Here is a 72089-nt window from a genome sequence, read left to right as displayed (position 1 = left end):
CAATAGTTGCATCTCAGATCTACTAGATTTCTCAACCACTCTGCTTTTGTGTCTAGCATTGTAGATTGTCTTCATTGTTGTTACATTTTTGCCATCTCGTCGTTTAATGGTGTATAATATATCTTTTGGCCTCACCAAGCTTTTAGACATATCCATCAGCAAGTTGTTTTCTTCCTTGCTTAACCGTCCTGCATATGAATGCCCTTCAAGATACTTAGCAGAATGATGGTTATGAACTCCACATACAACCTCAACTTTCCATTCATCTCCAGGACCAATATTTAACCCCTTCAACTGAAATGGGCAACCACACTTCTTTGTACCAGTGCTTTTAGAGCGCTTTTTTTTTTCCGATGATCAATACTTACATCTACTTCAGAATTCATTGGTTGTTCATCATCTAAATCTACATTAGGCTTCTTAATATAATGCCCACCTCTCTCACAACCTAAAGTAACTCTAGCCCTCCTCGTTATAATTTTTCCAGCTCCATCAGACCTTTTAAAGACAACTACTATGCCACACTTTCATCCTTGCACACGACTCCAATTAAGCAATGCTTCTCGATTATTAAATATCTATATAAAAGCATATATGGCAGTTGTAAAAGATTATCAACCACTCAAGTTACAACATCATAATAATAGTTTATTTACCTCATCAGTTGTGAATTGTTTAGTTGTGTCCAAAACACTTTCTGTCCAGGTATCATGGCTTGGAGTAAAAGTAATTTGTTCTGGCTGCTAAAAAAAAAACAACTGCATCAATACCAAAAGTGAGCTCCTTTCAAACTCAGTATACTGTACCAAAAGTGTGCAGGACCTTTCAATACCAAAAGTATTTATAATTAATATTAATAATAGAAAATCTCTAAAATATATAGTGTCTAATCAGTATATTGGAACATACTGCCTTTAGAAGAACCAAGTAAAATATGAGAATGTGCTCAGGTAGGGTGCTATTCAATGAAGATCAAACAGACTTTTAAGAGAAATTGATTCAATGAGATAATGATCAGAAACAACATCAGAAAATGATTTTGCTTTACTGTACATGCTTAAATTTCACATGATTCATATGCATAATCAACAAACGAAGTCCATGAACATTATAGCCTTCGATCTGTCAGGCTAACATTTGGCATATAAATTTTAGCATCTTGGGGATATCTTGTAATGCAAGAATATGATGAAAAATCACTTGCAAAATCTGAGAATTTAAAAATATGGCCGAGTTAAACAATAAATCCGAGGATTCAGTTGCACAGAGCAAGGAATTCCACCAAGTTGCTTGGTGAATTAAAAACATAACACCAATTGCTTCATGACAGAAGAAAATCAAAGAGAGATTATAATTATAAACCAGTTGATGAACCTAAATATGTATGCATATTTGCTGAGTGAAGGGACATTACCTTTTATATCAGTTATGTGTGTAAGTATACAGATATGCAAAGATCAGACTAATATTCATAGACGTTGAAAGGTTAAGGAAACAACTTTGTATTGAATTTGCATGATGAGAAATAAGCAAAATATAAAGGTGTTGAGAACCTTTGCCCAACGTACACTATGAAGAAACTCAAATACTTTACCTTGATGGTCTCCCTGTGTTGAAGAGTGGTGGGGTGTGTGGGGTGTGTGTATAGATGTATTAGGGTTAAAGTATTAAGTTGGATGACCTTTTTTGTCTTTTTACACAATAATAAAACTTACAGCTTAATGATTTAAGTACTAGGGTGAACAAAGAGAAATTCGGGGTTTAAATAGAAAATCTCAATAAACCTGAAATTGTTTCGGACTTGCAGTTGGATTGTTGGAGGGGAGAAAGGTAAAGCAGTAAAATACTTCGGTGCAACGTGAGAAGATGTGGCATTTTGTCATGAACCGTCATCCACGTGGCAGTGTATTAATGGACCAATGGAAAAATATTTGCATCAACCAAAATAAAATATATACAAAATATGCTTTAACAAAATTCATCAACAGTTTATCAAATATATAGATCATGTGTGTTCAATTCTATCTATTCAGATTTCAAACAATGATGCTGATATACATATGTGTAAGTGTCAACTTATAAGAAAATACTAAAATTGGAGTTATCCTAAGTCAGTTAGTTACTTCTCGAACAAGAAAACTTATTGAGGGGATTGGAAAAAAAAAAAAACTTTGAGCCCATACAAAAAGGGTTGATCAAGATTCAAGATAAACTCTTGGAATGTAACAAAAGCACCATCAAAGAGATAACCTTCCAATCTATGAATAGTTTAGAATCACCTCCAAGTTGAATAATTTATACCAGGATGACGTGCACCAAAAATATGTCTCATCCCCTTCATCGACCATGTTTACAAGAACCTCCCCAAAAATATGAGTTATGGTATGTGGAACTCCCAGATGGCGTGCATCATGCCAATAACAATGGGGAGCATGGTGTTCGTATGGTTCGATGAATATTTTTTGACAAGCACACGAAATATGTTTTCGATAAGAGCTGGCTGCTCATTCTCGGGGACAAGCATATGATCGAGAGAATGTCAACCATGAGGGATGTAGTACTAGAGAATTTTAACATGGTTCGATGGACCTTTATGGTTTCTTGAGTTACAAATACGAGGTTTCTTGGTGAATATGGAACAACTATTGGAACATCATGATCTTCTTCTCGGGGGCACCAAGCTCTTATGGTTGACTTGTAGAGTTTGAATCTGATGGCAAGGAAGTCGGGTGGAAGATGGGATTGGTTGATGTAGGGTTTTGCTTTTTGCCACACATGGGTTTCAAAGTATCTATCGATGGACATGGTAACTAGCTTGAATAAGGTTGATTAATTTGGGGGATTATAAATGGGAAGAGACGAGAGAAGGAACCAAGAACGACGAAAATGGGATTTTGCAAGTGCGTAGTGTAATGAATAGCCTACGCAGTCTTAATCCCGAGTTTGTACAACGAATAGTTTTTATCCATTTATTCTATTTTAAAAAATACGAATTCGTGGTATTTTTTCAAATAACAAGAACAAGACTTGGGAAACAATGAATACCAAATATATTGTTTTTTCTTCTAGTGATGAGTTTGCCACAAATGAATACCAAATATACCATGTTTTTTCTTGGTATGGGTACCCTCTTGATATCATCGATGATGTGTTAGTTGAAGACAAAAAAAAAAAGTTAGCAAGAATTGAATATACTTGAAATTTCAGAAGCAAGTTATTATTATGAATACATATATATATCATATCGATTTTCAATATACCTTAAAATAATATAATATAAACCCCAAAATATAACAATCAATGCGAGTTCCCTTACAATTCAGATCAGCCACTTGGCTTGGCTTTGCTGGTTCCCTCGTCTCTTATGGCTCGAGCTTGGTAGCTTTGCTGCTGTGAATTTCTCTCTCTCTCTCTCTCCGACCATGGAGAATGAAGTGGAAGTTGCAGATCAGCTCACCATTCACCTTGAAAACAACCTGGACTTGGCAGAAGACAGGTGTGGCATTACTCTTGCCGGCTTCCTCATCACTGAGAAAGAACCTCAGATCGGTGGAGTGAAGAATGCCCTCCAACGTGAGTGGCGCAACATCGTACACTCGGACGATGTCAAGATTGCATGGGCTAGTCCCAATGTATATGTTATTACTGCTGCTTCTATTGTGGTGGCTAAGAAACTTATTGAGAAAGGTCCCTGGCATGTCAACGACGACGTTTTCTCCATCCAGCCATGGCCACAAAGCTTTGCACTTGCAGAAATTCATCCAAACAAAGCAACCTATTGGATACAAGCACATGGGATTCCCCTTGGTTTGATGACGGGGAGGAATGCTCGACTGATAGGAGAGAGAATTGGCTCTGTTATTGGAGTTGAGGACCCTGCCACCAATGGAACCAGGAGCTTTTTACGGATGAGAATCGAGATTGACTCGACAAAACCACTTCAGCTTGGTTTCTGGTTACCCAGAGCAAACGAAGAGCGAACTTGGATCAACCTGAAATACGAGGGACTGCGGCGTTTCTGCTTCCGCTGTGGCAGACTTGGCCATGCAAATCTCTTGGGTAAGCCATGTGTTCGTACTCTTGGCACTGTTGTTGCTCAGGAAGGGATGAAGTATGGAGCGGAGCTGGCGGTGAGAGCCACTAGGGGGCCCTCTCCACTCTTCCCTGTAAAACACTCTCGTAGCACACCATTTTCTCAGTTGGTAGAGATGGAAGTTCTGGGAAAGCGGAGGACTGTGGAAGATGCTCGTCACCGGCCGAACCCGATTCCCTGGCAGTCGGCTGTTCCTCTCCGACCCGTTGGGAGTGCACGCGCGGACAGACTCGACAATGCTGACCACTTGCATTCGGCTGGGGGACAACACGCTGATACGGTTCCCAATGGAGTGATGGGCTCACATCCTGTCGTGAAAGAATTTTTTTCAAATTCAATGGCCATTATCACGCATGCATGTTCCCCTAGTGCTTCAACTAAAGGACGAGTAGAGGAAGCTCTAGGCGTGCCAACTGAAACTAATACTGAGACCCTAAATGTTAATTTTTTATTGGGTCCTGCACTTTCCTTGGCTAGTGTCAGTAAAGACCCCACCCTTATTGGTGAGTCTGAGATTATTCATGCGGTTGTGGAAGATGTCGCACTCCACAAGACGACATCCTTGATTACTGAATCTGACCCCACAAAAGAGACGGAGCAGCCTACACAACAGAAACGTAGTAAGAAGAAATTTATCCTTGAAGGTGGCAACCCCCCGTCAAAAAGGAAAAAATTTCTTCCGTCGCTCAACCCAGGCTGCTCTCTAAAACTCACTAGAGGAACTGTGGGGGTTAGAGCTGGTGCTAAAGGGGGGCGCAAACGGGCACACGGCTCCACTGGTGTGGCTAAGTCTGCAATCAATGACTCATCGCTGTGTGAGGTAGTGGTGAGTCCATCCAAAGAGTTGGAAATCCTTGAACTGAGGGTTAAGAATGGTCTTATTGACGGCGGTGGTGGCTGGCCTTTGACAGCCACAAGAGGTCCATGAATCTACAATTTTGGAATTGTCATGGTTGGGGCATTTTCCTGACAATTCCTCACAAAAAGATGCTTTTATGCTCTATCAGCCCCTCTACTCTATGCCTCTGTCTTCTTTTTGGAGGTGTCGGCAGCTATGCTTTTGTGCGTTTGTCTTTGTTTCCTACTGTGAATGTTCTCCTCCGATCCCTTGCGGCTTTGTCTCGTTGTTGGATCTTCTCCACCGTGTTACGTTCTGGTGCGTCTCTCCTCAGTAATACTATTGCTGTTGAGGATGCTTTTAAAGTGCTTTTGACACTTACCTCTCGGATTATGGTAGCGCTCTCTGTAGCTGTGATGGCGTATCCATCACCATCTTCCTCTCGGTTCTTTGGTTTCTGTGACTTCTCTGGTGGTTTTGGTCTTGCGTTGGGTGCCTTGCCAATTGGTTATTGGGGGTGCGGCTTTTCTCAGCTTCCTGTTTTACGGCTTTTCTTTTTGTTTCTTAGCGTTTGTTGTTCGTTTTAATTTGACTGGGTAAGAAGCTTGGTTCTAGCCTTGTACTGAGGTCTAGCTGCTTCTACCTGGTTCGTGTATTTCCGGCTCAGTTTGCAATCTATCCCGTTTTGGTTTCTTTGAAACCAAACATTGACCAAAAAAAAAAAAAAAAAAAAAAAACCCCAAAATATAACAATCAATCAAAAATTTCCCATTTTCTTTTAAGTGGAAGCACTCTTTTCCTTTTTATATTATATCTTATAAATAAAAATTTAAAATATTATAAATGCGTGGCTAGGTAAGACACATTACATTACAATCAAATTAAACAAAACAAAACAAAGAATTAGTTTGTTCAATTATGTTTCATGTTCTATTTTCCTTTTTTCTTTTTATCGCAAGAGGATTGTAATGTAAGAATGTCCAAGATTGCATGAACGTTCCTTACAAAACTAGGCTAATTCCATTCTTGTTTGTTTCCTTTGGATTAGCTTCCAACAGGAGTCTCAAACAAATTATAAAGTAAAAGCAAAAACAAACAAAACCTTTAACAATCTTGACATCATAAGAATACTAATTAAAGATTCAAATCAAACAATTAATATTTCAAAAACCAATGCTCATGAGTCATGAGGCATTGCATATCGACACAAAGGGCACAAGTGACTTGTCTCCAGCCACTGAACGATGCAAAATCTCATGAAAAACGTGTGAGCAATCAAGGCTAGCGAATAACTTCACGATCGTCAAAGCCCTCCATGCAAATAACACACGACTTAGGTCTTATCTTTAGGTGCATAAATTGGAAAGAAAAAAAAACATTATACTATAAAAAGCTGCACAACAATGAAATTATCCTCCTTCTCCTACGGTGACCCGTGCCTTGGATCTCTTTTTCAACGCCCTCATACTATACGAGAGAGATCCTAACCCCTACCTTATATATCTGAAGCAAATGCTTCCCTTGGCCTGGTCCCACATTCCCCTTACCACCCTCAAGCTCATCTTCAGCGCTCAATCTATTTGTTTTTCTTAGGGCTTCTTAGATATAGATCCATTTTCATCAAGATGTAATGGATGCAGTCCATGTGCTCTCTCTTTTCAATTACAGTCCAATCTCACCAATTAAGCAATTAGTATGTCCATAATTTTTTAAAAAGTTACAGGATATGCCACTTTCATAAATGGAATTATATGAAAACACTTTCCTAAAATTCAATGTTTCCTTGTATATATATAAATGGAATTGTATGTACCTACCTTACAGGTAGGTGTTTTTTTCTTGAGTTATATATATATACATACGTACCTACCTTCCATGTAATAGTTTTTTTTTGGTTTTCCAAAGAAATTTTGTATGGATTTTTATCTTAGTTGAGTTTAAAGATCCATACCAAAATATTATATGAGTTCAATTACCTGGGATAGAGAGTATAACTACCTAGACTAGAGGTAATTTATAGATTTAATTACCTGGACCATAGGTAATTTATGGGTTTAATTACCTGCATACGAGGTGTATGCATAGTTACCTTACCTATTGTTAAGGTATGAAATTTTCATGAACTCTTATTACAAATTTTGATGTCGGTATACCTTGGGAAATTTTCAAAATTTAATAAATAGATTTGCAATTAAATTCAAATCAAATATAATAATTAATGTCCTATAAATCAATAACTTACCAGTTTTACAAATTCATAATTTACCTTATTTATGTTTTAGGTGCATAATTGGAACAAAAATTAAAAAATTAAAAAAAGTAAATATCAATAAATTAAAAAAGGCATGTAATCTTATGTGGCGCAAAAGTCAAAGGACTTGGATCAAGAACAACTTTTGCATGGATTGCACCCAATATCTCTCCTCATAATTGGACTTATGCCAAATTTTCTATTTTTCTTACCAAAAATTTGAGACCACCGTGCCTTGGCTCCTCCAAAACCACCCCAAGCCTCTGTTACACAACCTCTACTCTATTGCCGACTTGCCCGACTGTGGGAGTTTGTATGCCCTTGTCCAAATTCTGTACGTCCTTCTAGTTCAAGACGATAAAGATATCCATCTTTATCCTGAGAGGTACAACCGTGATCCGTATTATAAGTTGTTACATGACGGCATTATAGATATTCTCGTGGAGCGACTCAACTCTGATATTGACAAAATGAAGCAGAACAAGCTGGAACTGGAGCCATCTGATTATTCACCTTATTATCTTATGAGCCAAACAGATAAATACCACCGCCCCCGCAAAATCTCGGCTGCAGAGTGTTGCATTTTCAAAACATCGTGGCATGACCACCGGGCCCGCACCATTTTCCTGCGTGAAAGCATTGCGGGAGGCTTTTCCCGCCAAAATTAGATCAATTGGAAGAATGGGAACGGCTAAGGAAGGATTTTTTGATAAACTCTTTGTCCATTTTCTTCTTCTTCTTCATCACCACTACTATGTCGGTGAAAAATAATATAATTTTCACATTAGAGATGAAGGAGTTAGGCTTGTCCTCAATCACAACTTTTTGGATATTCCACAGATCTCTATCGAAAGTGATAGGAAAATCTGGATACTCTGCCATATATGTTTTCACCTTATTCAACTCATTTGCGATTGAGTCTGACGACTCGCTACTTTCGGAGCCTTTATTATTCTTTGGAGAAACTGGGGGACTCCCTCTATTCTTCTCCGAGAAGAATAGGAAGTAGAGATATCTAAGATGCCTCACATCGTTTAAGTGGAGGATAGCAATCTGACTGTGTCTTATAATTTCATGTAATACTTTGTTAAAAGCATTATATTGCCCTAGCCAAATATGAACTTCATTCTTTAGGAGTGATTTGTGTTGTGTGCTGATATGGATCAAAGGTTCGATGGTTTTTCAGAATTGAGTGGAAAGTGGGTTAGGAACACGTTGCTGGAGATAAGCCAGATCGTTTTGGAAAATGGGAACTAGCATGCGGAATTTTTTTATTTCATCGTGGCTGAATTTTTTAACCGAAAAACAAAAAACAATGACATTCGACATTGGAGATGAATTGTTTTTATGGTATTTTAATAAACAAAATAGGTCATAATTAGTTTTCCTTTTTTGTATATAGCTTAAAAAACTTGTAAAAAGAATATTTATGCATTTTCGATGAAAAATTTCACTCAAATCTTGAAATTGAATGATTTTCTCTCATTCACTCAAATCTGGAACTTGTGAAGAATAAAGAGAAAAAGTAAGATTTTCTTTCTGTTTCATCTCTTAATTGCTTTTGGGATGTAAATAGGATCTTTATTTTATCAAACCTCTGATCCATATCAGCATACAACACAATTCACTCCAAAAGAATGAAGTTCGGATTTGGCTAGGGCAATATAATGCTTTTAACAAAGCATTACATGAAATTATAAGACACAGTCAGATTCCTATCCTCCACTTGAACGATGCAAGACATCTTCGACATCTCTACTTCTTATTCTTCCCAGAGAAGAAGAGAGAGAGTCTCCCAGTTTCTCCAAAGAAGAATGAAGGCTCTGAAAACATATATGGTAGAGTATCCATATTTTCTTATCACTTTCGATATAAGATGCACGGATACGGATACGGATACGGCGATACAGTATAACACGACACAACACAAGGATACAGCAAATCTTTAAAAACTAGGATACGATACGTCATTGATAAGGAAATTAAAATATAATAATATATATATATATATTAAAATATATTTCAAATAACATAAAATTATAAATTATAAATATAGTGTATCATTCTTGGGCTTTATTTTCTGATTCGTTATATTTTTTAGGCCTTTTAGCTTGTTTCATATCTTTTTAGGCCCATTTTAATATTATTAATTAAGACCCAAAACCCATAAACAGGTCTTTAATTATTTTTTGTCAACATATCTATGTTTTTTATAGCCACGACGTCGTTCAATTGAGAATGTATATTAAAATATGAAAAATTAGGTCTTCTTCTTCCTCGAGCTAGCGCCGCTCCTTTTTCTTTTTCCACTATCTCTCTTCTCTTCTTCATTTCCCTCTTTCTCTCTCTCTTCATCCGTCCTCATATGCAGCGGCCAGCGTACGTCCCATCTTTTCTTCTTCTTCTTTGTCCTCTCCTATCTAATCCTCTCTCTCTCTCTCTCTCTCTCTCTCTCTCTCTCTCTCTCTCTCTCTCCAATCTTTCCTTCTTCCTTTCTTTGGCTTCTGGCTTCAAGATTGACCAGAAACGTATCAGAAATGTCTGATACTTGTGTCCAGAACCTAGGATACGCATATCCGTTAGTCAAAGATCGTATCTGTTGATTCCAATATGTATCCAACGCATATCGAAGAGTATTTGATGCGTATCATATCCGACTGCGTATCTGATACGGGAAACGAACCTAAGTCCGCATATCCGTGCTTCATAGCTTTTGATAGAGATTTGTGAAATATCCGAAAAGTTGTGATTGAGGACGAGACTAAGTCCTTCATCTCTAATGTGGAAACTATATTGTTTTTCCCTGACATAGTAGTGGTTAGGAAGAAGAAGAGAAAATGGACAAAGAGTTTGTGAGTCTCTATTATTATGAAAAAGTTTCTCAATTATTACAATATCAAATTTCTCTTTATCTGGGGTTTATGTATGGTCATTTCTTTTGTGTCTGTTTGTGAGTCTTTATGTGTTTCTGATGAATGCATGTGTCTGTAACTTGTGGTATTGTATTGATAAACATTATGGTCATCCATAACTTTCTCCTAACTGAGGTGAGGTCATCCATCATCCATTCCAAGCCATGAGTGAGCCTAGCTTCGTACGTTAGTAACCAACAGCCAAACAAAACAAAGAAAATAAAAGAAAGGAAGATGAGGTGATTGGTATTTACTATTTGGAGGGTTTTTTGTGTTTACATAACGAAGAAGAATAGGAAGTCGAGATATCTAAAATGCCTCGCATCGTTCAAGTGGAGGATAGCAATCTGACTGTGTCTTATAATTTCATGTAATGCTTTGTTAAAAGCATTATATTGCCATAACCAAATATGAACTTCATTCTTTTGGAGTGATTTGTGTTGTGTGTTGATATAGATCAAAGGTTCGATGGTTTTTCGAAATTGAGTGGAAAGTGGGTGAGGAACATGTTGTTGGAGATAAGCCAGATCGTTTTGGAAAATGGGAACTAGCATGAGGAATTTTTTTATTTGATCGTGGCTGAATTTTTTAACCGAAAGACAAAAAGCAATGGCATTTGACATTGGAGATGAATTGTTTTTATTGTATTTTAATGAACAATTCTTCAATTTTATAAACAAAATAAGTTATAATTAGTTTTCCTTCTTCGTATATAGTTGAAAAAACTTGTGAAAAGAATATTTATGCATTTTCGGTGAAAAATTTCACTCAAATCTTGAAATTGAATGATGAATGATTTTCTCTCTTTCACTCAAATCAGGAACTTATGAAGTATAGAGAGAAAAAGTAAGATTTTCTCTTTATTTCATCTCTTAATTGCTTTTGGGAGATAGATAGAATCTTTATTTTATCGAACTTCTGATCCATAACAGCACACAACACAAATCACTCCAAAAGAATGAATTCATATTTGTCTAGGGCAATATAATGTTTTTAACAAAGTATTACATGAAATCATAAGACATAGTTAGATTCCTATCCTCCACTCGAACGATGCGAGGCATCTTCGATATCTCTACTTCCTATTCCTCCCGAAAAAGAAGAGAGAGAGTCCCCCAATTTCTTCAACAAAGAATGAAAGCTCCGAAAGCAACGAGCCGTCTGACTCAATCGCAAATGAATTGAAGAAGGTGAAAACATATATGGCAAAGTATCCATATTTTCTTATTACTTTAGATAGAGATCTGTGGAATATCCGAAAAGATGTGATTGAGGACAAGTCTAAGTCCTTTATCTCTAATGTGAAAACTATATTGTTTTCTACCGACATAGAAGTGGTTACGAAGAAAAAGGACAAAGAGTTAAAAAAAACTGAATTAGTATTTCTTGTGTTTGTGAGTCTCTATTATTATATAAGAGTTTCTCTATTATTATAATATCAAATTTCTCTTTATCTAGGGTTTATGTATGGTCTTTTCTTTGTATCTATGTGTGTTTTTGCTGAATGCATGTGTCTGTAACTTGTGGTATTGTATTGATAAACATTATGGTCATCCATAACTTTCTCTTAACTGAGGTGAGGTCATCCATCATCTATTCCATGTCATGAGTGAGCCTAGCCTAATACATTAGTAACCAACAGCCAAACAAAACAAAGAAAAAAAAAAAAAGGAAGAGGAGGTGATTGGTATTTACTATTTGGAGGGTTTTTTGTGTTTACATAACCAAAAAGAATTGGAAGTAGAGATATCTAAAATGTCTAGCATCGTTCAAGTGGAGGATAGCAATCTGACTGTGTCTTATAATTTCATGTAATGCTTTGTTAAAAGTATTATATTGCCATAACCATATATGAACTTCATTCTTTTGAAGTGATTTGTGTTGTGTGCTAATATGGATCTAGGGTTCAATGGTTTTTCGAAATTGAGTGGAAAGTGGGTGAGGAACATGTTATTGGGGATAAGTCAGATCGTTTTGGAAAATGGGAACTAGTATGTAGAATTTTTTTATTTGATCGTGGTTGAATTTTTTAACCGAAAGACAAAAAGCAATAGCATTTGACATTGGAGATGAATTATTTTTATTGTATTTTAATGAACAATTCTTCAATTTTATAAACAAAATAGGTCATAATTAGTTTTCCTTTTTTGTATATAGCTGAAAAAACTTGTGAAAAGAATATTTATGCATTTCGGTGAAAAATTTCACTCAAATCTTGAAATTGAATGACGAATGATTTTCTCTTTCACTCAAATCTGGAACTTGTGAAGTATAGAGAGAAAAAGTAAGATTTTCTCTTTATTTCATCTCTTAATTGCATTTGGGAGGTAGATAGGATCTTTATTTTATCGAACCTCTGATCCATAATAGCACACAACACAAATCACTCCAAGAGAATGAAATTCATATTTGTCTAGGGCAATATAATGTTTTTAACAAAGTATTACATGAAATCATAAGACATAGTTAGATTACTATCCCCCACTTGAACGATGCGAGGCATCTTCGATATCTCTACTTCTTATTCCTCCCGAAAAAGAAAAGAGAGTCCCCTAATTTCTTCAACGAAGAATGAAAGCTCCGAAAGCAACAAGCCATCTGACTTAATTGCAAATGAATTGAAGAAGGTGAAAACATATATGGCAAAGTATCCATATTTTCCTATCACTTTTGATAGAGATCTGTGGAATATCCGAAAAGATGTGATTGAGGACAAGTCTAAGTCCTTCATCTCTAATGAGAAAACTATATTGTTTTCCACAGACATAGAAGTGTTTACGAAGAAAAAAAAGAAAATTGACAAAGAGTTAAAAATACTGAATTAGTATTTCTTGTGTCTGTGAGTCTCCATTATTATATAAGAGTTTCCCTATTATTATAATATCAAATTTCTCTTTATTTGGGGTTTATGTATGGTCTTTTCTTTGTGTCTGTCTTTAAGTCTCTGTGTGTTTCTGCTGCATGAATGTGTTTGTAACTTGTGGTATTGTATTGATAAACATTATGGTCATCCATAACTTTCTCTTAATTGAGGTGAGGTCATCCATCATCTATTCCATGTCATGAGTGAGCCTAGCCTAATACGTTAGTAACCAACAGTCAAAGAAAACAAAGAAAATAAAAAAAATGGAAGAGGAGGTGATTGGTATTTACTATTTGGAGGGTTTTTTGTGTTTACATAACCAAAAAAAATTGGAAGTAGAGATATCTAAAATGTCTCACATCGTTCAAGTGGAGGATAGCAATCTGACTGTGTCTTATAATTTCATGTAATGCTTTGTTGAAAGCATTATATTGCCATAACCAAATATGAACTTCATTCTTTTGAAGTGATTTGTGTTGTGTGCTAATATGGATCAAGGGTTCAATGGTTTTTCGAAATTGAGTGGAAAGTGGGTGAGGAACATGTTATTGGGGATAAGTCAGATCGTTTTGGAAAATGGGAACTAGCATGCGGAATTTTTTTATTTGATCGTGGCTGAATTTTTTAACCGAAAGACAAAAAGCAATGGCATTTGACATTGGTGATGAATTGTTTTTATTGTATTTTAATGAACAATTCTTCAATTTTATAAACAAAATAAGTCATAATTAGTTTTCCTTTTTTGTATATAGCTGAAAAAACTTGTGAAAAGAATATTTATGCATTTTCGGTGAAAAATTTCACTCAAATCTTCAAATTGAATTATGAATCATTTTCTCTCTTTCACTCAAATCTGAAACTTGTGAAGTATAGAGAGATAAAGTAAGATTTTCTCTTTATTTCATCTCTTAATTGCTTTTGGGAGGTAGATAGGATCTTTATTTTGTCGAACCTCTGATGCACACAACACAAATCACTCCAAAAGAATGAAATTCATATTTGTCTAGGGCAATATAATGTTTTTAACAAAGTATTACATGAAATCATATGACATAATTAGATTCCTATCCTCCACTCGAACGATGCGAGGCATCTTCGATATCTCTACTTCCTATTCCTCCCGAAAAAGAAGAGAGAGAGTCCCCAAATTTCTTCAACGAAGAATGAAAGCTCCGAAAGTAACGAGCCGTCTGACTCAATCATAAATGAATTGAAGAAGGTGAAAACATATATGGCAAAGTATCCATATTTTCCTATCACTTTCGATAGAGATCTGTGGAATATCCGAAAAGATGTGATTGAGGACAAGTCTAAGTCCTTCATCTCTAATGTGAAAACTATATTATTTTCCACCGACATAAAAGTGGTTATGAAGAAAAAGAAGAAAATGGACAAAGAGTTAAAAAAAACCGAATTAGTATTTCTTGTGTCTGTGAGTCTCTATTATTATGTAAAAGTTTCTCTATTATTATAATATCTAATTTCTCTTTATCTGGGGTTTATGTATGGTCTTTTCTTTTGTGTCTGTCTGTAAGTCTCTGTGTGTTTCTGCTGCATGCATGTGTCTGTAGCTTGTGGTATTGTATTGATAAATATTATGGTCATTCATAACTTTCTCCTGACTGAGATGAGGCCATCCATCATCCACTCTATGTCTTGAGTGAGCCTAACCTAGTAAGTTAGTAACGAGCAGCCAAACAAAACAAAGAAAATAAAAGAAAGGAAGAGAAGGTGATTGGTATTTACTATTTGGAGGGTTTCTTTTGTTTACATAACCAAGAAGAATAGGAAGTAGAGATATTTAAGATGTCTCGCATCGTTAAATATGGGTACCATATATGATCTCTATATACTTTACTTAAAACTACTTGGTTTTGAAAACTGAGTTAAGGAAAGTCTTTTGCAGCCATGATCACCTCATCAAGCTTTCCATTACTCTGCCTCACCATCTCTGTACTCTTTCTTCTTCCCTTGCCATCCTCCTATTCTTTGTGGATAAAATCTTTGGTTCTGTCTCTCTCATCATCTTGTCTCTATCTCTCTCATCCCCTTTGCTAGACTCTCTTGAACCCTAGCCCATCTCCCTTAGAAACATTTTTAGTGCCGCATTGGGGAGGATGCCAATGTTCCTCCTCCCATCTCCTCTCCTCCTTCCCACTTCCTCCAACTCTCTCTCTCTCTCTCTCTTCTGTGAGAGTTCATCCTCTCATTGACGATAGTTTATGTAACTTTTCTTGTTGTTTGTATTTCCTCATTGTCTCTTTGAATCTCATCTCTCACTCCTTCCTATCCCTCTGATCTCCCTCATCTCTAACTTCTTTTGTCTCCAAACGCCCCATCTGTCAATAACATCTCCCTTAAGTTCTCCTCTTCCTCTTTCCCTATGATTGACTTGTTAGTGTCTTGGCTTGTTATTACTGCTATTCTGCCCCTACAACCCATGCTCAGATCTGAGTCTCAAATTTGTATTTATGGGCTCTGCTGACCAATTTATGGATCACTTGAGTTTGATGCATATTAGTGGCTTGCTTCCCCAACTCCATTCTCTGCAGATCCCTCTTCATGGCTCCTCTGCCCTTTGGTTTCTTGATGGCGGCAGGGATAGCCGCGACAACGATAAGTTGGTCTGGTTAAAGGGTTAACGTGTCCACCCCATCATTAGTTTGGGACTAGTGAGGAATTTGACGATGCCACCAACGGTTAGTTGGGTCGCCTTCTACCCGTGTTTCCTCTAGTCTTTGTAATTGTATGCTTTGTTTTTGTAGTTGCGATTGTTCATTAGCTTTGGACTCTAGCTTTGTAACTTTGGCTTTTTGCCCTGGTATTGTTATTCAAGTTTGACAAAAAAAGAAAAGAAATCCCTCTCCTCTCACTGTTCCATGAAGAGCTGATATGTGATAAGTCAATAATACCCTTATTGATCTTTGAAATGTGGTAGGGTAGAAATGTCATTATAAAAAAAATTGTATTTTTTTGGTCAAACTAACTTTTTTATAGTTGTCATAGAAATATATCACAAAATGTATTAGCAGCTTGTAACTTTGATTTGGAATTCATGTACGTTCTTAGCAAGTGGGATGGTTCAGCTCATGATTCAAAGCTGCTAAGTGATGCCTTATCAAGGAGGAACAGACTTAAAGTTCCCCAAGGTAAGAACTTATTTTTTTTAATGATAAACTTGTATATATATATATTTACTTTTCATACTAATTTTATATGTATTGTATATATAATTAGATAAATATTTCCTAATGGATTGTGGATTTCCTAATCGATGTTAATTTTTAGCTCCATTTCGAGGTGTGCGATATCATCTCCAAGATTTTACAGGCCATGGTAATGACCCTCAAAATGAAAATGAATTGTTCAATCTTCGCCATGCGTCCTTAAGAAATGTGATCGAGAGGATATTTGGCATTTTTAAATCGCAGTTCACAATTTTTAAGTCAGCGCCTTCATTTCCATTTAAGACATAAGCAGAGCTTGTGCTTGTATGTGTAGCACTACATAACTTTCTTTGCAAAGAGTATCGCTTTGATGAATTTCCAATTGAACCAATAGATGAGTCTTCATCTTCAGTGTTACTAGTTAATGAAGAGGATAATTTTGAACCTATTGTTCAAACTCAAGAGCAGCAACGAGGAGATGCTACTGCATGAAGAGTTAGCATAACTTTAGATATGTGGAGAAACGCTATTTAAGAGGACATGAAGCTACATCAAATTGGTTATTACAAGATTGGGTTAGCTTTTACTTTTCTTTATCAAAATTATCATTTCTTTGTTATCTTTTTCAATGACTTGTAACTTTGAATGTTCGATTTTATTTATGGTTGTTGTCATTCATGGGTATGCACTGTTGTAACTTTGAATGTTGCCATTCCTATTATCATTTTTGAAGGAAAAGAAAGTCTGGAGTAAAAACGTATGTTATTATGGGATAAGCAATTCTTGAATATAGATGTAAGCACTCAACAAGTAGCTTTGCAACTAGATTGTTCATGGGCTACCTTTTTTTTTCATTCATGCATTTCAAAATTTGGGTTGGGCCATAGCCCTAATTAGGGAAGCATTTTGGCTCACCATTTTAACTCAATGCCTACCCTCACCGCCCTTCCCAAAAGGTGACATATGTCCATGAGTTTACTATAGTTAACTCTTTATTTTCCTATTTTTTATTTGTTTGATGACATTATTATGAGAGAGAAACAATGATTTAATAAGATTTTTCCTGATTTACTCTTATTCTATTAATTAACCCAACTAACTTTCCACTTTTCTTGATGCTAAGGAGGTGGTTTAGGGAGCCAATTGTGGATACTCTAAGCCTCCTATTAATTACAGGATTAAAGTCTCATAGTAATGTCATTAAACAAATAAAAAATAAAGAGTTAATTATAGCGAAACTCATGGACATACACATATGTCACCTTTTAGGAAGGATGGTGATGGTACACATTAGATTAAAGTGGTGAGCAAAAATGCTTCCCCCTAATTAGCCAAAGCGTAGATATAAACCATATAATATAAATTCATGTGGTCCTTTCAAATCTTATAAAATTTTATGATATAAATCTTTTAAAATTCAAAAATAAAAAATCATGATTATAGAAATCCATAGATAAAATCTTATAAGTCATTACATTCCTAAATAATCTTTTAAAATACACTGGACTTATTTATCCGGAAATAGTATTTTTAAAAAGATTTTCTATTTAAACCCCGCACTTCTCTTTGTTCACCCTAATACTTAAATTATTAAGCAGTCGGTTTTATTATTGTGTAAAAGGACAAAAAAGGTCATTCAACTTAATATTTAACCCTAGTAAATCTATCTATACACACACCCCACCACTCTTCAAGGATCATCCAATCTCAAAATTCAAGGATCATCAGTTAACCCTTGTGAGGGATTGGATTACTTTAAGAATTTCCAATGTCATTTCAGCTTGATGCGCTTAAAGACTTCCTAAGGTTCTGAAGGATGCTCCACATGAATGTGGATATAATGAAGAGGATAATACCAGTGATAATTGCATATTTGAGACCAAGGTTCACCAGCAAATTTACTAGAAGCCCAACCAATACAACACCAAAGAAATTTGTAGACACTGCTGCCCAGAATGGCATATCAAGAATGGAAGCTATGATGGCTCCTGTCCATGCTCCTATTCCAGGGAAAGGCACAGCCACAAACAGCATCAGACCAAGCTATTGGAACTCTACAGGGTCAGCTTTCTCTTTGGCTCTCACAAACAGTATGTCAAGGAACCGAGCTGCGGCCTTGCTCTTTCCAGCAAGAAAAGATGCAAATCTCTTCAAGTTAAGTATGATGAAGGGCACAGGAACCATGTTCCTACAGATACATAGCCCTATTGCTAATGTTGTGGTCATTGGTTTTCACTATCATCATAAAGCGAAACCAAACAAACTACAATTTCTCATATGATCTAATCACATGATAAAAATAGCCTTGTGAAAACAATGAAATCTCATGTATACTACAAATATTGTTTAATGATTTAAGTATTGGGGTGAACAAAGAAAAGTGTGGGCTTTAAATAGAAAAACTCTTTTATTTCTTCTTTTTTCAGCTTGGGTTGTATTTAAGGGTAGTTTGGGAAGATAGTGGGATTTTTTTAGAAATGGTGAAAATTTAAATTAGAAGTTGGGGTAAACTTAGAACATGAGGTGAACAAAGAGAAGTGTGGGGTTTAAATAGAAAATCTCTATTTTTTATGAAGAAAAGTCTAGGGGGAAATTGGCTACTATCACCACCGGGGCCATGCCAAATCCACAATCTTGAGCCAGAAGGAGTTACGCGTAGTACCCAACTGCCAGCTGCCACCGATATGGATTTATGTAGGAAATTACGGATCGCACACCAATAATGATTGCTGGCAACAGGACTCGAACACTGGTGGGCCTACACACCGTGCAGAGACCTTACCAACTGAACCAACCCTTGTTGGCAAACTGACCTAACATGCAGGAAGCAGGCTCGAACCCCACCCATTTGTTAAAGAAAAGGAACATGAAACCAACTCAACCAGACAACTCTTTTTTTTTTCCCCTCAACTCCACTTTTGTTAAAAATGTTGGTCCTAAGGTTAATCCCTTACATTTTATGTTAGATCTAGGGGTAAAACAGGTGGGCATTAGAACCGGTGAACCAAGCTGAGTTGAGTCGAAAAAACCGGGAAAATAATAATAATCGTGTTGACCCAAAAAAGTCTACTTTAGCTTAAAAATCAAACCAAACCGCTTGGGTCGATTCCTATCTCGATTCTTGCCTTGGAAAAATTGATCTAAATCAAATCGGACCAGTTATATTAAGTTTACTTATTCATTTATATCCGAACTTATTAGTAAGCCTAATTAATATTCAAATCACATTAGTAACTTCAAGTAATATCTAGATATTTTAGCCCAATTAATACCCAAATGCCTTAGTTTTAGTTTATATCAAAGTCAGCCAAAGTCCTAATTTTATGCCGAAATCTTGAAGGTCGGACAAAGTCTTGAAGGTCAATTGGGAGTTTGACTTGTGAAACCTAAGGGCAACTTTTGGTAAGTAATGCTTAAGGTCGGGTCCAAAGAGGTGGACCTTGTGACTAGACATAAGGGTCCTCATGCCACCCCACCTCCTTTAATCTTCAACAGAGTTTGAAGCTTCAAATGCATGATGTTCCACAACAAGTCAGACTAAGAACTTAGAAGTCTAAGCCCAACTTCTGAAGTCAAGTTGAAACCATATGAGACTTCTGAAGTCGGGCTGAAACCATCTCAAACTTCTGAAGTGGGAACATATGAGATTTCCGAAGTCGGAACATATGAGACTTCCGAAGTCGGAACATATGAGACTTCCGAAGTTGGAACATCTAAGACTTCCGAAGTTAGAATATCTGAAACTTCCGAAGTTGGAGTGAAAACATCTTAAACTTTAAAACATCTAAATGAATGACCATTCAATGGATAGCCCATGGGTTGAGTATCACCGTTTAAATACCTCGACAGATGAAGAGCAAAATGGGATCCGACTTAACACACAAACACCAAAATCCTCCTTTTTTTTCTTACACTTTTCATTTCCTAATATACAACTTACTTTTCATTTCCTAATATACAATTTACTTTTCAAGCATGTAGATTAGACAAGTTCTTCAATTTCATTAGTGTAAGTTTATATTCTCGCAATTTACATTGTCATTTTTAGATTCAAATTATTTGAATTATTTTTATTTTCATTCTTCTTAAATTTTCATTAAGTTTAATTCAAAGTCTATTTCAATTTAAGTATCTCAATTTATTGTTGTTATTTTTGCTTTTATCTTAATTTAACTTTAATTATTGCTTTAATATGTTTTTCTTACATTTACTTTCTTGTCATTTAGTTTAATCACATTTTTTAATTTAATTACATTTTCTAATTTAATTACATTTTCATCACTAAAATCCCAAAAATTTAAAAATAGACATACAAAGCTCAACCATTCTTGAATCCTTGTTCCAAGATCACCGTCTACGTCAACTATTTCCTCTTCAGATGCATCTCGTCAAGAACCTACTATTCCTTCATCACATCCAGATTCTACAGCAGACTCGCCCCAACACCCATTTATGCATCCCATTCTTGATCCTGATCAACTCCAAGTGTTGCTTCCTCTTTCACCTCAGTGTTCTTCTACTTCTGACCCTTTACAGGTTTCGAATACTCATCCTATGCAGACTCGATCTAAGACTGGTCATCTACCTCAGAAAGACTTTGGTGATTTTCAATGTTTTGCTACCACTTTGACAGATATTACAGAGGCTGAGGAACCTCGTTTCTTTAAGGAAGCTAATAGTAAACCTGAATGGCAACAGGCCATGGTTGAAGAGATTGAGGCATTAACTGTTCAAGGCACTTGGGTTCTTGTTCCTCGTCCCTCTGGCAAGAATGTCGTCGGGTGTAAATGGATTTATAAGCTCAAACGTAATGCAGATGGTAGTATTGCTCGCCATAAGGCAAGGCTCGTTGCTCAGGGGTTTAGCCAAGAACCTGGTATCGATTTTGAGGAGACCTTCAGCCTTGTGGTTCGTCATACCACTGTACGTATTATTCTGAGTTTGGCTGCTTCCAATAAATGGCCTCTACGTCAATTAGACGTTAAGAATGCCTTTTTGCACGGTGAGTTACAAGAGGAGGTATATATGCGTCAACCTCTTGGTTTTGAAGATGTTGAACATCCGGACTTTGTGTGTCATCTTCAGAAATCTTTGTATGGATTAAAACAGGCTCCCACATGCGTGGAATGCCAAGTTCACTGGCTACTTACCAGCCTTGGGGTTTTGTTCCTCTAATTCTGATCCAAGCTTATTTGTCAAGAAAGATGGTGCTGATGTTGTGATTCTGTTATTATATGTTAATGATTTCATCATCACAGGTTCGAGTCCTTCCTTAATTCAGTTGGTTATAGATGATTTCAGCACTGTGTTTGATATGAAAGATATGGGCACTCTTACTTACTTCTTGGGATTACAGATTACTATGGTTCTAATGGAGATTTATTTGTTCATCAAACAAAGTATTGCAAGGATCTGCTTAAGAGGGCTGGGATGGAGGCTTGTAAACCTTTAGTGACTCCATGTAAACCTCATTCGCCTGTTTTAAAGAATGAAGGCTCCTTGCTTACAGATCCTACTCAGTTTCGCAGTATAGTTGGAGCTCTACAATATCTTACTTTTACGCGTCCAGATATTGCATTTGCAGTAAATAGTGTGTGTCAATTCATGCAAGCTCCAACTGATGTTCATGTGGGATTGGTAAAACGTATTCTTCGATATTTACATGGCACTCTTCAGTATGGTTTGACTTTTACCACAGGATCTACTTCTTTAACTGGCTTCTGTGAAGCAGATTGGGTAGGAGACCCTAATTCTCGTCGATCTACTACAAGATATGTGGTGTTTCTTGGAAATAATCCTATTTCTTGGTCTTCACGCAAGCAATCATCAGTTTCTTGAAGTTCCACTGAAGCAGAATACCGTGCATTAGCTAATTGTGCAGCTGATATTGCTTGGACTCGCCATATTCTTCAAGACTTGCATGTCTTTATTCCTGAGGCCCCTACACTCTATATTGACAACCTATCTACTCTTGCATTGAGTAGTAATCCTATTTTCCATTCACGAATCAAGCATTTAGAGCTTGATTTTCACTTTATCAAAGATCGGGTTCAACGTAGAGATCTTGTAGTTCAGTATGTTCATACTACAGAACAAATCACAGACATTTTTACCAAAGGTCTTCACAGTCCCTTGTTTATAAAACACTGTCACAATCTCAGCCTTGGCTTAAGCCCAGCTGCGATTGAGGGGGGCTAATAGCTGAGGTGTCATGATGAGCTGGCATTAGTTGAGTTCATGTAAAGCATCTGTTTCAGTTGTAATTACTGTCTTAGTAAGCAAACTGTAATCACAGTATATAAAGGCTCAATAGAGCTGATGTAAGGGATTCAGTGAAAAATTAGAAAGAAATCCAGAATATTCTCAAAACATTTTCTCTGTCTTTTTGCTTCTAACTCTTTGTTAACAAAGAGGAGGTCTTGGCCAATCGAATTGGATGATTAGAAGTTAGAAGTGCGAACACAACAATCCAACCCTTTCCATTTAAGCCATTCGGTGGCTTGGTGGTGGCACACCTACGCAATCTAAAAGAATGACCAAAAAGTTCCTTCCATCAGTCACCTAGGTTGAAAAGTGGGAAACATATCATGAGAAGATTTGGAGGTAGGCGTAAGTTCCCAGCACAACAAGTGAGGGTGTTAGATGGTGGTAGGGAGAGGAGGGGAGTGGGGCGTGGGTTGGCGGTAGTGGGTGGAGAGAGGAAGGAAATGGATTATGGGGTACGGTGCTAGGTGCAATGGGCGGTAGAGTAACATGAGGTGAAGAAAGGGAAGCGATTGGAGTTTTTTTGTGTGTAAAATTTCAAAATTTTATATTTAAGTTAATTATTTTAAAAGATAAATATTTATGGCATGTTTACTAATCCGTAATCAGATTAAGGGGGGTTTATTCAATTTAGATTTTAAAAGATTTTAAAGAAGTTTAAAAATTTAGGTGTATTCAATCACGATTTTATAGAAGTCTATACAATTCTTAGTGTATTCAATTCAGACTTTTTAAACTCCATTCAAATTTCAATGTATTCAATCACGACTTTAAAAGACTTGATAAAAATTTAGGTGTATTCAAAAACTCATTGACTTTAAAGGAAATACAAAAAGTGGTGGATTTCGTTTGCTTATAGACTAATTTTATGCTACGACAAATCTTTGCTTCCCCCGAGAGATTTTGATAGATAAATTATTTTTATTCTCAAGATATGATTTCACCACTTCTACTACCACCAACTTATCATGGCTATTACCACCACCACCACCACCAGCACAATAATCGTCATCGCCGCCACCACCACCCTTCACCGCCACCATCCCTCAGCACCACCCTTCATCGCCACCATCCTTCAGCACCACCACTACCACCTCCACCTCCATCACCACCCACCGTCGTCCCTACTACTAGTGTCACCATCACCCTGACCATCATCACCACTGCCGCCAACACCATCACCATCACCGCCACTGCCACCACCTCCACCACAACTGTCACCACCACTACTGATCGGTGCATATTTACATATCATTTTGTACCCTTCTAATTTATGATTTAGTTATGTTTTTGAGTTAAACTTGTGCTTTTAATAAGTTTTGTGTTTGTTTCAGTGTAATAAACTTAAGGACTCACTAATTGCATTTTGGAGACAAGTTAGCTCAAAACGGTGTCTGCAGATCAGTCAACTTCACGGATTGGACTGTACTTGCTCAAGAAGAACCAAATGATGAGCCATATATCATTGGAAAGATACGGAAGTCTAGTTTCTGTATAATTTTACGGTTCATGATTCCGAGTCTTCTAGAGAAAGTTATACATGTTTTGGCAACTTAAGGTCAAATTCGGCAGCATCTGCGTTACTGGGCCAAATATCACATTTGAAGGCCTTCCCGATTTTTCCTTGAGTTGGGCTGCATATGCTTGGAAAGATAATTCAAAGAGCTTCAAGATCCATATTTTTCCAGATTTTTCAGATTGGAGCCACAAGCCCAAAACGAGCCCACAAGCTGGCTGCAATGCATTGTCATGCATGACATATGCATGATGAAGTGTTGTTGATTGTGGGAAAGTTTGGTGAAGCATATTCAATACCTATTTTTGAGTGGAATTTTGCAGCAGCCAAATGAATTAATTGAAGTTGAAGTGGATGATGCAACACTAAGCTTAATGACAAGAAGAATTGTTTTCAAATGCAATTGTGTGTTAGGTTAAGTTGGTGAATTAAGTGTTGTATGTTAGGTGAAGTTAGTGTGTTTAGAAAATTCAATTGTATAATTCAGATTTTCACTTCCCCTAGGCCTATAAATAGGGAAGTTCTCTAAGCTTGTAAACACACCCCAAGGGGGGGAGCTCTCAAACACTTCTCTAGAGCTCCCTTCCCTTCTCTCCCTCAAATTCTCTTAGTTTCTCTTTCTAGTTTTCAATTGTTGTAATGAAATCTTTTGTGTTGAAATTTTCCTTAAGTTTTTCTTAGTTCCACTTTACTTTTCATTATGTAAATTCTTTTCTTTAGTCTCAAGTTTGATTAGTTTCCAAGTTTCAATTATGGTTCATATTCTTATTCATTATGCTTATAAGTTAATATGCTAGTTTGAATGATTGATCACCATTAAGGCTTGCATGTTAGCTATCTTCATATGAATTAAGAGTATACACCATGCTTTAATTCGAATTGAACTATGAATAGGAAGAGTATGTATGGACATTCGACAACAGGGATTAGATACATGCTTGGTTGTTTAAATTGTTCTTCTATGCTTAATGGGTTCCTAATGCTTAATTTTAGGTTAGACAACAAATGATCAAATTAGGGAATTAGGAACACAAGGTTATGACCAAACACCATGGCTTAATCATACTTTAGCTAGAATCAATCCGTTAATCTAATTGAACTTGGGAACTTATCTGCTTGAGTTAGTTATTTCTTTCTTCCTTGTTTTATTTATTTCCTTTCTTTTTCATTTCTGTTTTGTGTAGGAAAAATGAATTGGATCATTCAATCACCAATTCTCATGGGATCGACCTCGCACTTACATATGCTATACTACCAAACGGTTCGTGCACTTGCGAGTATCACAAGTTGAGGATGCAACTGAATCCATTTTGGTGCAGCTGAAATCCACACAACAACTACCAGCCCCACTATCAGCCTCATCGTCACCATCACCACCTCCACCAGCTCACTCTCACTGCCACCCCCACCTCCACCACCACTACCTCCCCCACCATCATCCACAAACTGCCATCGCGACCGCCATCGCCATCACCACCATCGTCATCACCTCTAAACCCATTGGTTTTTTATTGCTATAAACTCAATAAAAATCAATAATAAAACTCTAACAAACTCAGTTAAAATCTATACATGAATTCAGTCAAAATCTATGTGGAGTTTGTAGAATTCAATCAAACTCAATTAAATTCAATTAAACTCCATAAACTTTATAACTCTTTTAAAATCATTTAAAATCTAAATTGAATACACCCTCCTAAGAGGAATTGAATTGAGGAGTTGGATTGAGGAGAGTTAGATTTCGAATTCCTATTGAAGTTGTTTACTAAACCATATGGAATTTGGGTCAGAGTGGTATTAATTCCTTATAAGTTGTTTACTAAATTCACATGAATTGGAATTGAAACCAAATTGATTACTAAAATGTCCTCGTTGTTATGTTAAACTAGATGACAAATGTGGGATTTTTAAAATTGTGTGAGGATATAATGGGTAAAAAAATGGATTCCTTATGGGTTAGTTCTCCATAAATTAAAATACCACTTCCCCACCCAACAGTCCAATTCCTCCAAAATCAGGAGTTGAATTCCTGATTTTGTGTGTGTCCCACTTGCATTTTATTCCTCCATGTGAACTAAATACAAGAGTATCTATAATATGAATTCAACTCCTTATTTTGATTCCAATTACGAATTAGTAAACATCCCATTATTTTTAGAGTTTTTCTATTTAAACCCCACACTTTTCTTTGTTCACTCCAATACTCAAATCATTAACCTCTTAAGTTTTATTATTGTGTAAAAAGACAAAATAGGTCATCCAACTTAATACTTAACCCTAGTACATATAGACACACACCCCCATACACACCACCACTCTTCATATTAAGTTTTAGAAAAACACAAACTCCTCTACACCCTATTGCCAGATTACTTCTCTTTCAATCCAAGAAACCTACTACACTCCCATATTCTCTTCACAAACCCTAAATATGGCAAATCATAATCAAACAAGCAAATCAGAAATAATAATAATCATAATCATAATTAAAGAAACAAAACTGGAGGGGGAAAAAAACCAGACCTTTATTGGGAAGCAAAGAAACAATGCCTGCCTAAGCCCTTGATTGATATATAATATGGAAATTGGCACATGGGTTTGCTTTGTTGAACAAGAAAATAATAATAATAAAAAATTAATAATAAAATAATGATGCTACACATTTTGTGATATCCCGTTCCTAAATTAATATTCATTTCTTAAATTATTCAAGTAAAAGACAATTTCACCCCGAAAGTATTTTAATGGGTTTAAAATTGACTTTTTGTTCGGGAAATAATTTGGGGATTTGAGTAATGCCATTACAAAGAGTGCGCCGATACGAGTTCGTAGATACATATTGGGCTCAAATCGGAGTTTTAACGAAGAAGTTATGGTCAACGGAAGTGCAGTGGCACAACCGTAAATATTTCGAGGTCAGATTTTTTAAAAACCAGTCAGCCTTCTTTCTCTATCTCTCCATCCCGACTTATCTCTCTCTCTCTCTCTCTCTCTCTCCGGTACCGCCGCTTTCGACGGCGATTCCGGCACCGTCCGGCAACCAAACACGACACCATAACGTGCAAAACGCTCTTCTCCACCTCCTCTACACGACCCACTAAATTTTCAGACCTGATTTCGAGCCGTGAAGGGACTCGAACAAGGGGAAAAATCATTGTTTTTCGGTCCCCGTTTCCCCCAATGGAATCCGATGAGTGAGGTATGCTTCTTCATCCATTTTTCGTGTTCTAGCTATTTTGATAGTTGGTTTGTATCGATTTGGAGCCGTGAGTGTTCAATTAGAAACCTAGATTTGTTAGAAATGTGCCCTAAGAGCCAATACATTTGATGTGATCTCCTTAGAATACATTTCATATATGATATATAAAGGGCAAACTTAATTTGTTATCTTTTACACCGTGTAAAGAAACAAATGTCCAGGGTATGCTAAATAAGAGATAAAATAATCTAAAGAAGATTAGATTCATGAGACCTTTAATATCTAACTGTAGTATCCCAAAATGTTCATAATCATAGGTTATCAAATGGACATTGATAAACCGTCAAGATTAGCACATATTATGTATGCTCAATTGGGAGGATGGTTAGTCTCAAACCATTTGTGTAGTTGACACTAATACAAGTATGTGGGTGCTCATTAGTGAATGAGTACACTGAACGCGATCAACCGTAGTTCTCGTATGGAGTATTTATCTATATGTCAAACGAGAACTCATAGTTGCAATAATGTAAATTAGTCCTTAGACCTGAGGCATCATGGTTGTCCTGTGATGCGTTATTGATCTTTGATAGCTCTTAAAGGCAAGCCATAAAAGATTTGTCTTAAGTGTTGTTGGGATCTCTTAATTCATCATAAGGGCATGTGAATGTACAATAAGGAATCTCTACTTTCGATAAAGAAGGAGAATGTTTCAAGATGTGGTTCAGTAAATCTTTGGCCAAAGTATTTTGAGCTTGATTTAGAAAGTTGTTCTTAATCATGTTCTTTTGAATCACATGAGGTTGTAAATCATATTAGGGGTTTGACATAATCAATCCGTACCCTAATAATATGATTTGAAACACTGTATAAGAGAAGGACCGTATTGCATTGCAATTCCAACTGAATAGGTTCTTTATCTATTCTGGTTAGCTTGGGTAGCCTTGATATATTGCTAGATGTCACTCTTGGCTTGTGGAAGTCCTAGGATTGATTGTGATCGATCCAAATAAAGGAAGAATTAAAAAGGGGTTTTAATTCCAGTTGGTTAGAAAGAGTTCTAATATTTTCCCACTGCCTTGCTAATTAGAACCTAATGGATCGCACACCTTAAATGGTTAACTTTGAGTAATACAAATGAGAATGAGGAAATCAATTTGATTGATTTGATGTGGATGATTTACTACGTGTAAAAACGTATTTGGGCTAAGTAATAGTTAACGGAAAGCCCAAATGGTTGGGTATCAAGCCCAAGGGCTTAAGACACCTAAATATTATGGTTTAAGTGTCATAAGGCCCAATTTTGGAAGCCCAATGGGGTTTGGCCGAAAATGCTTAAGTGAATGTGTATGAGAATTGTTTCCATAAGCTCATTAACACAAAAACACAATCCAACATCAACCAAATGGGTTTGGGAGATCAAAGAGAGAAAAAGAGAGTTTTCAAGAGTGAAACACTTTCATCTTTCAAAGTGGTTTAGATTGAAACCAATCTTGAGAATCTTGCACTAGCATCCAAGTATTCTCAAGATACTTCTTCTCATCTCAAGGTTCCATTGGTGTGGAGACTTAGAGGCCATATACTTTTGTGGCTCACATGGAGGAGAAAGATCAAGGAGCAAAGATCAAAGATCAAAGAGGAGATCAACAAAGAGGAAATCATCAAGAGAAGACCAAACACAAATTGGTTCATATAATTGCTTCAAGGGTAATTAGATCTTATCCTTTCTCTTGAATTTTCATTTATGAAAAACATATCAATGTTCATGGCTTGAGATACTTGGAAGAAGTTTTGTTTTTGAATTTAAACAACCACCTTAGACTTCCACTGCGATTAATTTGATTAAATGCATGTTTAATATTCAAATGAACTTTGGAAAAATATTTTGAATTTCCTACAAGATTTTCTCCCGACTTTGGCAGTGTGTTTTGGCCACTTCCCGACCAAATTGGAGGTCGGCCCAGTTATAAAAGTTGCTCCCCTAGTTGCCCCGATCACGTAGGTATAGATATTGTTGGGTGATTTGAGAAATTTCCGTTAAGGTTGGGTGGCCTATTTGGTCTTAAAATGATCCTTATGTCGTCCTGAGTGTTGACACGTGGTTAGTCTGCCATGAAGAAAACATGATGATGGAAGCAACAAAAGAAGATGCTGCCAGATATAAAAGGAGAAGACATCATCATGAAGACTGCTGTAATATTATTTCTTTTTGTAAACTATTCTATTGTACAGCTATTACTTTAATAGCTATTTATGTAACCCGTAAAAAGGAATGAAAGTAAGAGAAACCATTCTCTGGTTTTCACATGGTATCAGAGCGTCAAGATCTCTGTGAATTTTTTTTTTCTCTTCTTTTCTTCTTTCTCTATACTGCTGACAGTTTCAGCAGCTCTACCCTTCAAATCAATATCTGTTTAACCGACTTTATCCCTTATCTCCAACAGCAGCTTTAAACCCCAGAACTCTCAGACTCATCGCCATCTCACTATCTTGACGAAGTCTGAAAAATCAGTATCTGCAAGCTGCATATGCACAGGTGTGCTCTGAAGCTAATAGGCAAGCAACCATGTTAGCTGGCTCACATGTTGACGGGTCAGCTATGACAACCACTTTACATCGCCCTATACCTAGAAGTGGTCATCCTTGGCCGGGACAAAAGGAGCCTGACACACGCCAATGTACCCACTGTGGGAAGAAAAAACACACCCGGGAAACTTGTTTCGAATTGGTTGGATATCCAGATTGGTGGGTGGACAAACAAGAAAAGGGAACCTTTAATGCTAGCGATAAACTCTGGATCATTGATTCAGGAGCTTCCGATCATATGACTAATAATACTGCTTGGTTTGTTTCCCAAAGTCATCCACATACAAAAACTGTTAAGGTTGCTAACGGTTTTTCCACTCCGATTTTAGGAGCAGGATCTGTTTCTCTAACTCCATCATTGTCGTTGTCCTCTGTTTTACATGTCCCTACTCTCTCCCACAATTTGCTTTCTATTAGTCAAATTACTAAAAATCTCAATTGTTTGGCTATTTTTTCTCCTACCTCTTGTTTATTTCAGGATCTTCAGACAAAGGAGCATATTGGTCATGGTAAGGAAAGCGGAGGATTGTACTACTTGGACTCAAAACTGCCTGATCCTCAAGTAAGAAGTGGTTATCAAGTTAGTACAAAAAAAGCTAACGCAGAAATTTGGTTGTGGCACAAAAGGTTGGGTCACCCATCCTTTCAATATTTACAACTTCTATTTCCTTCTTTATTTGCTAAAGTTCATGTGTCTGACTTCCATTGCGAAACCTGTATTTTTGCAAAAAGTCATCGTGCTTCATTCCCTGTAAGCTCCAATAAAAGTCATGTTCCATTCTCTCTTATTCACTCCGATGTGTGGGGTCCATTTCATGTTCCTACTTACACTGGTGCTAAGTACTTTGTCTCCTTCATTGATGATTGTACTCGTGTCTCTTGGGTTTATCTGTTGAAAAATAAAAGTGATGTCTCGTCCATTTTTCCTATTTTTCATCACATGATTCAAACACAGTTTCATGTACCAGTACAAGTAGTCCGATCTGACAATGGGGGTGAGTATTTGAATTCTGAACTTAGAACCTTTTTTGAGCAAAATGGCATCATACACCAAACTTCCAGTCCATATACTCCTCAACAGAACGGTATAGCAGAACGTAAAAATCGTCATCTTTTAGAAGTGGCTCGTTCTTTATGCTTTGCTATGCATGTTCCAAAACGTTTTTGGGGCAATGCCATTTTGACAGCCGTGTACCTTATAAATCGTGTACCATCTCGGGTTCTCCAGTACCAAACACCTATTCAAACCCTTTCTCAGTATCATTCTATTCCTTCAGTTCTTCATATTCAACCTAAAGTGTTTGGATGTGTTAGCTATGTTCATGTTCACCAACACAGTCGAGACAAACTAGATCCTCGTGCCCTCAAATGTGTGTTTGTCAGTTATTCTGTCTCACAAAAGGGGTACAAGTGTTACTATCCCCCATCAGGAAATTTTTTTATTTCTATGGATGTTACATTCTGTGAAGAAGAGGCCTATTTTTCGGTCACTCCTCTTCAGGGGGAGAATAATGGAGAGGAAGAGCAGTTCCCTGATATTGGATATGTACCATCACCTAATACTGCTGATACAAATGATGGAGAGGAAGAGCATTTCCCTGATATTGGATATGTACCATCACCTAATACTGCTGATACACATGAAAAAGAGTTGCAAGTGTACCAAAGAAGGAAGACAAATGAGGTAGTAACAGATCCTCCACTTCCTGACCATGTTCCAAATCAACATGCTGCTTTGCATGAAGATCATTCTGAGGTAATTCCACAATCCCCGTCACCTTCCATACATACTGATAATGTTGATAACCATGATATTTCAGCTAGGGATAATCTAGATGACTCAAATGAGTCTATAGATGCTTCTAATTCTCCTCGTTTTCCAATCCCCGTCACCTTCCATAATCAGATGTGGTATGTCTCTAATTCACCTTCCATACATGGCGTAGCAAGAAACAAAAGGTGGTATCTAGGTCAAGCGCTGAAGCCGAATACAGAGGCATGTCTCATGGTGTGTGTGAACTCATGTGGTTGCGAAAATTGTTGAGAGACTTGGGTTGCAAATCCAAGAAGGCTATGAATTTATATTGTGATAACAAAGCTGCCATTAGCATTGCCCACAATCCAGTTCAACACGATCGTACTAAACACGTTGAAGTGGATAGACACTTTATTAAGGAGAAGCTGGATGCTGGAATTGTTGACTTTCCATTTGTTAAAACTGAAGATCAATTGGCCGACATCTTGACAAAAGCTGTATCTAGTAGAAGTTTTCATTCATGCCTCGACAAGTTGGGCATTCGAAACATCTATGCACCAACTTGAGGGGGAGTGTTGACACGTGGTTAGTCTGCCATGAAGAAAACATGATGATGGAAGCAACAAAAGAAGATGCTGCCAGATATAAAAGGAGAAGACATCATCATGAAGACTGCTGTAATATTATTTCTTTTTGTAAACTATTCTATTGTACAGCTATTACTTTAATAGCTATTTATGTAACCCGTAAAAAGGAATGAAAGTAAGAGAAACCATTCTCTGGTTTTCACACCGAGCACGACGATATGCTCATATTCGAATTTGGTTATCATTGGACCGTCAAACGAATTTACGCATATTAGGCATAATTCGGGTTCGATATATTCGAACCATTGGATCTTGACGAAACTTATACGATATGTTAATAGGATTTTTATGAACCTATAGGAACTTTTGGATTATTAATCGGAAGTCCTGAACCCCATGGGGGGGGACCGGGTTGACCAATATAAAAATTTAATCGTATATTTAATCTTGGGTCTTTTCAGACCATTGCAACTGTCGGTGGGCCTAGGAATACCCGGACCGTGAGGAGTGAGGAATGCGGCTTAGGTTGACCAAGTGTCTCCAGAGTTCTGCGAGGAATGTGGTTCGGGTTAACTTTGTGTTTCTAAGTTATGCGAGGAGGTGTCACTTAAGCGACACTTGGAATTGACGGTATAACGTGAGAAAGAAATGGAAAAATTGTGGAATTAACGAATTTATGAAGGGTACACTTGGGTGGAAAGGAATTATTATTTTTCAATGCTTTCAAACGGTTTTGATGAATTGATTGAATGTATGAACGGTTATATGAGTATAAATATGCATGCTTGATTTTTGTACGAATATAGAACATTGATTAAATGAATTTTCAAATGGTTTTAACAGTGAGGTTAGTATGTTGATATTATATTTTGCAAAACTTTCTTTTGTCCACTCACCCTTTTAATGTTTTGCGTCCCCATGTAGTAATCGAGTACCGGAGCACCACCACCAGTCATTCATCACCCACCACTCATCCACTTCCATTATGTAGGATATCTTACTGTAACCTTACTATTTTTGTAAATTAAATTAATTAGTAGGCTCTGATATTGCCCTTGGATTTCTATAAGGCTTGAGGTCACACAGATTTGTTATTGGATTGTGTGTGCTCTAACATTGTGCACGCTGAACGCTTGTGGATATAAGAATTGCATTTTGTACATGTGTAAATTATTGGGAAATTAACAATTTACAAGGGAGACTCTGCCTATTTTTCGGTAGAAGTCAAACCTTAAAAGAATCAATTTGGTTAAGTGTGTCCGGCACTTGACAGGTGTTGGATACGCACAGGGGGTCCAGGCACATTTGAAAAAAGTGTTTTTTTATCTCTCTTAAGTAATGTGATGTTGTGTGAACTTAGAGTGGTGAGAGGCAAGATAGTGAGGTGTTGAGTGTGAGGTTGATGAGTTTTTTTATTTTTTATTTTTATTTTTTTTGGGTGTGTATTTAGGGGTAGTTCGGGAAGATAGTGGGGTTTTCTTAGAAATTGTGAAATTTTGAATTAGAAGTTGGGGTGAACTTAGAATATGGGGTGAACAAAGAGAAGTGCGGAGTTTAAATAGAAAAACTCTTATTATTATTATATTTTCACATAGGCATTATTAAAAGTCAATAAGTGGGTCCTCTTGTGCAACCTAAGCAAAATTAACATGTCTTGTTGGAGCATATGGAAATAGGGATGGCAATGGGTCGAATTGGGGGTGGGTATGTCATTCCCATCCCCATAACCATTAAGCTTTTTTCCCTCATCCCCTCATTCGTACCCGCAATATTCTAAGTGGGGATTCCCCATCCCTGCCTTCATTGGGGAATGGGTTCCCCTACCCACCCCATTGCTGAAGAAAAATCAATAAAAAAAATACTTTGTTGAATGAGAAAAAAAACACTATAAGCGCAAACATATGTATCAATTCAATTGTTATTAACTAAAAATCTAGACTATATAAAAAAATTAATACATATTAAAATTACATGTTCATCATTATAGAGGTAGTCATCACACATCTCAATCGCACAAAGCGATGCTTTCAACTTCTTCAGTGTAAGATCCCTAACACAAATAAAACAAAATATATATTTTACAATCATGTAGAGTAGGATATTAAACATCATTATCAATTATATAATATAATTCGTATTTTACCTCATTCTCAACATCATTATCAGATGTGCAGCCCTGGTTGGTCATTCGATGTACTGCAGTAGCTCAATCAAAATGTAAATTGTTGTTATCTCCTTGCTTCCATCAAGGGTTCAAGGGATACATATATATATATATATATATATATATATATATATATGGTGGCAGCATCAAACTAATTACATATTTCAGAAAGTGAAAGCTTCAAGTAGTAACATAAGATTGTATTGGACTTTATTTAGCATGAAAAACTATGGAGATGACCATCTTTAAAATAGATTGTATTGGAATAGCATTATATATGGAACAAGAGTAAGTCTACACCTATATTTAGAAGAACTTATAAAATCATCAAATGAAATCTGCAGGTAATTGTTCTGCATGTTGTGGACTGTGGACATAAGTTTCTTCAATAGCTAGCTTATCCAATTTCGACCTTAGACTGCCACTCATGGTGACTAAGCTATGAGCTTTAATTGCATACAAAAAGATAGAGGACATCATATCCCTTTGGAAATTAGGAAACACACATAATAGACATTTATTCATAAATCAGAGACTATGATACGAGAATAACAGAAGGGAGGGAGGCCTTTTGTATCTCGTCTCATAACAAACAAGAAGAGTACCTTTAAAAAAAAAACCAAAAACCAAAAACCAAAAAAGCAAGAAGAGTAATGCTGTATTGCATACGAATAAAACGCACACGCTGGCGAGACAGGGCAAACTCATAAAGAAGAGTAGTGCTGCTCCATCTCCATGTATGAATTGACCACATCTTCCGAATTGTGTTATTTGAAGACCGCTTCTTTGCTAAGTGCATGGCTGCAAATCATCTACTGTTGGCTTGTCCCCTGGCCTCCTTGTGTAATTGCTCCCTGCCCTCCTCCTTGAGTGGCTGCTGCTCCTCCTGATACTCTTAGATTTGGAGATTTCACCTTCATGAATCCAAGAGAAAACAGAGACTCCTCTGTCACCCAACTTGCTTGCGGCAGACATAAATTATCTCGATCATAAAATAAGATATTTTGAATACACTTTAAAACATCCTCCTGGGAACTGAATTGAAGTTGTTTAAACGACTCTGTAAATCTCCTGAGCAGGAAATCCTCCTCAGTCTCATTGACAAGTTTCTCAATGATATGATCACCTTCTCCAACTTTACTAATGATTAAATGAATGAGGCATTTTGGATCACTGGCCCATCGTGCTTTGAACCAAATAATTGACAACCCCAAGTAAAATTCAGCATAGCGGAACTGCTTGATTTCTTCTATCTCTTCTTTACCAGACTTCTGCATATGTAGACTTTCTAGATCCCAGTCCTTAGCTTCATCCCTTATGAAATTATCCAAAAGGAGGTGAGATGTGCTACAAAGCTTTATAAATCTTCTGAGCCTAAAATCCTCCTCGCATTCCTCAGAGAGTCTCTCCAGTATGACATCTTTGACTTCTTCTCTTCTCCACCTCATGAATTGATCAAGCATTTTTTCAATCGTTTCTTGTTGCTCATTGGAATCCAGTTGCCTGAACAGAAGAATCGCCTCACACAAGCGTCTTTCAAAGAAGAATTTGCGTCTAAACTCCTTGAATAAAACAACTTGTGTATAGTCCGGAGCTTTATTAAGCAGCTCAGCGAATTTTTTCCTTCTCAAATCTTCCTCTGTTTCCCCTTCAAGTCTTTCGACATCAGCAACTCCAGCAGCAGGTTTTTTGGAGATTTGTTCAATCTTGTCTTGCTGGTCGTTGGGGGATAGTAGGCTGAACCCGAAACTCGTGAACTTCCAGAGTACTTCAGCATTATTGGGCTCATGGGATGGGTTTGGGAACGCCGACATTGATAATCGACCCGGAGTAAGGCTTACAAACTCTGTTTTGGTAGAAATCCCCAATCGTTACTTATTCTTAAAACAAAGTACAAAAATTAAGCAACAAAGTGGTTTTTGCTAAGTGTTCAGGAAAATAGAAGAAAAAGGAAATCTGTAACTAAGAAAGAGAGAGAGCTTTGAGAATTCAGAATGGTGGGAATCAAATATGTTTTTCTCATTACCACTTATACACTTACACTAGAGCCTTTACACATAGGCTTTGCTTAATGGTTAAGCATCTGAGTTAACAACCTCTAACAATCTTCACGTGTTAACATAACTAATTACAAACACGTGGCACACTAATCCTAATCATTAGCTAAACATCCCCCCTCAATCTCAGAGTAGGGACCTAATCTGAGATTGGTAGGACTATGAAGACCCTTAGTCAAGACATCAGCGACTTGCTCTTCAGTTGGTATATACTTAACCAAGAAATCTCTGCGCTGCACACGCTTCCTGATGAAATGGAAGTCACAAATTGAAATGAGGCAAATTGAATTTCATGGGGTTTCAAGGGTTAAAATGACACAAATTGAATTTCATGGGGCCAAGTGAGACTAGAACTGAGTTTCAAATGGCAAATAAATAATTAAGCTAAAACAATATAAACACAATTGATGTGTCTAAAATTTAAAATAAGGGTTTTTATCCGAAATAGTCCATGAACTTATACCCAAGTTTCCTTCAATTAATTTTTAGACTCTTATGATCTTCCAACTCTCTTTTGTGTCAAATTGATCCCATCGTCAAACTACGTTAATATTACCATCAATTTTAGTGTTAAAATCGTTAATTTGTACTAAAATAGTGATAAAGTAATTAGACTTTGGGGTGAAAAGTCACCATATTGGGGTAAAATGTCCAATTTATCCCAAAAAATTGGAATGTGTATCATCCACATGATTCAATCTAACGAAAAAGAATACGAATGACCAATTTGACACCAAAGAAAAAAGACCATTTCGAACAAAAAACCCTTACAATAAAAGAGTTCTAGCAATACCCAGGCTGATGCAAAATACGCGAAAGAAAAATTAAGTTGTATTCTAACATAATAAAGTTGCAAGAACACTTAGGTTTTGAACGTCTTATGTGATCTATGATACACCTAATCTTAGATTCAATTGTGTAGTGATAATGCTGGATCCCCTTTATGCCGTGACAAGTTTGATTGAAACTTTGTTTTTTTTTATCATTTTTTTTTTTCAATCCGAGCTAAAAATTGGAATCCAAATATTTGTACGCGCTTAGTTACTGCTATAAAATCCCAAGAAAAATTATCAATGGCCAATCCTAAAAAAATAAAATAAAAAACATCGAAGCAGCAACAAAACATTCCAGGTGAAAGGGAAAAATCAAAATATTGAAATGGGTTAAGAAAAAAAAAATGTTATCCAATAAACATTGGAACACATCTCCATGGGTTTTAAGGAGAAGGTTCAAGCAGAAAGGATTTTGATTTACGCACAAATAAAATCCTGGAAACAATTTTCACAGAGAATGGGTTTCCAAGAAGAACTATGTGCGAGAATCTATACACGGACAAGAAAAGCTAGAGAGAGAGAGAGAGAGAGAGAGAGCTAATTTTCGGCTAGGACTGCTCCGATTGATTGGAGGCTCAAAGCAAGGAGGAAGTTTTTAAGAATCGTAAACCCTACCTTTGCAGGGGTCCATTATATAGGGGTTACAAGTTTCGGCTTAAGAAGGAGATATGCTAAATTACAAATTTGTCCCTATGATTTCCTGAAGTTACATGTTTGCAATAGGGCACCATAGTAATTAGTGGCAAGCCACGTGCCAATTCTTGAGATGGAAAATTTTGAGAATTTTTTCGAGAACTTATCTTTTCCGTAACACATAAATGTTTTTAAAAAATTAAATTAAATAAAAAGAGTCTTGCTCTCTTCAAGTTTATGAATTTGGTTTCGATATGTATGTGTAGCTCAATCTTGGTACGAAACACTTGGAAAGGCTTATGAGATGTTGATTGAACGGTGAAGTCTCTTTATATGCTTTTACACTCCTGAGTTGAAATTGAGAAAAGGAATGTGAACGACTTTAAAGGGATTTTATGAACCGACTCGTTTAAACTTTTAGAGGAATTTAAAGGGATTTTATGAACCGACTCGTTTAGACTTTTAGAGGAATTTGAGGGCAAATGAGTGAGTTGAGCTATATAGTTAATCAGACATGTATGAGTCCCCTTTTTTGTCAAAGAATGCTTCAAGTCTTTTTTTTTTTTCCGGATAAAAAAAGAGTCTTTTTTTTTGTGTACACGAGTTTTTTTAATTTTATTCTACGTAAGCTCCGCATCAAAACAGTGTTCATTAGATTTTGCCTTTGATGCAAATGAGACACAGGACAGTTTGTTAAAAATTGTCGTCCTTTAAATATGTACATTTTAAAAACATGATGCTCTAAACGTTTTACACCTTATTAGACGATGGTTTTATGACAAACTATCATCTGACAAAATAAGACGAGTATTTAGGACATCATCGTCTAAGGCATTTTTTGTACTAGTTGTTGGCATGACTTGTGGTATAAGTTTACTTTCCTTGCACACCAAGGATTCCTACATCAAAAGTAATTGATTTACTTTAATTCCCGATTTCCTACTGTAAATAGAATTAGGAGTTATTATTTTCATTGACCTACAACGTTTTATTGTACTATATATATGGTCTCCTATAAGGAGAAGAATACACAGAAAATTCCCATAAACAATATTCTTTGATATCTCATATTTTTGCATGATATCAAAGCAACCACTGGCGGAGCCAAAAATTATGCTTTGGGGGGTCAACAACTTAATAAAACTATGAGATAATAGATTAATAACCTAAAATCTTAAGTATCCATTGTTTTTCTACATAAATATTTTAGAATAAGTTCAATTTATATAAGAAAACTATAATGGTTGTTGTTCCAAAAATATTTAATGGGTTTTAAGACAATATTGGAAGATGTTGCTAATTAAACTAAACATGAATAAAAACACTTACGTGGTAGAAGGTCATGCATTCTTTTCTCAGGGTCAAGTTGGAAATAATGAGCAAACAAAAGCCTAAACTGTAAGTGTTACCATTGGGTCATAAGGGTCATATGACCCTCCTAGGTCTTAATTGGCTTCGCCCTTGAAAGCGACGATCTTGGGGATTGCTGACTCTTGTTTTAAACCCTAGCCGCCACCATGGGGCAGGATGATTTTTTCCTCACCCATGAAGGTAGCACCACCAACCCCGCTTCTCTTTCTCAACTAAACTTTGCAAAACTAGCCACTCAAATGGCCCAATTCTTGAAAATATAGAACCCGACCTCAACCCTTACCTATGAAGCTTTCGCTGCCTAGATTGGCATCAAGTTGGATGGCTCCAACTACTCCATTTGGTCCCAAGTTGTTGAGATGTATGTTGCCGGCAAATACAAGTTGGGACATCTCACCGACGTACTCCCACTACCACCTCTGATCAATCCGACTTTCACCTACTGGCGAATAGAGAATGTGGTTGTGAAAGGATGGCTAATCAATTCTTTGGAGCCTCAATTGATTAGCACCTTTATTCGATATCTAACGGCAAAATCAGTATGAAATGTGATTGTCACAACCTAGTTTGATGGCATCAATACCTCTCAAGTGTACGACCTTAAACGACAAACTCACCGGATGTGACAATTAGGTGGCTTAATTGAGGCTTACTACAACGATCTCCAAAGCTTATGAAGAGAAATTAGCTTCCGTCATCCGACTATGATGGAGTATGAATTTGATATTAAGAAGTACAACGACATTATCCAGGAAGATAAAGTTTAAATATTTTTGGTTGGCTTGGATGATCGACTTGACAAGACCCAAAGTGACGTACTTCTGATGAAACAGTTTCCCATGGTAGAGCAAGTGTATGCATATGTTCGATGAGAGGATATTCGCCAAGCTGTGATGATGGACAATTAGGCAACCACTGTAGTAGGGTTGGTGGCCAAAGGTGTTCACCAATCAGTCAGTCAGCCACAACTCGATGACTAGTCGGCCCGGCTAGACACCACATATTTCTACTATCGTACTGCTTCAGATGAAGTCTTATGCAACAATTGTTGGCTCGCCTACAAACAAGACTACACCACCTCATCGACCAAGGGCTCCGAGTGACGGAAGTGGGTGCACTTACCGTGGCAACCCAAAGCATACTTGGGAAAACATTTTTAAATATCGAATAATGGGAGGGACACAAAGCTCGGAAAGCTACTAGTGGATCTACAAAGCTTTATGAGATCATTGTTGATGTGTTATATACCGTTTCATTCCTGCTTCAGGTTCTTTAGGTCTGCTGAGCGTATCTAATGTTTCATTTCTTGGATACCCTACAAGAGTGAGTATTAATCAATTTTTTCTTTTAACTTCTTTCTGCTTTTTCCTTAGGCTAATTTACCTTACTCCCAAGCACTAGAGAAGAATGTCTTACTCATTTTACCTTCTGTCAAAACTCACTTGGTTTGTGAGCTCAAAGAGTAAAAGGAAGCATATGAATGATCATAAAGTTCAGCCACTATATAATATTTTAATATATATTATTTTTATTCAATAATATGTAAAAATTATGTATATAATACGTGAATTTTGTGTGTATTATTGACAATTTTGTAATAACACGTTTATTAAACATGAAAAATACATATGTATGTGTATTGTACGTTTGATTTGTGTACGAAAAAGGAAGTATTGCTGAAAAATATGTACGTACACTTATAATACGATTATTAAACGGCAAAATGCTAAATTATTTATACGGATAATAACTTTGGAAAAGTAAAATATCAAAAGGGGACAATAGAGACTAGGGTAATGGCCTAATAGAAATGGATAATGCTCTAAACTACTCATATCGATTAACGAAATGAAGGGGAAAAAAAAAGGACTCCTGTATAGCCGCGCGGCTATACTATCTGTTAAAAAATCCCCAGTATAGCCCGGCGGCTATACGCTAGAAATATTATATATTTACCTGTATAGCCGTGCGGTTATACTATTTATTAAAAAATTAATAAAAACCCAGTATAGCCGGCTATACTATTTATTTAAAAAAAATTTAAGAAAATCCCCAGTATCGCCGCCAGGCTATACTAGTGAAATATATTATATTTAACAGTATAGCCGTTCGGCTATACTATTTATTTTAAAAAAAGTTCACCCGTATAGCCGGCTATACCCTTTATATAATGTATTTAAGCTGTATATCCGCACGGCTATTCTACTTATGAAAGAAATTTACAAAAACCCCAGTATAGAAATTTACAAAAACCCCCAGTATAGCCGCGCGGCTATACTATTTATCGATGGTTCAACCATACCGAGGTAATTGAAAAGTCGAGCTCAATGAACGAACAGTCAATATTCTGGAGGTCCCGATGTTTCTATTAACCAATACATGATTCTATAAATTCCCATAATCAAATCAGTGCACCGCAATCTGTCTACATTTTGTTAAATGGGGCTATGACCAAAAAGAAACAGCAGTTTTGATTACAAAATGGACGGCAGCAAAGGGTCTAATGCACTATGGACTAACACATTTGTGCTGATGTTGGTTATTTATTTTAATAAAAATTCATGACAATCAATCAGTGTATCACTTGCACTGTTTATAAGCTAGCAGTATATCCAAAGGCATCAATGTCCAGGTACTTGATACACCAACACCAAGAAGAATCATGGCGCAATCCATACATCATCGTGTTCGCAGTTCAAAGTGTGTGTAGCATTACCTGAACTCCAAGCTGCGGCCGAACTGTAAGATAATGCAAGGGAAAGTGAACATAACCAGGGGAAAGAGTGAAGGAGTAGCGTTGTAGAATCATTGACAGAGCAATTTTTGCTTCAGTGGAGCCAAAGTTCAAGCCCACACAAGTTCGAGGTCCCAATCCAAATGGTATGAATGCACCTATGTTATTGTTAGTTGCTTTAGCAACCCCTTCCAAGAATCTCTCTGGTTTGAAAAGATGCACATCCTGTCCCCAGATTTCAGGATCATGGTGAATTGCTATGGTTGAGATAACCAAGTCAAGATTAGGAGGAAGAGTGAGCTTTCCCAGTCTAACTTCCTTTTCAACTTTCCTTATAATTGAAACAGGTGGAGGATATAACCTTAGAGACTCATTAATGATCATACTAATCTGCATGAAAATGAAACAGAGATAACAAATCAGGATTTAAAATTTGAATTGAGAATATATTTCTGCCACTTACAAGAGGAATTCATTGTGTTCTTGACTTTCTTACTGTTCTCAGTTTGGAAATGCCATCGGGATGTGGAGTTTCTTTGCCAAATAATTGTATGACCTCCTTTCTTGCTTCCTCTTGCCAATCTGTATGGATTGCCAGAAGCAACACAGTCCAAGAAAGCAAAGTAGTAGTAGTTTCTTGTCCGGACATGTAAAACGTCTTGCAATCATCAACTACTTCGTCCACCGAAATCCTCTGGCTGTCATTGGCATCATGTTGAGCCTTTACAAGTAATCCAAGATAATCACTTCCAAATCTGTCTTCTACTCCGGTCATTGCCTTCTCTTCTCTTTTCTTAATAATCTCTATTATAGAGTCCCGTATACCTTTCTCAAGTTTCTCCGATTCTATCTCATCACTGGTTTTGAAGAACTTACTACAATTTTCAATGAAAGACTAAACATGAGAACAGAAGTAATGCTCACTCATATGGGAAAACAATAAAAGAAGAACGGTTCTCTGCATAATGCGCCAACTATACAACGAAAATGAAATTGAGTATGTTTCTCCCAGCTATATATTGCAAATTTGTTTCAGTATGTTTCTCCCGGCTATAGGGCAAATTTGTGCTCAATTCAAATTTTGTATTTGCATCAATATCTCTTCTATTTTACGGAGAGCATAAGCATGAGTCTGATTTTTTGAAGAAGATACAGAGAATTTTTTAGGCATGAATCTGTGTTTATTAACATAGTAAGGTACATAGTGTATGCTAGCAAATTGAATGGATCCCGAAATTGACCAACCAAAGATCATTCGGATGCCATTTATATTGAGAAGTAAGAATGTCACACATTAATCAATCAATCAATCAATAACTAAGAGAACGGTGATTGAATGGCTATCCATGCAGTTCCCCAATGATTTAGTTGAAATGAAGTTACCTAATGACAGGAACCCTGATTGCGAGATAATTTTTGTAGATTATGAAGCCTAACTTGGTCAACATCTCAAAAATATGCTTTCCTTCAATATAGCTGCTGCCAAATGCTGTTCTGGAAATCACTTCTGAAGTCAACAACCTAAACTCTTGAAGCACATCAATCTCGTTTCCTTCATAATTTTTCCACCTTCCTAGCATTGTCTCAGTACTAGCTACCATTGCTGGAATCATACTCTAGTAAAACAATACCATCCCATCAGATTTAACTTCACTACCATACCTAATTTACTACACTACTCTTTGCAAGAAATTACCATCAAAGGCAAAGAAACTTACTTTTAAGCTCTCTCCATGGAAGGAAAGAGTGGCCAACTTTCTCAATTTTTCCCATTTTTCAGCTTTGGTTGTTGACACCAGGCCATCTCCTAATAGCTTCTTTACAAAGTTTTGAACCTCTTTTTTTGGATAAGCTCCATCTTTGTTATTCAGTATCTGTTTGCACAATTCAGGTTCTGTGATCACCAATTGAGCTTGAGAACCATGCCACTGCAGATAATTCTTTCCTATTGATAAAGATAACCAATATTTAATACTTGGAACAAAAGCCACAACCAAAAAAAACTAAAAAAGCTAGCTAATTGAGATCATTTCTTACCATAAATCTTGGTCCAGTAGTGAATGTGAGGTTGGACTAAAGAAAGTGTGTCGTGGGATATACTTTTGGGCCTGGCCATGGCTTCTTTCATCATCTGGGAAATTTCTTTGTTGTTTCCATGGATGAGTCTGTAAGGAGGGCCTTGGATCCCCTGCAGACCCATCTGCTTCTGTATGCGAGTTGGAGTCCACCATAGCTTGTGAAGGATCTTGATGAGAACTAAGACCAGGAACAAGCACAGAAAGCTTGAAAAAGTCAATACCATGCCTCCTAAAGAACACATCTTTCTTTCTTTCTTTCGTTCTTTCTCTTAGTTAAACCACTCTGAGTTTTCTTCTTTCAACAGTCCAAAGTTCTAATGTTTTCTTGCTCCTTGTTGTTTGCCCAAATTTAGATAATAATAAAAAAGAAGAATAATATCATTACATGAGAACAAAATGTTTTGTTAATTGATTTATTTATGTGTATGTGTGACATTCCTTCTGATTTACATATGAGTGCTACAATTTTCATCCCTTATTCTATTTCCCCACCTACCATGTAAATTTGAAAAAACACAATCATATCTTTCCACCCACTATTATTCCTAAAATATCATTTAATTATTAATTCAAGCAAATTCTCTTTGCTAATCCATTAAAAATATATATTTCCTAATTAATACATACAAATATATTTCCTAAAAAAACGTAAATTAAAAAAATAAAAATAATTCCTAAATAAACGCCAAGTTTAATGCCCTTCTTCCTCTTATATGTGTGACATTCCTCATGATTTATGTGTTCTGCTTTCTTTCTTTGTATATGTGTGACATTCCTCATGATTTACATATGAATGCTACTATTTCCACCTCCTGTCATATTTCCTCACCCACCATGTAAATTTGAAAAAACACAATCCTATTAATTGAGTTGGAAATGATCGTTCTATTCACTATCAAGGCCTAGGTTCGAGTCTCACTACTGACAATCCCTCTTGGTGGGTAATCTGTAAAAACAAAATAAGGGCGTTAAGACCCCCTCTGTAAGTTCTCACACTGGCCCTGGGACGGGATAGCCTCCCCTCCTCCTAAACTTTTACAAACCAAACACAAAAAACACAATCCTATCTTTACACCCACCATTATTCCTAAAATACCCTTTAATTATTAATTCAATCAAATTCTCTTTCCTAATCCATTAATTCAACAGTTTACTCTATAAATAAATAATAAATAAATAAAACACTATTGAGCGCGCGCGGAAACTGAAAACTAGAGTGGGGCTGTTTAAAATTTCTCGCTGACTCTCTGTCTCACTCTATCTCTCGCTCAATCTTCTATACGTCGGCGCAGTCTCGAATCTCTCCATCGCCTCAGTGATGGGTAAACCCCTTTGTTGTGTCATGAGTACATAAATCTAGGGCTATGGTCTATTTGTTTTGCCTTCTCCGCAGCGGTCAATGCCCTCCGTCGTGTGTCTCTTTGTCTTCTTTCTGATTCTCTCGTTTCCCCAAACTAACCAAACCCACAAACAACACTTCGATTGTGTTTCCCCTTTTATCTGCATTGATGGTTTGATTGTTACATGGATTTATTTTTGCAGATGTTAATTTCAGTGTGTGGGGATCAGTAGTTTGCAGCTTCCTCTTTTGTTTGCTTAAATTTCTAGAAATATTAGGCTTATTTTTTATTATTATAAAATTTTAACTGGTTCTTACTGTGATTGCAGAATTTGCTATTGTATTATGAATTTACTCAAATCTGGAAACATTTTCATCTTCACTCATTGATTGTGTTTGTCCTTGTACATTCATGTTAAATTAAGAGATGTTTTCTGTTTGGCCACCGGTAGAGATTTGCTTTTCTGTGCCTTTTTGGTTGGCAAGGCGAGGTTTCAATTACAAACATTGTGTGAAATTTAATGTTATGCGGTTGCACAGATGCATACTTAGTGGTTATTTTTTTTCTTTTTTGGATTGCAGGGTTTGTCTTTGCTTTTCTTCGGTTGCTGGGGAAAAGGTAAGGAAAGACAGATTGTTATTTTTACTTCAGTTTTCTTGTTGCTGTTGTGTAAATTTATATTCTCGTATCATATAAGTTTCTATTTTTGCTATTTATATTATATGAATGCTTAGATAGACGGATTCTAGTTTGATGGGATAATATGAATAATTGTGATTGAGAATTATTGCTTGGTTAATGCAATGCATGTAAAGCATTATAAGCTGTAGCAGAATTTTGTTCTAATATGGACTGGTGACAGTACTAGTATAAGAACCACCAAAAAAACTTGTCAGGCTCATCCTATGTATAGATAAATATTCCCTATTGTTTCCATAAGCAATCTTTCATGCTTTTCACATATATGCATACTTTCTTTAATTAATTTTACCAACAAATTTCTTATTCATGTATTATACAGGTTGACAGTAGGAAAGGTAAACGAGTCTGCTCTTAAACTGGAGCTGTAAACAAATGAGCCTGATCACAGTTCTTTCAAGCTTACATGTCTGCAAACCCATCATGGAGGTTGGTACATAGTTCTTCTAAATCAAGTATATGTATGCATATAGATGATTGAAAAAAGTGTACCTATGAAAACTACAAAGCAGCTCCCTAATTGTCCATCTACTATTCTTGTTCTTTTTCTCTGTTTGTATGTAGGTTTTTTCTTTTCCTAAGAAGTATCACGAAGTAGATGAAATTTCGTTGTATGTTATAGGTGAACTAGTTTTGGACATTCTTAATTTAATGTAACGAAAATTAATCGAGTTTGAGTGCTCAGCTTGAGATTAATCAATAAATTGAGGATCTATTGTGTTTTTAAAGTGCTATAGATGTGAATTTGCGGTGTAGTGTGCTTGAGAATTATTGCTTGGGATACAAATTTCTTATTTATGTATTATACAGGTGGATAGTAGGAAAGGTAAACAAGTCTGCTCTTAAACTTGAGCTGTAAAAAACGTGAGCCTGATCACAGTTCTTTCAAGCTTACATGTCTGCAAACCAACATGGAGGTTGGTAGTTCTTATAGGTGAACTAGTTTTGGATATTCTTAATTTGATGTAACGAAAACTAATCGAGTTTGAGTGCTCAGCTTGAGATTAATCAATAAATTGAGGATCTATTGTGTTTTTGAAGTGCTATAGATGTGAATTTGTGGTGTAGTGTGCTTATGAATGAGGGATGGTACGATGGGGGCAGCATTGTTACATCTATGCTCCCAATACACAGAACTAGGGCATAACAAAAAAAATGGCATTCACTGGACAATAGTTCCAACAAATTATAGGATAAGTAAGGTACTTTGGCTGTGTATCAGTTTGATATGCAAAGTTGCCTTTATCAACAACAGATACTGCTTTTACTGGGAACTGGGAATAACCAATTTTCAGTCTTCCTATAAAAGCGTTATCTTCAAATATCTTTGGTCGTTCAGTCTTTTGCTGATTGGTCCATCGCGTTCATCAGAGCTAATTTCCTGGTTCATTTTCGTCATCAGAGCTACCACTTCCACTACTACCAATTGGTCCTGCCTCCTTGTCACTGCTGTATGCATCAAGTAGTGCTGGCTTCGGGATTTTCAGTATTCGGCTGAATTCTTCCAAATCTCTTTTGAACACCAAACGTGCTCCACATTTCTTTATAATCGAGCTTGTTTCGAGGAATTTGTCTGGAGATCCTTTTAAACAATAATGCGATTTGAATGAAAAGCGATGACTGCACGAGCCATCCTCTTTTCCTATTAGTTGGATTTGATGCTTAATATCATCGCGAGGCAAGTAAAAATGCCAAAGGTGTTGTGACTCAAGATGCCCCACCGTCAAAGTCTCATGCGCACCCAACAGACATTCAATTTTTAAAAAATCATAATCAAGAAGGGTGTCTGGATTTTCCAAATATTCAGAATCTTCAAAAACGACACATAAAGCAATACCAACCCAGTCGCTACATGGTTGTGGAGGTAGAGGCAGTTCCATAGTTATTGAATCTCCCACACTTGGATTCTCGAACCAATCTGGAATCTCACTTCCAGGGCATACAATTAAGTTACCAGTCCACATTGGATAGAGACCCTGTACCAAGAGAAGTACCATTATAACATTTTTTTTTTTATAGAAAAAGAAAAGAATATCATAATATGGAACTGAGAAGGAGCTGAGAGTACCTCACTGGCCAATCTCATTATCATTGCAAATATTCTGTTAATCCAGCCTTCTTCTTTAACCAAGCTGAAGCAATTAAGACAGGTGAAAATAAAATCATACATGTTGGCTCCTCCGCTAGACTTTGATGGATCTGACAACCTCTTCAAGGAAGTACAATCATTTGCATCTACGTATAAGAAACTATTTGACGGAAGATCTGGCAATTGCTCAAGCCTTTTGCACCTCTGCAATTCAAGACAGTCAAGGTTAGAAAGGAATCTAATGCTTGCAGGAAGGCTGACGAAATTGTTTCCACACAGAAGTAACCATCGTAAAGAAGACAAGTTGCCGATACCATCGGGAATGGCTCCTTCACCAATATTACAATCACTCATATCTAATTTTGTCAAAGAGCATAAATGATATAGAGAAGACAAAACCAAACCCCAAGCGGCAATGCCATTGCCAATGCAAGTGGATGGTTTAGCAACTGATCCGCTGAAGGATAGACGTTTAAGGTTTTTCATAACAAGAAGCGGATCTCTCATACCAATTCCAACGAATAATTCTTAAGGAATTTGGAAGAACTTTAGGGGCTGAAGAAATCATAACATTATCAAATTCAAGAAACCTTAACCCCTGCATCTTATCGAAGGCTTCAGTACAATTCCAGTGCACCACTTCTAATTCGGGCAGACGTAAGGCTATGCCTTCAATTGCTTCAGTAACCTAATATATAATTAAGAAAAAGGAAACAGTGAATTCCACATTGAAGAAACTGATTCTCTCGTTCAATAATTCACTCAAGTGTGCAGGTGTGCAAAGACATAAATACATATATATAGTATTTCTACATAACCTCTTACCGTATTGTTCATGAATGCATGAAAAATGTCTTTGCGACACCATAAAAGACTGCGTTTACCAGGTTCTTCGGGAGATTCTTCCCGAACAATTCTCCATGCCATTTCTTGTATCAAGTCATGCATCTCAACACTGTTGCCCTGAGAGTGGAGTTTCTCAACAGTTAAGAGAGATGTCTCAACAAGAATATCTATCCCAATACGACTGGAAATGTCAAGGATACTGTCTAGTGTTTCAATTACTTGCTCTTTATCCCTCCCTCTATGGAGACACGCAACATGGAGAAAAAATTTCTTCTCCATCTCTTTTAATCCATAATAACTCACTTTGAGTGAATCAAAAAGTTCTGGTTCAGGAATTTTGTTTAGATTATACAACGCACTTTTCCATAGATCTTGATCTCTCCCATACAAAGAACGCCCCAAAATTTTAAGAGCTAATGGAAGGCCTTTTGCACCCTGCGCGTTCAGGTCTGCATGAGTAATCTCTACCAGGCCCTTCATTTTCACCGTTCAAGATTGCCAGCAGATTTTTCTGGAGCAACAACCACCCCTCATCAGCTCTTCCTTGTGGAACCATCACAGATTTCAACACACCATGTACATTCTTTGTCAAGACTAAGAAACTCCCAATGTTGTTGCTGGACTTCTTCACCCAAAGTTGATACGAGTCTCCCCTAAACCTTCGAAAGAAACCCTGCTCTGCGTTTTCCAAAAGCTCTTTTAGTTGTTCTATCAGCCATCTCACGCACACCAGTTCGAGAGAAACGTGGAAGAAACGCTCTCTGGTCTTCTCAGTGATTAGAATCGAGCCACCGTACGTCAAGTCGTCGATCTTGATTCTGTAATCCTTACTTTGATTAAATTCAGGAAAATATCCAGTGAGATCTTGGGTTTGGGTGGTAAGGTTGAGAATGGGTTGGAGTGCGAGGCATATTCCAAGATTTTTCAGGGTAGAAAAAAAGGATTACAGAATCAAGATCGACAGGCTAATAAGGAGAAATGTTCTTTAGTTTGCATCAATCATAATGAGGAGGTTGTTTCTGGGTTGGCTGAGGTTTGGGGCTGCGAGCTGGGAATCTGGCCTACCTTGTACCTGGGCCTCCCCCTTGGTGGGAACCCCAGAGCCCTTAGTTTCTGGAACCCAGTTGTGGAGAGGGTTGATAAAAGGCTGCAAAAATGGAAAAAGGCTTGTTTATCCAAAGGCGGCAGGCTAACTTTGACTCAGGCCGTCTTAAGCAGCATCCCCATTTATTACTTGTCGCTTTTCAAAATGCCAAGTCGTATTGTGAAGATTGTTGAGAAGCTGATGAGAGATTTCTTGTGGGAGGGCTTGGACGATGGGAAGTCCTCTCACTTGGTTAAGTGGGAGATTGTTGGAAAACCAAAACGCAACGGTGGCCTAGGGGTAGGGTCTTTAAACTCAAGAAACAAGGTGTTGTGTGCCAAATGGCTGTGGCGGTTTCCCAAAGAACCTGAGTCACTTTGGCACAAGGTGATTAGTAGCATCTATGGGGAGAGTGCCAATGGTTGGAACGTTAGCTTTCCGGTGCGTAGTTCTTGTCGTAGTCCGTGGAATAATATTTCTCGTGGTTACCCAGTGTTTCTTCTTGGCTGTGACCTTGTGGTGGGTAACGGGGACAAGGTGAGATTTTGGGAGGATGATTGGAGCAGGGGGGGTGTCCTCAAAGAGGTTTTTCCCAGACTTTTCAATCTGTCCAGCAAACAGAATGCCAACATTTCTGCATTTGTGAGTCACGGTGTGTTTCCTCACAGTTGGGATCTTGGTTTTAGAAGAAACCTCACGGTGGGGGAATTTGACGAGGTGACCAGGCTGCTGGTTATCCTTGATGAAGTTAGGATTAACCCCTCTAGGAGGGATTACAGAAGATGGAAGTTAGATCAATCAGGGTTGTTCTCTTGCCACTCTTTCTATTCCTTCATTCAAGATAACGGGTCTGTGGAGAGTTTCCCCCCATACAATCTGATTTGGAAAAGTAAAACTCCTCCAAAGGTTAAGGTTCTCGTTTGGCAAGCTGTTATTGGAAAAGTTAATTCCTGCGATATCTTGCAGAGACATCGTCCTTTTATGTGCTTATCCCCCCATTGGTGTGTGTTATGTTATTCTGATGGGGAGTGTGTGGATCATTTGTTCATTCATTGTCCTTATTCGATTCAGATATGGTGGTTACTGCTGAAGGAAGTTGGAGCTGTCTGGGTTACTCCTAAAGGTTGTTTTCAGTTATTTTCCTCCAATTTTGTTGCGCTGGGCAAAGGGAGAAAGGCTAAAGTCCTATGGGGTTGCCTTTTACAGGCTCTTTTCTGGAATTTGTGGTTTGAACGGAATAAAAGGATTTTCGAGGACTATAAGGGGGCGGGGGTGGATGAACTCTGGGATAGAGTGAAGTTTTGGGCTGCTTTATGGGCTTCCGTCACCAATGCTTTTAAGGATTTGAATGCCTCTGTTATTAGTCGCGACTTGTGTGCGGCTGTGAAGTGATGACCTTCTTGTTTCCCTGTTTCGTGTTATGGTGTTTGTATTTTCTTGGCTGTTTTGTTTTCTCCTTTCCAGGCTTGGTTCCTTGTGGGAGCTGAGGCTCCCTGTTTTGTTTCCCCGTGGATTCCTTATCCACCTGTGTTTTCTCGTTTCTGTGGTTACTGTTTCTATTTTGAATATATAAGTTTCTATTCAAAAAAAAAAATAATGTAGGAAATGCTGAGACAGTTCTTGAAAACCTTCCTCAGGCTGATCATTCTTAAAGGCATGTTGACAAAAGAGCTCAAGAGCTTCATCATCATTTAACACATCGACCTTATGGTTCGTTGTACCATGCTGAACTAGTAGACGTTCATTTCTAGTTGTGATGATGATTCTACTCCCCACACCAAACCAATTTTTCTCTCCAACCAGTTTTTCTAGTTGGCTTAATTGATCTGCATCATCAAGGACGAGAAGTACCTTTTTATTGCATAAATACTTCTTAATAAAAAAGGTTCCCTCCCATTCATCCCAAATATGATCTCCCTTCAAAATTGGGAAAAGAATTTGTGTTTGCAGAGCAGAGAGCTTCTTCTTTCTCACATCAGATAGAAAACAGCTATGTTCAAAATGATGGGAAATTTTCTGAAAAACTAAGTTAGCAAGGGTTGTTTTGCCTACCCCGCCCATCCCCCATATCCCTATAAAGCGGACGTCATTTTCTTCGGGAGCTAAATGTAATCGTAGTTGTTTAAGTGCAAAATCAATTCCAACTAAATTCTCTAGAGAACCTGACAACATGAATGTAGGATGGACTTCCTTCCACACACATTTGACAATTTCTTCGACAAGCTCTGCTTCCGACCTACAAGGAAGAAAAGCAAAATAACCATTAATCCGTAAATATAACCTCCAAGGTTATTGATTAAGGCAAGAACTGAAACGTAACCTCCAAGTAGGGCTCTTGTTAAGACACAAGCAAGTTTTTCATGCATGGATATGTATGCTTACCTATAATTCTTTGAATCCCACGCAGAGAGATTGGCTACTTTTCTTAAAGCAGCTCTCCACCGATTCACCTTCTTTACATCTTCACTAAACCTTTCTTCATGCTTAGTGAAGGCTTCCGCAAAACTCCCCCTTTGGTTTTGTACATCGGAAGGATCCACGTTATAAAAGATAGGCAGAATTCTGGTGTCCTGCTCCTGGATGCATTCAAGAATCTTGGAAAGTTCATCCAAGCACCATGTGGAAGAAGCATAATTGGGGGAGAGAACAATGATGGCAAGATGTGATTGTTCAATTGCGGTCAACAGCTCCGGAGAAATTGGTCCTACTTCAATGTCTCGGTCGTGCTTGAAAGTTTTCATTGCTTGCCAGTACGCCAATGCACGGTCTAAATGAGAAATAAAGCCCCTGCGAGTGTCTTCACCCCTGAAACTCAAAAACACGTCATGCTTCCATGATTCAGCTGAAGTAGGAGATGCAGAGGCTGTTTGGTTATTCCCGCATGGATCAAGCTGAGGAAGCTTCATTCTGCAATTGAACGTAATTACATAACAATTAGCAGCAAATCTTCAGCACGGGAAGGAGTTCCACTGCTACATTACAAAATGTGAGTTGTTTGATGATTATTTACTGCTGCGGAATTCTGTGTTTTGTGCGGAGGAATGATCAACCCACCTTACCTTATTAAGAGAAAAGATAGTGTGTGTGATTTTGACATTTAACAACTTCACATGTAAGCACATTATTTTGATAACCATAAATACCTCTTCGTGTCTTTTTTAGGATATATGTGGATATCTTCATCAGGATGAGATAAGTAATGGATATATGCAGACCTAGGGGCATCTACCATCTGTAATTATGTCATTGATGACTTCTGTGGTGCGACTATATTGATGCCATTCTACAAATGATTAATTATAATTTATATATATATATATATATATATATTGGTGTGAAATTAACTCTGGATGGAACTATGTATATGTTAGATATGGCCACCTGGGTCACTAGAAGAAGAGGTGCAGAACCTTGTAAAGACATGCATGGGAGATGGAGCTTTTCCATAAGGCCAACCTTGATGATTTCAAGACACTTGATCCCAATGAGTACACTTTCAGTCTAAATGGTAATAATTAATATCTAGTGATATATAAATTAGTATTAATTAATTAATTAAGCATTGAAATAATCAATCATTAATCAACAAATATCAGGAAGGAAAGGCATAACCCTGGAAGAAATAGGCAAACTTGGAGGGGGTTACAACCCTTTGCTTCAGACCTCACTGCCTGAGAATCTGAGGGGATATAATCCAGACAAGGAAACATCAGAGTCATCTCATAAGGCTTTCACAACAACATTCCCTCGTACAAATTTGCAAGTCTATTCTGGGCCACCAGAGATTGTGTACAAATTTAGGCACGGGGGTTACATGGAGAATTGGTTGAAGTGTATGGAATGTCCATTTTTATGGTACTTCTCTAACCCTACTCGGCCTCTCTAAGTAGGTTAAAAGCTCGTCTAGTTTGATTTGGATATTGAGATGTTCGACTGTTGGTTCATGATGTACACATTTTAGAATTTGAGTGGATTCATAACACTATGTATCAACAATCTTATCTTTGTCCATTTCTATTAATTAATTAATTAATTAATTAATTAATTGATTAGGGGATTGTTTTTCCCAAGCAGGTGGATGAGCACAACAAAATTGTGAAGGTGGAGTTCTTTTACGACGCTGGACAACTGCTTGGAGGTCTTTTGAAGGGTGAAAAATTGGCTACTTCTTCCCAAGAGACAGCCTCAAGCTGCCCTGTCCTTAGGAGTACAGGGTAGTTCATAAAACTTAATTGTAGGCATGAATTGTAGTAATGTCATGAAATTACCGTAGCCTATTCAACATACGAACTGAAGTTGAATTGAATGGCGAAAAATGTTATCAATTGCAATATATAAATCTCTCGAACGATTATTAGCACTCTAAAATAGTTCTCCTACTATTCTTTTTTTATTTTCATAAAAAATAGTACATGATTTATTTTTACGTGTTAAAAACAAGTACATGTATTATATGTACATATATAGGCCAGAAAATAAAAAATAGAAATTGTTTCGTGTTAGAAGACTAGGACAGAAGAAGACCAAAATTAAACAGTGTCTGCCACGGTGCCACCTCTAATAACACAACCAATACAGAAGGGCCACGTGGATGATGAGCCACTTGTCTTTCCAATATTCCAAGTTAAATCCCCTACGAATGTTCCAAGAACGTTCGTAGTCTTTCCAATAAAGAATATTTATCCTTTCCAATTCAATTACTTATCTGTATATGAACCCTAGCCTCCAATAGAAACCCCTCCAACCCATATATCCAAATAATCGAGTGGATCTGTTCCAGATAAGGCACAAGTAAGGAAACCAAGGTCTTAATTTCTCCCTTCATCCCATATATATCCATGCCACTTGATGAGCTAAAGGCTTTTGGGCTCAAACTATACTTATTTTTTTCTTTGTCAAAAGAAAACTACACGAGGATCCTCTTGGAATCCTAAAGTTTCTAATTATTATACAATAACTCAAGCCATAGAGAAATGTAGACTACTAAACCAATTACAAATATTTGGCTTAGGTGACAAATATTATTACCTAAAGCATAAGTTACCATATTTGCTTCACAAATAATAATATATTAACTTTGCTGTTGCAAGAGTAGTTGAGAACAGGGGCGGAGCCATATTTGGGCCTAAACCCCCCAGTACTTGAGAAAATTTTGTTTTTACCCTTCGGCCATCTCCAATCCATGAAGCCAAATTCAAAATATCCCAAAATATAACCCAAAACCTCTCCCAATTCAAGAAAATGAAGGGGCCAAAATTTGGGGCTAAATAGCAGTCTAGCTATTGCCAGGACCCAAAACATTTCAGTGGAGCCCACATGCAGCTGAAGCAGCTCATGTGTAAGGAATTTGACGTTGGCCCCACCTGCTGCTGTGTTGCTGCTTTACGGCAGCTGTGTCACGCCACATGTCAAGCTTATGTGATGTTGCCGTTGGAATCCAACCCGACAATTCAATTCATTTTTTTTTTTTGGGTATTCTAATAGTAACTTAAATCAATGATCTGGATTAAGCTATTTAACGATTAATAAAAAAAAAAAAGAACCAATGGCTAAAATGTAAATCCAACAGTCACAATAATATTTTAATTAATCTAGATCATATCCAACCCCAAAACTCACATTCAAACTCTATAAATACCCACCCATTTCTCAAATAATCTACCAACAACATTTTATCTATTTCTCAATTTATTTTTTCTTTGCCAATCTCATCAATCTCCTTTCATTCTTGTTAAACCACAAAATCTCAAAGAGGTGTGAATTGGAGGCCCGAAGAAGATGAGGCATCGTGCAAAGGGTGGGCTTCTGTCAGTGAAGATGGGGCTATTGGCACCAATCAAGCAAGCGACACATTTTGGAAGCGTGTATATCAAAAATTTCGGAAAAATGATCTGGGCATTAGTGGACCAGAGCGGCAAACATATCAAGCCATTGCTTCTCGGTTCAAGACTATCAACCAACAATGTTCTCTTTGGAAGGCATGCTTGACTAAGGCAAATACGAACCCACAAAGTGGCTCAAATCTACATGATGTGGTAAGTAACCATTCTTATTAAAGCTTTAAATTTATATTTGTAATTTTATTCAACTCCAAACTTAAATTTATTTTTTCATGCTTAGGACGTGTATGCGAAAACAATCTTTCTTAATAATAATAAGCCTCCAAATAGGCCTTTCTTAATGATATTTTACTAGTTTGTTTATTTTGTTGTTTTCTGGATTGAGGGATTTGCATTTATGGATGTTAATTTGGTTGACAGTTTTATTTATTATTGAATAAATTCTACCATTTTGACTATTTAGTTGTTTAAACTTATTATGCAATTTTGTTTATGCATGTAAATTTATGGTCTCTTTTGAGATACTATTGTTTTAATAACATTGCGGATTGACTCTTGCTAAGTCGTAAATGGGTACTTGTACTGAAAAGCATAAAGATTCACATTAAAGATCAGTACATATTAAGGTTCACCTTTGTAGGTGCTTCGTGTGTTTTGAGATTGCATTATGTGATTATAGATGGCCTGTTTTTAATAAAGAGAGCAGTGTTTGTCTATAGTTTGTTTTGTCTAATCGCTTTTCACTGTAGCTTGAGGGGAAGGACTTAACTGTTTTAAACTCATGGCCAATAAAGATTATCAAACATGTCGGAATACTGAAGCTTAGTGCTCTAGTGCTTGATCTAATGGGAGAATGTTATGTTTTCCTATTTAGATCGGTGCACTGGATACTAAGTTACATCAGGTTTTGATAAGAGTTTAAATTAAGTTATACCTTAAGGTCCAAAACCTTGTGGAATAAGGAAAGGTTTTGAAGCCTATTAAGGGGTCCTATTTATTTCCTTTTTTGCGTGAACCAATTTGGTGGGCTTGGAAGATAAGTCAAGTCGGCCATCGATGATGAGTAGAGACGACTTGACCTAACCCTATATAAGCTTAAGGCCCTGCTCACGTCAGATGCGTTCTCTAATCCTATTCTCATCATAAAGAGATAACTGAAACAGATACTGAGAGAGAACATAAGTCTTGAGCCGTTCATGTTCTTTCTAGGATTGCTGCTACTACGGATTGAATGAGTTCAGAGGTCGTGTACTCAAGGAAGATGGCTCCAGATATGTTTTTACGTATTTCAGATTGTGTGAAAGATCATGAAAACGCACATAAAGAATTCTAACACAATCTAATTATGCCGAATTAGAAGAAGTACTCTTGATGGCTTACATTGAGGAGAAGAAACTAAAACCCGATGTTTGGTACCTGGATTTTGGGTGTAGCAATCATATGAGTGGTAATAAATCTCTATTCTTTGATGTAAATGAAGATTTTAGAGAGCATGTGAAGCTAGGAGATAATTCAAGCATATTTGTGATGAGCAAAGGTAACATTCAAGTACAAATTGATGATAATTATGTGTATAAGATTGCTAATTGAGTTTAGTAGGGCAAAGTGAGACTAGAATTAAGTTTCAAGTGGCAAATAAATAATTAAGCTAAAATAGTATAAACACCATTGGTGTGTCTAAAATTTAAAATAAAGGATTTTTGACTGAAATGGTCCTTGAACTTATGTCCAAGTTCCATTTTAGTCCTTCAATTAATTTTTGGACTCAAGAATCTTCCAACTCTCTCTTTTGTGTCAAATTGATTCCACCGTCAAACTCCATTAATATTGCGATCAATTTTATGGTAAAAATAATCAATTTGTATGAAAATAGTAATAAAGTAATTAAAATTTAGTGTAAAAGTCCAATTTACTCCTAAAAGTTAGAGCACGTGATTCAACCTAATGAAAAATGTTACGGAATCACCAATTTAACACGAAAGAGAAATGCAAAAACCCTTATAATAAAGAGAGCTTGAGTTATAGGCCCAATAGTAGGGTCTAAATAATAGAAAACCAAACTCTCTAGAAATTCAATTGAAAACCCAAAGCCCATTTTCAAAACCAGAACAACACTCAAAACACCAATAATAAACTACAACAATGCCATTGACTGAAGCCCAGCCTGTTTCATTAAAAAAACCCAGACGAATTTACAAGTCTGGCACCGCAAATATCCCTTCAGCACACAACCCAAAATTCGGGGTCTGATTCTCTCTCCACGATCTGAAACCCACTACACTGCCGCTCTTTTTTTGTCACCCTATACATTGCTATGCTAGCAAACAAATGAGCAAGTGTACTACTGTCATGCATGCCGTGTCTTTCTTCTGCCAAAATATGACTGATGGGTATATTTTGGTTGATATTTTGGAAGAATTTTGATATTTTGAATTATATTTTCAATATAGGACTTCGATTTCCTCTGGAGCAAAACATAATCAAATGGACGAATTTTGGAGTAATTCCAGTTGGAGGACGTTTGTGAGTCACTTAGCTTGATTGTATCAAAATTTCAGATTTTTCTACCAAGCGATTATTTTCTGGCAATAAAATAAAGGAGCAGTGCGCGGTGCTGGAATAATGATGTTTTGGGCCTTTATTGCGTTTTTGGAGCCCAAGATGACCTCAGATGGGTTCATGACTTTCTGGTGAAGTGTTCAGAATGTTTTTATCTTTAAAACAAGCTATCTTGGGCCAGTTTTGGAGGAGATTTGAGGCCAAAACGTGGCTGGGCAGATTGTGGGCAGATTCTCCTAATCCAATTTGGATTTTATATCCTAAGATTATTTTATTTTAACCTAGTTTCCTTGTGGGGATTAGGAGTTGGGTTTTAGGACGTAATTAAGTTATTTTTCACAGCAAATTTAGGGACTTCTTTTTGGCTTTTGAACGTGCTAGGGTTTTGGATTTTTTGCGACTTTCAGGTGTTTTCATTCTTTTTCTTCTTAATGAATTTTTCCATGATTTCAGTTATGAATATGTGTAACTAAATCTCTTTTGCTAGGGTGAAGCCTTGAACCTTAGCATGCATATGTAATTTTTATTTAATTGCTTATGATTGAGTGCATGCATACTTTGAATTGTTAATCATTGTTTTAAACTATCTAATTGTCTTAATGCCTGATCACCATTAGGATCTTTAGAAAAGTAATTGGATGCAATTTTGGTCGGAAGGTTCCCTGGAATTGACGCTGGCTTCTTGTGATTAATAGTTGTAATTTCACTTAAGATGAACACCACGTCTTAAGGGTTGCCTGGTTTTTCAAAGGGTTTTCACAAAACTTAATGAGTCTTTCATGTTCATATTTGATCCGAACGTCCGGACGAGTTGCATGTTAGATATACGTTCTGTGTTGGAGGTTCCAAGTAGAATATAAATTAGGAAAGCCTAACCTTCAAAGTGGCATGTGCAGATCATAAGTAATTGGTAAAAATTCATAGGATTGCTAGGTGATGGTGAAACCCTAGTGCTTTTATAAATTGGTTTTTAAAACTTGTTTTTCTTCAATTTCCCAACTTTTCGATTTCTTTTGTTGTTAATTTAATCTTTTCAAATTAATAAATTTCAACTCTTGATAAAATCTATTTTAACTACTTAATTAAGAGTTAGTTTAATTACAAATTAGTCAAACAATCTTTGGGGACAACGACCTTGCATGAGCATTTATACTACAATTATCTTATATTATTGCAAGTATTTTCAGTGATTTTAACCTTGTTTGCGCAGGTACTAAAAATCCTATCAATGCCCACTATAAAAACAAGTTAAATAACTCAAGGCTTGATGTTGCTGAACTAGGTTCAGCTCTGGTTTAGTTCACCCATAATATAACACATATTGTGATTCTTTCTTTGTCTATGTTGCACTTCTATTACCCATCTATTACCCAGCAACAATAGTACACTGATTTACTAGATGCCAGACAAACGAAACAACTCAGAAGGCTAAGGTACAAGACCAAAGCGAACAAATCAAAGGCAAGAGAAATCACACCAACAATAGAAAATGAAGAAGAAGAAGAAACTACAACACAAGGAGCAGAATAGAACAACCCACCAACACCAAATCCCACACCCAAAACCAAAACCAAGGAAAAAGAAACACAACCAGACATAATTAGTATATTATCTGCAGTGCATTCACCTTGAGCATTGAAGGCAATCATGGTGTAGAAAGATTACTTTTTTTTTTGGTCAAAGGTGTAGAAAGATTACTAATCCGTTGTATTCATCTTCTCCAACAGTTACATGATATTAAGCCAAGTTAGACTTGACTTTCCCAAAGAAGATAATTGGTTTCCGAGAGTTTGGTGGAGATAAGAGTGGAGAAATTGGGGAAGGAGAGAACACTAGGCGAAGAGGAGGAGGAGGCGGAGGAGGCCATTGAAGGGAAGGGAAGCAAAAAAAATTTAAAGAAAAATGGTGGCTCTGATACCATGAAGAAACAGATTCTTTTCATGTATCAAATAAGCATGGTTACATCGGTTTTATACAGTCTGTTAGTGGTGTAGGAGTTACAAACGTTTACAACATAATTGTAACAGACAATTATGCAATTATATGCATTAACAACTATAACGGAAAACTGCATTGATTGGCCTTTACTATCAAGAACGTTGGGGCTGCCTAACACAAATTATGTACAAAAACAGTCTATTAACATTGGTGCACTAATAGTCGAGCAATAACAGTGTAATAGTAGAACTTTGAACATAACAAAATACATAAATCAATCACATCTCAAGAAACAGAATGGATTTCAAAAACAACATCAATAACATTAAATTGAATAACAAACACTGACGGTATGTCAAAGATTGATATGTATACGTCAATATGAACTAATACAGTTGAAGGTACATGGCTATTCTACTACTCAGAAGGGTTATAAGTGTTATCACCCTCCTACTTAGAAGGTACATGTTACTTTGGATGTCACCTTTCATAAAGAAGTACCATATTATGTTTCTCCCTCCTCTTCAATTCAGGGGGAGAGGGGGAGTGAATTGAAGAGTTTCAGAGTGGAAAATGTGGAAGATCTTGGACATGAAGAAGGAATTTCTGGCGCATAGGAAGCGGCCGGTCGGTAGGAAGAGACGACCGATCGAGAACGAAACTGCCTGGAAGCAATCGGTCGTGCAGAGGAAGCGACCGGTCGCGATGCAACTTGCCTAGAAATGACCGGTCGCGTAGAAGTGAGCAACCGGTCGCTTGTCTCGATGAGCGACGACGATGCGAGTCCAACGACCGGTCGCAAAGAATGTAGCGACCATTCGCTAGGTGATGATTTGGAATTTTTTGGCTCTTCCTTAGAAGGACATGACAGTGATACTAGCGACTCTCGTACATATGAAATTGATAAAAGACCCTCCTCTGCCCTGCCACTGCCCTAATCTACTCGTGATAGTGAATCAAGTGAGGTAATTTCTAATGATCTATATGTGTCAACTTATCAGTTACCACCATGAACCACTCGTGAGAAACCTAAAGCACAATATTCTCCTGATATACATGCCAAATCTAAATATCCCATTAGCCATTATGTGTCAATTCATCGTTTGTCTAAGTCATATGCATCATATTTGTGCCAATTATCTAGTGTATGTGTGCCAACTAAGCTGCAGGATGCTTTATCTGATCCAAAATGGGTAGATGCAATGCATATTGAGATGGAAGCCTTGAACAAAAATGCCACATGGGAGTTAGTTCCTTTACCAAAGGGAAAAAAGGCAGTTGGGTGCAGATGAGTGTTTACTTTGAAGCACAAAGCTGATGAGTTCATTGACCATTACAAGGCAAGATTGCTAGCAAAAGGGTATACCCAGACCTATGGAGTGGATTACACGGAGACCTTTGCTCCAGTAACGAAGCTCAATACTGTGCGCGCACTCTTGTCCTTGGCTGCTAATCATGATTGGCCGCTGTTACAATTTTATGTCAAAAATGCATTCCTCCATGGTGACCTCAAGGAGGAGATTTACATGGATCTCCCTCATGGTATTCCTGTAACCTCTAAAGAGGGTGTTGTGTGTAAGTGATCGGTGCATATTTATATATCATTTTGTACACTTTTAACTTATGATTTGATTATGTTTTTGAGTTAAACTTGTGCTTTTAATAAATTTTGTGTTTGTTTCAGTGTAATAAGCTTGAGACTCATTAAATGCATTCTGTCTGTTAGCTCAAAACGGTGTCTGCAAATCTGTCAACTTCACGGATTGGACTGTACTTGCTTAGGTTGAACCAGATGATGAGCCATACATCATTGAAAAGATGCTGAAGTCTAGTTTCTGGAGAATTTTACGGTTCATGATTCCAAGTCTTCTAGAGAAAGTTATACAAGTTTTGGCAACTTAAGGTCAAATTCGGCAGCATCTGCATTACTGGGCCGAATATCACATTTGAAGGGCTTTCTGATTTTGCCTTGAGCTGGGCTGCATATTATTGGAACGATAATTCAAAGGGTTTGAAGATCCAGATTTTTCCAGATTTTGTAGGAGGGAAGATCAAGCCCAAAACAAGCCCACAAGCTGACTGCAATGCATTGTCAATTCCAATCTATTTTCGGCAGTCAACTTGCAAGGCCCAAAACGTACACTTGTACTGCTCAGATGGGAATACATTCTTCATAAAAGTTGTTCCAATGGGTGTCTATTATGACATATCCAAATATGAGCCCAATTGGATACATATTGAAATATCAGGCCTTCCTACACCAAGCCTGGTTCAGAAGAATTCTTTTTTCCAGCAATACATGTGCAACAACAAAAGAACTTTATTAGACAGCAACAAAGACTAGCAGCACATGGGTTGGCAGCAAATAAAGAGCCAGACCTCCATGCTAAAAGAAGAAACCAGCAAACCCATGTGAAGAAAGCTTGAGGTGCAACAAAAGAAGTATGGGATGGAATTGATTCCAACCACACTAACATAGACAAGACGAAGTGGGAGTTATGGATTGTATTAAAAGAGGAATGGTGGTGTTGGAATTCATCATGATGTTCCTCCCTCTTAGCCCTATAAATAGAGAAGTCTTCAAGCTTCATAAAACACTCCCAAAGGGGGGAGCTCTCAAACACTTCTCTAGAGCTCCCCTCCCTTCTCTCCCTCAAATTCTCTTAGTTTTGCTTCCTAGTTCTCAATTCTAGCTTTCCTTTTGCTTCTTAGTTGTAATTTATTTTTCTTTGTAATGTAAATTCTTTTCTTAAGTTTTCAAGTTTGATTAGTTTCCAAGTTTCAATTATGGTTTTTATTCTTATTCATTATGCTTATAAGTTAATATGCTAGTTTGAATGATTGATCACCATTTAGGCTTGCATGTTAGCTATCTTGGTTTGAATTAAGAGTAGACACCATGCTTTAATTCGAATTGAATTATGAATAGGAAGAGTATGTATGGACATTCGACAACAGGGATTAGATACATGCTTGGTTGTTTAAATTGTTCTTCTATGCTTAATGGGTTCCTAATGCTTAATTTTAGGTTAGACAACAAATGATCAAATTAGGGAATTAGGAACACAAGGTTAGGACCAAACACCATGGCTTAATCATACTTTAGCTAGAATCAATCCGTTAATCTAATTGAACTTGGGAACTTATTTGCTTGAGTTATTTCCTTTTTTCTTGTTTTATTTATTTTCTTTTTCATTTCTGTTTTGTGTAGGGGAAATGAATTGGATCATTCAATCACCAATCCTCGTGGGATCGACCTCGCACTTACATATGCTATACTACCGAACGGCTCGTGCACTTGCGAGTATCACAAGTTGAGGATGCAGCTGAATCCATTTTGGTGCAGCTGAATCGACGCAACAGTAAGCTGCGGAAGTCTTTATATGGATTGAAGCAGTCTCCAAGAGCGTGGTTTGGGAGATTTGCAGCATCTATGAAGAAGTTTGGGTATGTGCAGAGTAACTCAGATCATACTTTGTTTCTAAAGCGTCATAAAGGTAAATTGACAGCTTTAATTATTTATGTTGATGATATGATTGTGACTGGAGATGATCAAACAGAAATGCAAAATCTCCAGAAATATCTGGCGTATGAGTTTGAGATGAAATCATTAGGTGACTTGAAGTACTTTCTTGGGATTGAAGTTTTCAGATTTAGACATGGAACTTTTTTTTTCCCAAAGGAAGTATGTGTTGGATTTACTTGCAGAAACTGGAATGTTGGATTGTAAACCAATTGATACTCCTAGTGAACAGAATCACAAGTTGGGGTTATATCCTGAACAAGTTCCTACGGATAAGGAGCGCTATCAACGACTTGTGGGGAAATTAATTTATTTAGCTCATACACGTCCTGACATTGCGTATGTAGTAAGTGTAGTGAGTCAGTTTATGCACTCACCTAGTGAAGACCATATGGGTGCCGTGTGTTTCCCTCTTTTCGGCCGGGTAGGCCGATTGAAGGAGTTTTTGGTCCTTCTTCTTTTGGATGCGGGGCGTGCCACCACCAAGCCCCGAATTTGGGCTTGAATGGAATGTGAGTAGATGGATGTGTTGCGCTTCTAACTTCTGATCAAACGATTGATCGGCCAAGCAAGGAACCTCCTCTTGGCCTAGGTTCTTTCACTTCCTCGGGCTCGAGGATGGTTAGGTTTCGTACGGATGTTTTTATGATTTTTAAGGTTTTAAGTAAAAATAATGCAATTAAACTAAATGTGCGTATAAACGTAAAGACAAGAATTGAAGTGCGATAAAATAAATCAAAGCGATAAATAAAGCGAGAATGAAAATAAAAGCGATAAGAACAATAAGAACGACAAAATAGAATAGACTTGAAATTGAACTTAATTGAAGTGCGATAACAATGAGAAGCAAAGCAATGGAAATAAACTTGAATCTAAATGACACAAAAATATAAATTGAACAAGAATTGAAACTTACACTAGGAAAATGAAGAACTCGCTACACTAGGTGCTTGAAAATAAAATCCTAAGTCTAGGAAAAGAAAAGTGCGAGACGAAAGATAGGTTTGTCTGTTTGATGTTGTGTGTCTCTTGTCTTCGTTTGATGAGGTTTATATAGGGCACTCGTCAGCCCATGGGCTGGCCATTGAATGGCCAATGTCAACTCTTCTTAAAAATCTTTCCTTTCGAAACCCTCCTAAATCCGTGGGGTTGCATTGATTGAGATATTCTGACATGCTTGATTCTTCCTTGTTTTGGAACATTCGGAGTTACTATCAAATTCCTTGATTTCTTTCCTTACAAAGCCTTTGTCACGTGCATATAATCCTCCGAAAATTCTGGGCTCGAATCGGTGTCTTGAGCTAAGACCTTTGATCTCTTGGCATGACACGAGGATGCCCATGACGTTTGAATTCTTGGCATCCTAGAATTAGTCGGCCAAGGAAGACTTCATTTAATCTTCTTTCTCATTTATATATATATATTCTAAACTATAAAGCCCAAGTGGCTACCTCCGCCCACATTCATATATAGATAGTCTAAGCTGTAAAGCACATTCACATATATATATATATATATATATATATATATATATATATATATATATAAGTGGGCAGCTGCATATAAAGTGGGCAACTAGAAAAGACCTTGCCAACTCTAAAAACAGCCCAGCCGAAATACTCCTTACATATATATTATAATATATATGTAAAAGGCAATTGGAGTTTCTGTCTTGCAAACCCTTCAACCCCATTTTGCAGACCAATCAAAGGGCTCCAGCCGCATTCAGTTGTTTGATTTCATTTAGCTATACACGCATACATATATATATATATATTATAATAATTCAATTAATGCCCAACTCAAAACCCTTTCGGCCCAGTTCGTAAAGAAACCAAACTTTTCAGCCGCTCCATTCTACAGCTCTAAACCAAAATACCCGGCCGATATCTTCCATACACGCCCCGGCCGTGATGCTCTAGCTGCCCGGTTGCAATAATCAATCAACACCTGGTCGCACATCTCGGCCGCCTATTCTCCACATCTCGAGCTATCCCAGCCGCAATAGAGTGTAGCCCAGCTTGCCTTGGCTTTCCAAGTCTCGGCCGCGATTCCAAGAAACTCGGCCGCTCAAGTCCAGCAGATCCGGCCTCGAACTCCAACGTATCCGGCCGCTCCCTTGCAAGCCCAGGAACTCCAAAACCCGGTTGTGCCCCAGCTCCATATCCTGGCCGTGCCCAAGCTTCCCTTGGCTGCCCAGTTATATGTGAAAACCCGGTCGGGCATAATCCAATCGCACTTCTCAAGCCAAGCTCGAACGCAGCTCGGCCCATCCTCCTAGCCACGTAACCCAGCCGCCACATCCTTAGGTACCGGCCGCATCACTTCTTCAAGCTCCACACCCGACTGCCAAGTTTCAATACCCCAAGCTGCTCGTTTCATCAAGTGCTCAGATTGGGTGGATTTTCGACACGCCCAAACACCGTGACATGTATTTTGAGATATCTTAAAGTAACTCCTAGCAAAGGGTTAATGTTTTCCAAGTACGGTCATACAGATGTGGAAGGATACATAGATGCTGATTGGGCAGGTTCAACTACGGATAGGCGTTCGACATCTAGGTATTTTATGTTGGTTGGTGGCAATCTTGTTACGTGGAGAAGCAAGAAACAAAAGGTGGTGTCTTGATCTAGTGCTAAGGCCGAGTATCAGGGAATGGCCCATGGCATATGTGAGTTACTATGGTTGAGGAGATTATTGAGAGATTGGTTTTGGGCTTAAGAAACCCATGGATTTATATTGTGACAATAAGTCTGTGATTGCAATTGCTCATAACCCTGTACAACATGATCGTACAAAACATGTGGAGGTTAATCGAAATTTTATTAAAGAAAAGTTGGATGTGGAGATTGTTTCCTTCCTGTTCATCAGTTTTGAGTATCAGTTAGCCGATATTCTTACGAAAGCTGTTTCTATAAGTATCTTTCTCAACTCACTTGACAAGTTGGGCATGCGTGACGTCTTTGCTCCAACTTGAGGGGGAGTGTTAGCGATATATCCTACCACTATTAGGATATTTCCTTCTTATTCTATTAGGATTTTATTTATTTCCTTTTTGTATAGATATTATGTAATTAGGATTCCTCTTATTTCTTAATTTAACCCTACTAGAGTTTGTAATCTTGTATTATAAATACCTCCTTTTGGAGAATGAAATATATCTGCAAAAATTCTACCATATTATTTGACTGCAGTATCTCAAGCTAATTATGCACTATTATGTGAGGATATTAAAACACATTACAATGCGTGATTGATTTGAAATACCGCCACAATAATATCCATGACCTAGGTTAGTTTTTCATCGCCCTTATCAATCCTATTGAGTAACCTGTTAGAATCTTTTCCCCAAAGCCGGCTCTTCTGCGGCGGTTGACCTCCCCATGCCCCCTCCCCTCTTTTCTCCCCCAATTGTGACAAGGACGCGCTCAAATTTTTGCTCTTACCTAAGGAATGAAATGTAGTTTTTATTATTTTTTAAATCAAACAAAACTATATACATTTAAAACATGTTTGACAAAGAAAATAAAAAGACATTCGTTTTAGGCAGTAGCCACTTCCTCGTGGAACCATACGTGCAGGGCTAATAACATTTTAACCGAAACTCCAAGGACTCCAATTTTTCTCACACAGACAAAAACACAAACACAAAACAAACACTCTATTTTCCCTCTGATCTCTCTGCCTCTCGGAGCCATGGATGAAGAATACGACGTCATAGTGCTCGGAACGGGCCTCAAAGAATGCATTCTCAGCGGCCTCCTCTTAGTGGATGGTCTCAAGGTAAAGCTTATGTAAATGGTTTATTTTGTTGGTCCTTAACATACAAATTTGAACTTTTATTTTTTATTTTTAATAGACTCTAGTCATTTGCATTTTGTCAAATTGTACGTTTGATCTCGCCCTGATTAGGTTTTATTAATTTGCAACAGATTAACTATTGTTGTTACAGTTAGATCATTCACTGTGAATGTTTAGGTAACTTTTGTTGCTAGCTAATGTTAATATGGTATTTACCTGAAACAGGTACTGCATATGGATAGGAATGACTACTATGGAGGAGAGTCCACCTCTCTTAGAAATTGTTTGAGTGGATAACATATAAAATTGTAGCTTCCTGTTGAGGCCCAAAAAATCCACGGTTCGGCCCAAATAAATTCTCGGCCCAATGCAATACCTTACCGAGGAGAAGCCCGATTAGGGCACGCGAAAGTTCGTCATACGCGCTTGCACACATGCCACGCCAAGCAAATAAGCAACACGTCACGCTACAAGCTTAAGTGGGCCCAAGCCACTCAAATGCCCGGGGCTTGCTTGAGTGGGTTGTGGTATGGATGGTAACAAATTATCATGGGGCCCATCGATGGGTCGAGAAATGGAAGTCTCGAGTCACTTGGGGGCCACGGGACTCAAGCCCATTTTCTTAGGCCCAAACATGGGTAAGCACAAGAAAGGAGATGGACCATTGCCTCAACCAAAATAATCCCATTGACCCAATTAGAATAAACTAGCCAAAATAAGCCCATTGATCCAATTAGAACAAACTAACCAAAAAGCCCAACCTTTGACAAAGCCATCCCATCCATTGGATAGATCATGTGGTTGTCCCAAAAGCCAATATAATTAGGATAAAACCAGCTCAAGCCCTGGCACTCAGTTTGGAGACAAAACCACAAAGGAACGTTGGAAATCTACATGTGAGTGGCTGCTGGGAGCAAGTTCCAACCAAGAAACATTCAAGGAACCAAGGAGTATTAGCCTGCGAGCTGCCAGAAGCACCCTTTGGACCAGCATGTATATTGTTGTTAATATTATGTTAACTCGCAATTGTACGGGGCAATTAGTAGTATAGCAAGACAAGTACGAGGTCGTACCCACGAAGACTGAGAAGTTAAAACTAGTTATGTACTTAGATTACCAAATTCAAGAAAGTAGGAGGTTATGTCTAAAACAGAATTTAAAACAAGAGTGGTTGTGATTGTTGAACAAAAGAAGCAAAATGAAATTGCAAACAAAAACAAGTAAACAAATGTAACAAAGAGTGGTTTTAAGAGTTGGAAAACAGATTTTGAGACTAGGGCATTCGAATCACCATAACAATTCAATTCTGGGTTATAAAGATTCAAGTAACAAGTCTAATTCAGATTCAAAGATTGATTCTAGCTAAAGTATGATTAGGCCATGGTGTTTGGTCCTAACTTTGTGTTCCTAATTCCCTAATTTGATCATTTGTTGTCTAACCTAAAATTAAGCATTAGGAACCCATTAAGCATAGAAGAACATTTTAAACAACCAAGTATGTATCTAATCCCTGTTGTCGAATGTCCATACATACTCTTCCTATTCATAGTTCAATTCGAATTAAAGCATGGTGTATACTCTTAATTCAAACCAAGATAGTTAACAAACAAGTTCTAATGGTGATCAATCATTCAAACAAGCATGTTAACTTATAAGCATAATGAATAAGAACATGAATCATGAATCAAACTTGAAACTCCAAACTTATAAACCCAGAATATTCATGTTAGGTTACATCGAAGCCCTAGTTATGGATTTAGCTACTCATAATGGAAAAGAGACTTGAACAGAAATGAGAAAACATAATGAATACAATAAGAGTAGAAAAACCCTTTTTCTGAAGTTCTTGTGGTGTCCAAGGCTTCTCCAAGTGCTTCTCCACTTCTAATGCTTCTCCAAGAGCTTCCCCACTTCTAGAAAGATGTATGAAGGATATGGAGGTGATTTGGGATGAGTTTGAGTGAGTGGTGATGGCTAAGGAAGATGAAATTCGTAGGGAAATGGAAGAGAGGTTTGCTGGAGTTGTTTTGGTGATTGTTGGAGTGTTTGGGATTTTGAGAGTGTTTGAGGATGGTTGGAGTGAATTGTGGGGGTTGTGAATCTCAGGATTTGTTGGAGATTCAGAAATGCTTAGACGCTGCAATGGCTAGGGTTTGTCAAAGACTATGTATATAAGAAGGAAAAAGATGGGGATAAAAACAAAACCACAAACTCAGAAACACAAAAGAGAAAAGAAGAAAAAAAAAAAAAATCAGAAATCAAATGGCCTCATCCTACCCATTTTCGTTGGATCTCAACCTAGCTCCACCGACTCAGACACGAGGCCAAGCAGCGGCACCAGTATGGATGCCCTACTTTGCTTCTGCACGGGGGCCTGTGACAGTAACTGACTCAATACTCCTGGACAACGATGTTGCCATTGGAGTGGCTAGAAATTTAGTGACTCCTAAAGATATACGTGTTCTGGGGACAAGGGATGACAACCGGGTCGTGAGTGATGCCCTGGCACTAAGCGTGCAGAGTACGGCAACAGTCGCAAGTTTGGGTCATCGCCTACTTGCGAAGTCCCATGAGGTAGAGGTGCTGAAAGGTCAGTTGGCGGCGGAGCGAAGTATGGTTGAGGAGTGTCAGACTGCTATAAAAAGCTTGAAAAGGGAGAGGTCAAGGATAGTGGAGGTGAATCGACACCAGCTAGAAGTATTGCGGGACGAGAATAGAAACCTATCAAAGATGGTAGAGTTGTACTCTCGCGACATGCGAAAACAGCTGGAAGACCTAGACCGACCTGGTAAACGCAAACAAGCAGATCGCGAGAGTAGTTACGCTCAAGCTAAGATTGCGATCTTTGGGAGCTCAAGTGATGAGCCCCAAGAAGCTGTGCGTGAAGCCCCGGAAGAGGACAGCCAGAGGGCCAAACTCAAAGCTCCAATGGTCGAGACACCAAGCACCGAGAAGAAATGATTTCCTACTGCATTATTGTTGTTTTTATTTTATTTTGTTGTTTTTGTATTTTCGTTATTTTGTTTCGGAAATAAAAGAGTAAGGTTGCAGAAAGAAAAGGAAAAAGAAAAAGAAAACAAAGACGACAAACGGAAAAGAAAACACATTTCCCTAACTAAAATAAGATAAAGATGATAGCCGAAAGGGAAAAGCAAAAACACAAAGCTCTAGAAAATGAAAGTAACGGGCAAAAACATTAAACACCAGAAAACACGGAAAAAAGAAAAGTAAAGTAAAAGTAAAGGTGCTCCCCCTTGAAGCGATTAGGTCGAGCATGCCCGGGAAATCCGAAATGGTGTTGGCTCTCTCTCATCAACATATGTCTATTTAAACCACACCTCTGCAAGCGGATGATACCCAGCATTTCTTCCTGCAAACTCAAGGAAAAACATCAAAAAATTCAGAAGCAAAACAAATGGCATCCTCATGCACTCACCTTGATGATCTCAACCTTGAGCTCTCACTTGCACCACCGAATGCCCAGACAAGGGCTCCTCCAAACACTGTCTTTCCAAACTCTTCATATCATCACGGCACGGCCTCAAACTTTGCTGAGGCAATACCGAACTTTTCTGAGGCACTGTCGAACAGAGCAGTGTTGCTAGGAGGCATGATTAGCAGCAAGCTCACTCCGACAGATCATCTGCATGTGGCACAGAGGTCTGATAAGGCAGCGGTAGAGGAGTCCCACAATTTAACTGTGCTCCACGGGGTCTCCGCTACCAATTTGGGCATGCGATTACTAGCGAGGACAAGGGAGTGTGCCGCGATGAGCGAGGAAATAGCTTCCTTGAAGGCTATGGTGGCGGACTTGCAGAAGCGGCTCTACTGTGCCAATCAGCACGTGGAAGCACTGCAGAGAAAAAATGAGGACCATGTGGAGCTGCTGCAGATTCTACAAGTGCGAGAAAATAGAGGCAAGCCATGATGATGATGGAGATGATGAAGATGATGAAGATGATGAAGATGATGATGAAGATGATGAAGAAGATGATGATGATGTTGTTTTTTATTTTTATTGTTTTTTATTTTTTTGTTTTGTTTTTATTTTTTGTTTTTTTTGGTTTTTATGCAATGTTTGAAAAAAATGTGTTTTAACACTCAGAAATAAACTAACTAACCATACCACGTAAATAAATAAATAAACTAACATAACAACACAAAAACAGAAACAAAACAAAAACAAAGACTCAACAGAAAAGAAAACAAAGAAAATAAAAAAAACTTAATTTTAAAACACACGAATATACAAGCAACTCACGGATGACCAGTTAAGGGCCTCAGAAAACACAGCCAGGGGATCCGGGAAGGTTGGAGGGGTCACAATGGTCCCGCTTAAAACCCAAACTTCTTAGACACCGAAGGTGTCGCCTAAAGAACTCCTAGACACTGTATTAACGGAAGTGCTCACTGGGGTTACCATAAGTCGGCTCATATGAAAAATCTTTTTTTTTTTAAAAAAAAAATT

General features: G+C 37.4%; 3 protein-coding genes, 1 long non-coding RNA gene and 2 pseudogenes across 6 annotated transcripts; 3 read left to right on the top strand and 3 right to left on the bottom strand.

Annotated features, from left to right (window-relative positions):
* Window positions 1-29669: 29669 nt before the first annotated feature.
* On the top strand, window positions 29670-32011 carry LOC148291122 (uncharacterized). The gene is made up of 4 exons (XM_088245361.1): window positions 29670-30071; window positions 30168-30251; window positions 30645-31600; window positions 31636-32011. Exons 1-4 carry the CDS (start codon window positions 29670-29672, stop codon window positions 32009-32011), a joined length of 1818 nt encoding a protein of 605 aa, XP_088101487.1.
* A 2670-nt stretch (window positions 32012-34681) lies between these two features.
* LOC148291121 (uncharacterized) lies at window positions 34682-37681 on the bottom strand. The gene has a single exon (XM_088245201.1). It carries the CDS (start codon window positions 36008-36010, stop codon window positions 35009-35011), a length of 1002 nt encoding a protein of 333 aa, XP_088101327.1. The 5' UTR covers window positions 36011-37681; the 3' UTR covers window positions 34682-35008.
* A 3780-nt stretch (window positions 37682-41461) lies between these two features.
* Window positions 41462-44195, bottom strand: LOC110762174 (cytochrome P450 CYP749A22-like). Its single transcript, XM_021964777.2, has 5 exons — window positions 43862-44195; window positions 43543-43769; window positions 43208-43440; window positions 42321-42699; window positions 41462-42214 (listed from the first exon to the last, which is right to left on the bottom strand). Exons 1-5 carry the CDS (start codon window positions 44142-44144, stop codon window positions 41786-41788), a joined length of 1551 nt encoding a protein of 516 aa, XP_021820469.2. The 5' UTR covers window positions 44145-44195; the 3' UTR covers window positions 41462-41785.
* A 907-nt stretch (window positions 44196-45102) lies between these two features.
* LOC110762137 (uncharacterized) lies at window positions 45103-46910 on the top strand. 2 transcript variants are annotated; one of them, XR_015826041.1, is made up of 4 exons: window positions 45103-45224; window positions 45824-45860; window positions 46264-46370; window positions 46752-46910. It is a non-coding gene; the product is annotated as an uncharacterized LOC110762137 (long non-coding RNA). The 2 variants fall into 2 exon arrangements; XR_002527498.2 differs by lacking the exon at window positions 46752-46910 and having other exon boundaries at window positions 46264-46685.
* Window positions 46911-47161: 251 nt separating this feature from the next.
* LOC110762140 (disease resistance protein Roq1-like) lies at window positions 47162-52858 on the bottom strand (annotated as a pseudogene).
* A 507-nt stretch (window positions 52859-53365) lies between these two features.
* Window positions 53366-54178, top strand: LOC110762162 (pathogen-related protein-like; annotated as a pseudogene). The gene is made up of 3 exons (XR_015826079.1): window positions 53366-53468; window positions 53557-53815; window positions 54035-54178. The product of XR_015826079.1 is annotated as a pathogen-related protein-like (transcript).
* Window positions 54179-72089: the final 17911 nt, after the last annotated feature.

This window comes from Prunus avium, chromosome 8, assembly GCF_965620075.1.
Source record: "Prunus avium chromosome 8, drPruAviu1.hap1.1, whole genome shotgun sequence".
NCBI lineage: Eukaryota > Viridiplantae > Streptophyta > Magnoliopsida > Rosales > Rosaceae > Prunus > Prunus avium.
This window is presented reverse-complemented; position numbering and strand designations above follow the sequence as displayed.

Excerpts from the sequence above, each read along its gene's own strand:
- LOC148291121 (XM_088245201.1), bottom strand. The coding sequence starts at position 36,010 with ATGTCGGCGTTCCCAAACCCATCCCATGAGCCCAATAATGCTGAAGTA.
- LOC148291122 (XM_088245361.1), top strand. The coding sequence starts at position 29,670 with ATGTTAGCTGGCTCACATGTTGACGGGTCAGCTATGACAACCACTTTA. Across the intron at positions 30,252-30,644 it reads CAAAACTGCCTGATCCTCAA|TTTCATGTACCAGTACAAGT; the intron begins GTAAGAAGTGGT and ends ATTCAAACACAG. Across the intron at positions 31,601-31,635 it reads ACCTTCCATAATCAGATGTG|CAAGAAACAAAAGGTGGTAT; the intron begins GTATGTCTCTAA and ends TACATGGCGTAG.
- LOC110762174 (XM_021964777.2), bottom strand. The coding sequence starts at position 44,144 with ATGTGTTCTTTAGGAGGCATGGTATTGACTTTTTCAAGCTTTCTGTGC. Across the intron at positions 43,770-43,861 it reads CTACTGGACCAAGATTTATG|GAAAGAATTATCTGCAGTGG; the intron begins GTAAGAAATGAT and ends CTTTATCAATAG. Across the intron at positions 43,441-43,542 it reads TCCATGGAGAGAGCTTAAAA|AGTATGATTCCAGCAATGGT; the intron begins GTAAGTTTCTTT and ends TTGTTTTACTAG.